Source organism: Zingiber officinale, chromosome 6A (genome assembly GCF_018446385.1).
Source record: "Zingiber officinale cultivar Zhangliang chromosome 6A, Zo_v1.1, whole genome shotgun sequence".
Classification (NCBI taxonomy): domain Eukaryota; kingdom Viridiplantae; phylum Streptophyta; class Magnoliopsida; order Zingiberales; family Zingiberaceae; genus Zingiber; species Zingiber officinale.
Window position 1 is genome coordinate 7,588,118 of NC_055997.1, and position 72,089 is coordinate 7,660,206.

The window sequence follows — 72,089 nt, forward strand, 5'->3', positions numbered from 1 at the left end:
CTCGGACGTTGTGTGGGCAACGATCTTCCGAGATGAGAACCACCAAGCACCTTTTTCTTCCTTGCAAGTTTCGGCCACCACAATTCTCCAAGAGAAGTAGAGGTCCGGCCACCACCACCAAGCTCCAAGGGATGCAAGAAACAAAACCACCTTTCTCTCCTTCTTCTCCTAGCTAGAACCGGCCACCATCAAGAGCTCCAAGAGAGGTTGCCGCCGGTCATAAGAAGAAGAGAAGAGGAAGAAGCTAGGGCCGGCCACCAAGGAGGAAAAGAGAGGAGAAGAATAATAGAGTTCTTGTTATGAAGGCACCTCTACCCCCTCTTTTATAATCCTTGATCTTGGCAAATAATGAAATTTTAATAAAAACTTCCTTAATTCCTTTGCCATGAAAAATAAATTTAATTGATATTAAATCAATTTCTCTTTTATTAATCAACATGGCCGGCCACAATAATCTAAGAAAAGGAAATTTAATTCAATCAAGAATTAAAACCTTCCTAATTTGTTTCCGGAAATTTTAAAAATAAAATTTCTCTAACAATTTATCCCTTCATGGTGATTTGTAAAAAAGGAAACTTATAAATTAAAATCTCTCTTTAAACATATGGATATTTGTAAACAAGGAAAACTTAAAATCTTTCCTTTAAAAATAAATCTCCATGACAAGAAAGATTTTAATTAAAACTTATTCTCCTCTTAATTCCATGTTGGCACATCATCAAACTTCTCATGTTGATTTAAATTTGCAAGCAAAACCAAACGTGAACAGAACTTATCACGTTTGACTTAATTGCCAAGCAAAACCATGAACAAAGCTTTCTCACGTTTTAAGTAATTCATGTTGACTTAATTGCCAAGCATAAAAACGTGAATTGCTTCTCATGTTGATAAGCAACACCAACATAAGTTGATGTTCTGTTCACGTTGATTTCAACAAGCTTACTTAGATAGCAACATCAACTACATGAATTAGAAGATGGGCTTAGATGGATACAAGATTTTATATAGAGGTTACGATAGGGACCGAGAGGAGGAATCGGTTTTGGTCTCCCGATAAAATTAAGCATCTCGTGTTCGCCCCGAACACACAACTTAATTTTATCAATGATAATTCATTCCACTAGAGAACTATCATTGAACTACCGCACCAATCCCAAATTACATTTTTGGGCTCCTTCTTATTATGAGTGTGTTAGTCTCCCTGTGTTTAAGATATCGAATGTCCACTAATTAAGCGAGTTACTGACAACTCATTTAATTAATATCTTAGTCCAAGAGTAGTACCACTCAACCTTATCGTCATGTCGGACTAAGTCCACCTGCAGGGTTTAACATGATAATCCTTATGAGCTCCTCTTGGGGACATTATCAACCTAGTATCTCTAGGACACAGTTTCCTTCTATAATCAACAACACACACTATAAATGATATCATTTCCCAACTTATCGAGCTTATTGATTCATCGAACTAAATCTCACCCATTGATAAATTAAAGAAATAAATATCAATTATATGTGCTTGTTATTATATTAGGATTAAGAGCACATACTTCCATAATAACTGAGGTTTTTGTTCCTTTATAAAGTCAGTATAAAAGGAACAACCTCAAATGGTCCTACTCAATACACTCTAAGTGTACTAGTGTAATTATATAGTTAAGATAAACTAATACCTAATTACACTACGACCTTCCAATGGTTTTTTCCTTTCCATCTTGGTCGTGAGCTACTGTTTATAATTTATAAGGAATCGATAACATGATCTTCTGTGTGTGACACCACACACCATGTTATCTACAATATAAATTAATTGAGCAACTACATTTATCATAAATGTAGACATTTGACCAATGTGATTCTTATTACTAAATAAATGTTTATACCAAAAGCTAGGCATTTAGTATACACCCTAACACCTTCAAGGCGCCTCCAACCCTTCTGGACAACTGGCTTCGGATTGCACCCGAGGCGCCTCCAAGCTCCATGGAGGCGCCTCGATTACTGTTCATCCGAGGCTATTCTTTGTACTTTGATCCCTACAAGATACATTAATCCCAAATATACCCTGCAGCACAAAGTTAGCACATAAAACATAATAGATATGATAATGACAGTCTCCGGACTGTCCGGGTCTGACTTCGGGTTTCCAACCGGAAACCCTAGGTCGACCCGACGCCTACTATTCCCTCTACGGGGAACGCGTCCTCACCTAATCCAATCAGGAGATTTACCTGATGCCAGTGCGATCCTCCAGATCGACTGGACTTTTGCTCGGTGCTCGATGCTTCCGGACTTTCTACTGGACTTCAGCTTCCCGGCTGGTCCAGTCTTTCACCTGGTTCGCGACACCAGAACTTTCCACCTAGGGTTACCCCCCCTAGGACTTTTGCCTGAAGCACTCGACCCATCAATACTTTCCGCATAGGGTTACCACCTCCTATGACCTAGGGTTACCACCCCCTAGGGTTTTCCCTTTGCCTAACCGCAACTAGGACTTTTCTCCACCTAGGGTTACCACCCCCTAGGGTTTTCACCTGCCTAACCGCAGTTAGGACTTTCCTGAAACACTCATTCAGACTGTTAGATCAACACACACCTTAACTTTGAATCCTTTGCCATTATCAAAACTCATGTTCGATCGTCGGATGCTTCCCGCACCAACAATCTCTCCCTTTTTTATTATGGCAACCCAAATTCAAAGTTAAGTAAAACAAATACATAAATATATTAAAAGGTTTTAAGTGAGCAAGCTTAAGTATATAAATTCAAATAAAAGCATAACTTAAGCTAACACTTAAACTTTTGTGAAGCTCCCCCTTAATACAGGGCTTCCTTTTTGAATTTGTACTTTTTTTTTACTTTTGAATTTCTTGCTCTCCCCCTTTTCCATTTATCAAAAAATAAGCCAGTTGAAAATAATTTTCAATTTTTCTTTTTGAAAAATAAATTAGGCTATGAAAAAAAAGGGATAAGTGCTAAGTTGAAAAATAAATTTTCACCTAGAATCTTGAAAGCACTGAGTTAAAATTTTGCAAAACTATCTGAAAGGTAACTTAGGAAAATATCTTAGCAAGAATTTTTAAAGTTAGGTTTCAAGGTTGGCTAAGTTTGAAAAAGTTTGAAAGTTGCTCTATGAATCACTTAGCTAAGCCTTTTGCAAGCATTGAATTTTGAAAGTATAGATTAAGTGGAAAAAGGGCCTTATCTTAATTTTGAATAAAATAGGAGTAAGAACTTGTTAAATTTTAGGACAAAGAGGGAGTAACTATTTAATTTAGGTTATTTATTTTAAATTTAGTTGGTACTTAAGTCCAAGCATGAGTCAGGTTAAATAGATGTGAAATTATCCAAATTGTTTTGATTAGGTATCAAAGCCCTAAAGCATGCTCAATCTTACAATCTCCATTTCCTTCACCAACTGTCTAACCTTTAGATACTTGCTTATTGTCAAATTTTCCATCTCACTCATTCTAGGTTTTCAGGCATGTTTAGCTTATGCGTGAGTGTTAGTTAAAGTTAACTTTGTCAATAAAACTATTGAAAATATAAGTTTGAATTTCAAATTAGTAAGTATTAAACTTTGAGACTATAGTAAAAATTAATTGGAGTTGCACTCATAATTTGATAATATGATTTGAGAATTAAAGATTTTTAAACCCTTTGAAATTAATTAATAATATTCTGAAATAATTGAAGTTAACATTTGCCCTAAAGATTTTTAAATAATTTTTTAAAAGAATTTTCAAATAATTTTGAAATTAAGTTTTAAAAGATTTTTTCAAATAATTTTGAAATTAAGTTTTAAAATATTTTTAAAATGATTTTTGAAAGACTTTTTCAAATAATTTTGAAAATAAGTTTTTAAAATATTTTTCAAATAATAATTTTTTAAAATAATTTTGAAAATAAGTTTTAAAAGATTTTTAAAATGGTTTTTAAAAGATTTTTAAAATAATTTTTAAAATAAGTTTTAAAAGATTTTAAAAAAAGATTTTTCAAATAATTTTGAAATTAAGTTTTAAAAGATTTTTAAAGTAATTTTTGAAAGACTTTTTCAAATAATTTTGAAAATAAGTTTTAAAATATTTTTAAATGATTTTTGAAAGAATTTTTAAAAGGATTTTTAAAATATTTTTGAAATAATTTTGAAAAGGTTTTTAAATGAATTTTTTTTTTAAAAAAGAAGGATTTTGAAATAATTTTTAAAAGGATTTTTAAAAGATTTTTGAAAGAGTTTTTAAAATGATTTTTAAAAGATTTTTGAAAGAATTTTTAAAAGGATTTTGAAATAATTTTTAAAATGATTTTGAAAAGGTTTTTAAATGAATTTTTTAAAAGTATTTTGAAATAATTTTTAAAAGGATAAAAGGTTTTTAAATGAATTTTTAAAAGGATATTGAAATAATTTTTAAAAGGAGTTTTGAAAGTATTTTTAAAAGATTTTTGAAAGAATTTTTAAAAGAATTTTGAAATAATTTTCAAATAATTTTTAAAAGGATTTTTAAAAGGTTTTTAAATGAATATTTAAAAGGATATTGAAATAATTTTTTAAAAGGATTTTTAAAAGATTTTTAAATAATTTTGAAATGAAGTTTTAAAAGATTTTTGAAATGATTTTTTAAAAGATTTTTCAAATAATTTTGAAATTAAGTTTTAAAATATTTTTAAAATGATTTTTCAAATAATTTTGAAATTAAGTTTTAAAATATTTTTAAAATATTTTTTAAAAGATTTTTCAAATAATTTTGAAATTAAGTTTTGAATGATTTTTAAAATGAATTTTCAAATAATTTTGAAATTAAGTTTTAAAAGATTTTTTAAATGTTTTTTAAAAGATTTTTCAAATAATTTTGAAATTAAGTTTTAAAATATTTTTGAATAATTTTTAAAATATTTTTCAAATAATTTTGAAATTAAGTTTTAAAAGATTTTTAAAATGTTTTTAAAAAGATTTTTCAAATAATTTTGAAATTAAGTTTTAAAAGATTTTTGAAATGATTTTTAAAAGATTTTTCATATAATTTTAAATTGAAGTTTTAAAAGATTTTTAAAATGTTTTTTTAAAAGATTTTTTAAAAGAGTTTTTAAAATAGTTTTTAAAAGATTTTTGAAATAATTTTTAAAGACTTTTTCAAATAATTTTGAAATTAAGTTTTTAAAAGAGTTTTTAAAAGTGTTTTTCTGAAATAATTTTTAAAAGTAATTTTGAAATTAAGTTTTTAAAAGATTTTAAAAGTATTTTGAATTTGAATTAATTATCAGTTTGATTTTAATTACTTAGTCATATCACCCGATCTAAATTTTAAATCAGGGAATCCTATAATTTTTGTGAGATGAATTGAGGTTAAATTTAAGAGTTTTGTTTAACTTTGTGTTAGATTCAGATTTAACTTTGGATTCAATAAGTAAGCATTTTTTGGATAAATTTCTGGGTTATGGTGAGTCACAAGAAACTCATTAAAGTAACCATGCCTTCGAGGTTTTCCAAATAGTCCTACTCATTGAACTTAATACTAAACCTTGGTCTAACTGATTATGATCCATTTAAGGGTAGCTTCGGTCAGTTCCACTTGGCCAAATGCACCAGGTCGAAGCCATATCTTCCTAGACATGCGATGCCCAAGCTTCCCTAACGTACTATCATCCAAAAACTTCACCAGTACCGTCGGTCAAGTTAAACCTGACCCATTTTATCTAATCTTAATTACCCTGTCGGGTAGTCTACTCTTGTTTATCCATTTCGGGTAGATTAAGTTGGGTTACCCAGTCGGGCAGTTTAGTTGGGGGTGTCAGCTATTCTGGATCCTCCTTCTAATTTTTTTATTTGATTTAAGTTGAATTTTGAATTTTGAGTTTAATTTAATTCCGAATTTTTAATTTAATTTTGAATTTTAATTTAATTTCAAATTTTTAATTTAATTTTGAATTTTAATTTAATTATGTTTAATTAATTTTGAATCTTAATTTAATTTTTAATTTAATTTTGAATTTTAATTTAATTGTTAATTTAATTTTGAATATTAATTTCATTTTATTAAGATTGTTTTCCTTTTTGCTCCCCCTGGATCATAGCCTCGATATGGTCTATCGAGATAGTGTATTTGATCCTTCGGGATCCAATATTGACCAAGTTGGACTTAGGTACCCATGCTTGGACTACCTTTCTATTATTTCTATTTACTAATGATAAATACGATTTGTATTTTCTTTTAATTTTAAATCCAAGTCTGGATTTGTTGTAAATGACTCGCTGTTTTCCAAGAATCAGATCCAGATTCTTGGAACCCACAGTGAACTGTTCCAACGTGTCCTTGAGTTTTTTAACTTGAGTTTTCTTATTGGAATTTTCTTCCTCAAGTTGTTGGACTTGGGTTGAATTTCCAATTTGAACTTGCTCAGTTAACGAACTCGAGTTAGTCGTTTCCTTAAAGGTTGTTACCTCCTTTTGGAGAGACTTGACCCGGACGTTGGATTTAGCCAACTTCTTCAATAAGTAAGGAATACATTTTCTGAATCATCTAAGCTAATACTAGAAATTAGAGCACTTACAGTGGTTTTGGGTCCTTCAGAAACGGATACAAATCCGTGGCTTCGCTCGGACTCGGTGTCTGATTCGCTCTCGGTTTCTGAATCGGACTCGAACTTGGACTCGGTTTCAACAACATGTGCTAGTACTGGTAGAGCAAGGATGCTTGCATGTTCTTCTTCATCGGATTCAGATTCATCTGATGACTCGAACCATGTTGCCTTTATCACTTTCTTCGTCCTGCTTGTACCTGCAAATGACGCAACACCTTTCTCGGCCGGAGTAGTATTTGTTGGATTTTTCGGGCCGCGAAAACCGCGTTTTCGCGTCACGGAAACCCCGAAAGCCCCAAAGCCAACAGATCCGTGAAAAGAAAAATTTCTAAATCTACGAATACAAGTTTCTATCAAGATCTACTCCTAGATCTACATGAAAAGGGTTATACCTTTGAAGCGCGCCCTTCGCGTATCCCGCTCATCCAAGGTACGCCGGATCTCGAGATTGTCAACGTAGACAATCCTCTAGAAGTATCCACACGAACAAGATGTGTTCTCTAACACACAAGGATGGAGAAAAGAGCACCTCAAGTGTGCTAGCACTTCCTAGGGCTCTCGGGTAGGATTTAAAAGGGAGAAAGGAGAGAAAGTAAAAGGAATCTCATACACTCCTCTAGGTACCCTCCTTTGTGACCTTCACTCCACCCTATTCTCTTGGAACTCAACTCACTCACCTTCACCTTGCTTGAAAACTCACGGCAATAGCAGCAAAGGAGGAGGAAGAGAGCTAAGGAGGAAGAAGCATTCAACACCACAAAATCAATGCCACAAAATGAAACTTCTTTTTCTTTTATGTGGCCGGCCACACATGGGTAACTCCCCATTTAATGTGGCCGACCACATTAAATGGAGGATTGTAACCTCTTGATCTCCCTTGATGATGTGGAGATGATGTGGCAAGGTTAGTCATGCCATGTAGGATGAGTCAACCTTCATGATGTGGCAATACATCAAGTCTAACTTGATGTTTCAACTTCTATTTGGTCAAATCAAAATTGACCAATTCTCTTCCTTGTTGAGTTAAATCCAACATTTGATTCAAGTCAATTTTAATCTAATGAATCTCAATTCATTAATATAAATTGACTCAATGAATCAAATTTAAATTAGACTTATTCAACAATTGAATCTAATTGAGTCTAACTCAATAAGTCTAATTTGAATTAATCCAAATCCAATCTTTGGTGCATCATATGAACATAATCCAATTGGTTCATCATATGAACCTAATTTCCATCCACTTGTTCTTTGTGTGTGACCCAATAGGTTCTTGTAACGTTGGCAATGTTTCTAAACTCCTTTAGAAACATAAGCAATGAGCGACATCTAGCAATACATCATTGCTACCCAAGTTACAAGAATCTTGAGATCCAACATCACCTTGTGACTACTAATTGTGACTCCTCACAAAATATGACAAGTGTCCTTCTATCCTAGACATCTAGATTGATCAATATGAGGCATAGACCGTGTCATCCTCTAATCAATCTAAATCTTGAACTCCAAGTAGACACACTAAATCAAATGAGCTCAATATCCTATATTGACTCATTTGGGCATGACCATGCACTTCGTGGTCTCACTCTATCAAGAATACTGATGTCTCTCCCGTCATATAGGAGGGATAGATCTCATCTACATCACTCACATCCCTCCGCATAATTTGTTACATAGCCAGTAATCGCCTTTATGGTCCACCCAGTTACGGGTGACGTTTGACGAAACCAAAGTACATAACTCCTTATATAGGGAACCATGGTGACTTCAGGTCTAAGGACTAGTAGTCATTCTAATAGCCACATAAGAAAGTATATGACACTCATATAGCGATCCATGATACTTTCTCATAGCGGGTCATTCAGTATACATTCTCTAATGCATACCCATGTGTCAACTTGATATCTCTATATCCATGACTTGTGAGATCAAGTCATCGAGTTGACCTACATGCTAGTCTTATTGCATTAACATTGTCCCTGAATGTTAATACTCGACTAGGAATGATTAAGAGTAGTGTTCCCTATATCATCTCACTATCGATTCAACCAATCGATTGATATAGGTAAGAACCTTCTACTCAAGGACGTTATTATACTTAGTTTATTTGGCACCAATACAAGTAAGTATAACAACCAAAAATCAAATGTCTTTATTTATATAGAATATGATACAATAAGTCCAAAATACAATCATCAAATGATTGGCTCTAGGGCTCTAGCTAACAATCTCCCACTAGCACTAGTGGCAATCAGTGTAGGCTCTAATCCCCAATGACCTAGTGTGACCATCATGCTTCCTCTGTGCCAAAGCCTTGGTCAAGGGATCTGCGATGTTAGCCTCTGTAGGTACTCTGCAAATCTTCACATCTCCTCTCTCGATGATCTCTCGAATGAGATGGAAGCGCCGTAGTATGTGTTTGGTCCGTTGGTGTGAGCAAGGTTCCTTCGCCTGTGCTATAGCTCCATTGTTGTCACAATAGAGCTTAATGGGGTCAGCAATGCTAGGAACCACCCCAAGTTCAGTGATGAACTTGCGGATCCAAACTGCCTCCTTTGCTGCCTCTGATGCATCAATGTACTCGGCCTCTGTTGTAGAATCAGCTACCGTGTCCTGCTTCGAACTCTTCCAGCTGACAGCACCACCATTAATGCAAAATACGAACCCCGACTGCGATCTATAGTCATCATGGTCGGTTTGGAAGCTAGCATCACTGTAACCCTTTACAGCTAGCTCATCATTGCCTCCATATATCAAGAAATATTCTTTAGTCCTTCTTAAGTACTTAAGAATATTTTTGACCCCTATCCAGTGACTTTCACCTGGATCTGACTAGTATCTGCTCGTCATGCTCAAAGCATACAAGACATCAGGTCGAGTACATAGCATGGCGTACATGATCAATCCTATGGCTGAGGCATAAGGGATCTGATCCATGCGGTCTCTCTCCTCTCTAGAAGAGGGACCTTGAGTCTTCGAAAGACTCACGCCATGTGACATCGACAGAAATCTCTTTTTGGAGTTCTGCATGACAAACCGTAGGAGTACCTTGTCAATGTATGTACTCTGACTTAGGCCAAGCAATCTCTTAGATCTATCTCTATAGATCTGTATCCCTAGAATGTGGGATGCCTCACCTAAGTCCTTCATTGAGAAGCAACTCCCTAGCCAGGTCTTGACAGACTGAAGCATAGGGATGTCCTTCCCAATGAGTAGTATGTCATCCACATACAATATGAGGAAGACAACTATATCCCCTACAACCTTCTTGTAGACACAAGGCTCATCTTCGTTCTTGATGAAACCAAACTGTTTGATTGCATCATCGAATCGAAGATTCCAGCTCCGAGAAGCTTGCTTTAGTCCATAAATGGACCTATGCAGCTTGCATACTCTGCTAGTATGCTATGGATCTACAAACCCTCATGTTGTGTCATGTACACATCCTCGAGTAGGTTTCCATTCAGAAACACGGTTTTGACATCCATCTGCCAGATCTCGTAATCGTGGTAAGCTGCAATAGCAAGCATGATCCGAATGGACTTAAACATCACTACTGGAGAAAAGGTTTCATCATAGTCAATACCATGAATCTGCTTGAAACCTTTAGCTACCAAGCGACCCTTATAGATAAGTCCATCCATGTCAGTCTTTCTCTTAAAGACCCACATACACCTAATGGGTTTTACCCCTTCAGGTGGATCAACCAAAGTCCATACTATTGGGACCTTGACGTTCGCTAGAGGGGGTGAATAGCGTCTCACCCAAATCGTCTCTTCCTACGCCAATGACACGTTGTTTAACGTGGTTCGGAGATGAAGCTCCTACTCCACGGTTGTCCGTAAGGTGGATGATCCCGATCCGTCGGTGGATGACTCCCCGGAAAACCTCTGGCTAGCTCGTGTAGCTCCTTGTGGGTGGAGAAACCTCGCCACAAAATCTCACCAAGAACACTTGGACACAAGAGAACCTTGAGCACTTTGGTGACTACTAATTAGGCTTTAACCAAGTCTAATTTCGTCACCTTGGCCGGCCATCCCAAGCTCCTTCTTATAGAGCTTGGAGCAAATCAGTAAGCTGATTTGCCCGTTACCAATCGACTGGTCCTTGCACCAGTCGACTGGTGCCAGCCCAACGGCTCTCTCAACGGCTCTCTACAGTGCACCAGTCGACTGCTACAGTCATCAGTCGACTGCTACAGTAACGCTATAGTACTGCTACGTAAACCCTAATTCTAGGATTTTACCTCGAGTACATTCACTCAGCACTCGTTCTCGCCCGACCAACCTAGACCTAGCCTTCTAGCCTCCTTCATCAGCCTTACATCCCTCGAATGCCTCCCCATCCTTCACGTCTTGCCTTCTGGAACTTCCATGGCCTTGTCATTATTGTCGGGTCTTCCTTTGCCAAGAGGTCGCACCTCCGGGACTTCATCCATTGCCAAGTCACACTTGGACTTACGTTGCCAAGACTACATACTTGGACTTACACCGCCAAGACTCATCCTTGGACTTTCCTCTTTGTCAAGATCACACTTGGACTTTCCTTGTTGTACCTGTATCCTGCACACTCACAATGCATATCAAATACAACAATAAACCTAACTTAAACCTTTGTCCAAACATCAAAACCTAGGACACCTAGATTGCTCCAACACATACTTGGTTGGTGTACATGGATTCCATCTCGGATCTCATGGCCTTTAGCCATTTCTCAGAATCTGGTCTCATCACAGCTTTCTGATAGGTGGTAGGCTCATCATCTATGAGCACAACGTCATCATGGTCAGACAAGAGAAATGAGTATCTCTCAGGCTGACGACGTACCCTATCAGACCTGCGAAGAGGTATGTCTACTTGAACTGGTTGTTGTTCCTCAACTTCTTGTGGAACAACATCATCCACAACACTTTGTGGTTCCAGTTCAATTTCCATCGAGGCATCAGTGCCATTGTTCACATCTTGAACTTCTTCAAGATCGAACGCGCTCCCACTAGTCTTTCTAGAAATAAAGTCTCTTTGCCACAACTACCTTGTGCTGACTGGGAATGTAGAAGTAATATCCCTTAGTTTCCTTGGGATATCCAATAAAGTAGCACTTGTCAGATTTGGGTCCTAACTTGTCTGAGACTTGACGTCAAACGTAAGCCTCACAACCCTAAATCCTCATGAAAGACACCTGGGTATCTCTCCCAGTCCATATCCTATATGGTGTCTTTATCACGGCCTTTGATGGAACTCGGTTGAGTATAAAAGCTGCCGTGTCTAGAGCATAACCTCGAAGGAATGTCGGAAGATCTGTATGACTCATCATAGATCGTACCATATCTAATAGGGTACGATTGCTCCTTTCGGATACACCATTCCACTGTGGTGTTCTAGGAGGAGTGAGTTGGGATAGAATCCCACACTCAGCTAGGTAGTCACGAAACTCATGGCTAAGGTATTCTCCACCTCGATCTGATCGAAGTATCTTAATACTCTTGCCAAGCTGGTTCTGTACTTCATTCTTGAATTCTTTGAAATTTTCAAAGGATTCAGACTTATGTGTCATCAAGTACACATAACCATATCTACTGAAGTCATCAGTAAATGTGATGAAGTACCTATAACCATCTCTAGCAGCGACATTGAAAGGGTCACATACATCACTATGTATAAGTCCTAACAAATCAGTCGCTCTCTCGCTGTGCCCACTAAAGGGAGTCTTAGTCATCTTGCCTCGTAGGCATGACTCGCATATCTCATATGATTCAAAATCAAATGAGTCCAGCAAACCATCCTTATGGAGCTGGGATAAGCGCTTGTCATTTATATGACCTAAGCGACAGTGCCAGAGGTAGATTTGGTTCATGTCATTTGACTTGAACCTCTTGGTATTTATGTTATAGATAGGGCTCTCAAGGTCTAGAATATAGAGTCCGTTTATCAGAGGTGCACTACAGTAGAACATATCGTTTAAATAGACGAACAACATTTGTTCTTTATTATAAACGAAAAACCTTTCTTGTCCAAACAAGAAACAGATATAATATTCTTTGTTAAAGCAGACACATAACAACAATCATCTAATTCTAGTACAAGCCCAGAGGGCAGAGATAGATGGTAAGTTCCTATAGCAATAGCAGCAACCCGTGCTCCATTGCCTACTCGTAGGTCTATCTCACCCTTCGTCAATGCCCTGCTATTTCTCAGCGCTTGTACATTAGTACAAATGTGCGAAGCACATCCGGTATCTAATACCCACGATGAAGAAATAGAGAGGTTGACTTCTATAACATGTATACCTGAAGTAGAAATCTTATTTCTCTTCTTCTTAAGATCTTCCAGGTATTCTTTGGAGTTCATCTTCCAGTTCCTTGCTTATTCTTGATATAGGTGACAAAGATGTTCAACCATATCGTAAGCGCCCATCAACTCATGTTGCTTCTGAAGCTCAGAGTTCATGGTCGCGAGCATAAGACAGGACACATCTAATGCGTCATCTTGATGCTTCTTGAAAGCATCTCGGTCAGCTCGCAGGGCAGTGGCAGGAGGAGCCTCCGGAATGGGCTACTCCAGAATGTACAGTTTATGTTCTTGGGTGAGAACTATTCTCAGGTTCCTGTACCAGTCCAGGAAGTTTGCTCCGTTGAGCTTGTCCTTCTCTAGGACAGATCGTAGGGAGAAGGTGTTCGTATTCGACGTCATGGTAATCTACAACAAAAATAAATGCAGAAATAAGTATCATATTCTTAATCAGTTAATTAGGCCTTTAACTAAATTATGCTCCCACTGAATTCTATAATTCATGTGGGACAAGATCTACATCATACTAACCCTTGAATTAGCTTTGGCTAATACGCCCAAGACTTAGTATGATCGGTAGGTAACGATTACCAATTACATCTCTATGCAACTCTTGTTTATAGGATCAAAATCCGCATTTATATTAAAACTTGAGTTAGCTTTGGCTAATACGCCCAAGAGTTAATATAAATGTGATTTTTGACCTATCTACCAACCATTGGATAATGCCTATAGTTAAACTCGATCCAATTGAGTTAACTAGTTACTCAATCTAATTGAGTTGTACTCACCCATGCGTTGATAGGAGGGACCAAAATTGTCCCTCCGTACCCTACCAAGATAGTATGTGTTGCTCTGCTTTGGCAGATTCAACAACAACATGCGATCGAGGTAGTGGTAGGTATCACGACATGGTAGGCATTACGAGTTGATGCAATTTAGATCTAATCTAAACGATGATGCGTATCATATACTCGATAGATCTAATCTAATCGAAGGGTGCATCATGTGCACGACTTAGATCTAATCTAATCGTTAGGCACTAATTAATTACTTAATTAACTAGCATGCATCACATACACACAAAAGAAATTAATTAAATAATTTTGTGATTATGTCATGGCCCTACTACGATATTCTCAAGCCAATGAGAAGATTGGATGGTCAACCTAAGGTCAACAGCTTCTCAAGCTCCTTCCTTTGACCACCTCGTGTTGCTCGCGCCCTCCTCGTAACTCCGTCTCGAGTGGACCTTCCACCGCTTCAAAATTTACATTACATTTTGAAACTTGAGTTACATTCGAGTCTAAATCTAATTTACAACAAGAATAAAAGAGAAAGGCACGACGCACAGATCGCAAAAAAAAAAAAAAATACAACACGCACATCACATCACGGCACGCAGGCTGTATTATGAATTACAACACAAATTATCCAATCAAATTAGGTCTTTGGGCCATGACTATCACAAAAATAATATATAATTCAAAATTATATATTTCTATAATTTTCTATAATTTTTCTATAATTGTTTACAATTTTTACGAGTACAATTTCCCGGCGGTTCCGTTTAGCGGTTTTCGGGCACAATCGCAGAACGAATCCCCTTGTGGGGCCAGGGGCAGCGCCCCTATCTGCGATCTAACCATCGCGAGGGTTCCATTGCGATCTAACAGCACCTTAGCTCACTGTCCCAAAAGGTTTTGGTGCAAAACTTGGCCATTTTGGAAAAATCTTCCCGGTAGCGGAAGCCTACAAGCGCCGAAACACTTGTGCTTCGCTTCTATGAGAAAATTACCCATAAAATCTATAAAAAACCTAAATTTACAGAATATTATAGAACTGAAAAGTTTTCATAAAACACAAAATAAACTCGTATTCGTCTTTGCACGTGGCTCTGATACCACTGTTGGGTTTTTCGGGCCGTGAAAATCGCGTTTTCGCATCGCGGAAACCCCGAAAGCCCCAAAGCCAACGGATCCGTGCAAATAAAAATTTCTAAAACTACGAATACAAGTTTCTATCAAGATCTACTCCTAGATCTACATGAAAAAGGGTTATACCTTTGAAGCGCGCCCTTCGCGTATCCCGCTCGTCCAAGGTACGCCGGATCTCGAGATGGTCAACGTAGACAATCCTCTAGAAGTATCCACACGAACAAGATGTGTTCTCTAACACACAAGGATAGAGAAAAGAGCACCTCAAGTGTGCTAGCACTTCCTAGGGCTCTCGGGTAGGATTTAAAAGGGAGAAAGGAGAGAAAGTAAAAGGAATCTCATACACTCTTCTAGGTACCCTCCTTTGTGACCTTCACTCCACCCTATTCTCTTGGAACTCAACTCACTCACCGTCACCTTGCTTGAAAACTCATGGCAACAGCAGCAAAGGAGGAGGAAGAGAGCTAAGGAGGAAGAAGCATTCAACACCACAAAATCAATGCCACAAAATGAAACTTCTTTTTCTTTTATGTGGCCGGCCACACATGGGTAACTCCCCATTTAATGTGGCCGGCCACATTAAATGGAGGATTGTAACCTCTTGATCTCCCTTGATGATGTGGAGATGATGTGGCAAGGTTAGTCATGCCATGTAGGATGAGTCAACCTTCATGATGTGGCAATACATCAAGTCTAACTTGATGTTTCAACTTCCATTTGGTCAAGTCAAAATTGACCAATTCTCTTCCTTGTTGAGTTAAATCCAACATTTGATTCAAGTCAATTTTAATCTAATGAATCTCAATTCATTAATATAAATTGACTCAATGAATCAAATTTAAATTAGACTTATTCAACAATTGAATCTAATTGAGTCTAACTAAATAAGTCTAATTTGAATTAATCTAAATCCAATCTTTGGTGCATCATATGAACCTAATCCAATTGGTTCATCATATGAACCTAATCTCCATCCACTTGTTCTTTGTGTGTGACCCAATAGGTTCTTGTAACGTTGGCAATGTTTCTAAACTCCTTTAGAAACATAAGCAATGAGCGGCATCTAGCAATACATCATTGCTACCCAAGTTACAAGAATGTTGAGATCCAACATCACCTTGTGACTACTAATTGTGACTCCTCACAAAATATGATAAGTGCCCTTCTATCCTAGACATCTAGATTGATCAATATGAGGCATAGACCGTGTCATCCTCTAATCAATCTAAATCTTGAACTCCAAGTAGACACACTAAATCAAATGAGCTCAATATCCTATATTGACTCATTTGGGCATGGCCATGCACTTCGTGGTCTCACTCTATCAAGACTACTGATGTCTCTCCCGTCATATAAGAGGGATAGATCCCATCTACATCACTCACATCCCTCCGGATAATTTGTTACATACCCAGTAATCGCCTTTATGGTCCACCCAGTTACGGGTGACGTTTGACGAAACCAAAGTACATAACTCCTTATGTAGGGAATCATGGTGACTTCAGGTCTAAGGACTAGTAGTCATACTAATAGCCACATGAGAAAGTATATGACACTCATATAACGATCCATGATACTTTATCATGGCGAGTCATTCAGTATACATTCTCTAATGCATACCCATGTGTCAACTTGATATCTCTTTATCCATGACTTGGGAGATTAAGGCATCGAGTTGACCTACATGCTAGTCTTATTGCATTAACATTGTCCCTGAATGTTAATACTCGACTAGGAATGATTAAGAGTAGTGTTCCCTATATCATCTCACTATCGATTCAACCAATCGATTGATATAGGTAAGAACCTTCTACTCAAGGACGTTATTATACTTAGTTTATTTGGCACCAATACAAGTAAGTATAACAACCAAAAATCAAATGTCTTTATTTATATAGAATATGATACAATAAGTCCAAAATACAATTATCAAATGATTGGCTTTAGGGCTCTAGCTAACAATCTCCCACTGACAATCAGTGTAGGCTCTAAGCCCCAATGACCTAGTGTGACCATCATGCTTCCTCTGTGCCAAAGCCTTGGTCAAGGGATCTGCGATGTTAGCCTCTGTAGGTACTCTGCAAATCTTCACATCTCCTCTCTCGATATCTCTCGAATGAGATGGAAGCGCCGTAGTATGTGTTTGGTCCGCTGGTGTGAGCGAGGTTCCTTCGCCTGTGCTACAGCTCCATTGTTGTCACAATAGAGCTCAATGGGGTCAGCAATGCTAGGAACCACCCCAAGTTCAGTGATGAACTTGCGGATCCAAACTGCCTCCTTTGCTACCTCTGATGCAGCAATGTACTCGGCCTCTGTTGTAGAATCAGCTACCGTGTCCTGCTTCGAACTCTTCCAGCTGACAGCACCACCATTAATGCAAAATACGAACCCCAACTGCGATCTATAATCATCATGGTCGGTCTAGAAGCTAGCATCACTGTAACCCTTTACAGTTAGCTCATCATTGCCTCTATATATCAATAAATATTCTTTAGTCCTTTTTAAGTACTTAAGAATATTCTTGACTGCTATCCAGTGACTTTCACCTGGATCTAACTGGTATCTTCTCATCATGCTCAAAGCATACGAGATATCAGGTCGAGTACATAGCATGGCGTACATGATTGATCCTATGGCTGAGGCATAAGGGATCTGATCCATGCGGTCTCTGTTGGTGCAACCTTAGGTCAAGGTTGACCTGGTTGACCTGACTCGAGTTGACCTGACTCGAGTTGTATTTTGATGTTTGACACTCGTGGAAGAGTTGTATTCTTGATATGGGACAAGAATAGATGTTTGGGAGATTATTGGTGCAACCGTAGGTCAAGGTTGACCTGGTTGACCTGATTCGGGAAAGAGTCCAAGTATGGAGACTTGGCAACGGAAAAAGTCCAAGCAGGGAACTTGGCACTGGAAAAGTCCAAGCAGGGAGCTTGGCACACGAAAAGTCCAAGTATGGAGACTTGGCACGGAGAAGTCCAAGCAGGGAGCTTGGCACGAGGGAAAGTCCTAACTGGGATGTTAGGCAGTGTGGAAAGTCCTGGTGAGTGAAGCCAGGCAGTGGGAAAGTCCTAACTGGGATGTTAGGCAGTGTGGAAAGTCCTGGTGAGTGAAGCCGTGCAAGGCAAAAGTCCAAATGGATCAAGGGTGATCGGAAAGTCTGGTGGGAAAGTCTAAGTGGGTCAAAAGGATTGAACGGAAACTTAGCGGGTGAAGTCAAGTCAGTTCTTGAGTTAGTGAAGAAGAATAGTAGAAAGTGAATAGTGACCTAGAGCGTATAGAATAAGAAAGTATCGTATACCTTGGCCTGTGAATGGAAAATCCGGTGTATAGTGCCACTAAAGGATTGATGCACGCATCTCAAAGTATATGTACGTTTTCTCAGACATGCTTGGAAAAGACAGATCAAAAAGTGACACGAATATTTTTCCTAAGGGAGCATGCAAATATTTGATGTGACAGGCTAGAATATTCTAAAATATGATTTGTAGGCTGGACATGCTTTGTTGTTAGTGACATAAACATTCAAAAGAGTACAAAAAGACATGTATGGGTCTCGCTAGAGTTCGATCGGTCGTGGACCGATCGTGAGGATGCGTCGGTCTCAAGGAAGGTTCAAAAGCCAGTTGGGTCGATCACTGGACCCATCCCGGTGGCCTGATCGGTCCACAGACCGATCAGAGTATGCACAGAATGGTTCTGTGCAGTGACTGATCGGTCTGGGGACCGATCAGCGCAGGGCCTGATCGGTCCACAGACCGATCAGGGTTCTAGCCGTTGCAACGCAACGGCTAGTTTCTTCGTTGTTTCTTTTTCGCAGGTATAAAGGAGACGAGGGGTATAAAGGAGACGAGGGCATCTTCTGTGCTACAACTTCTCCTTCTTCCTGTCCCTAAGTGCTGCTGTGCTTGAGCTTTGTTGAGCTCCTCCAAAGCTTCGCGTGAGCTTCCGGCTGGATCATCTGCTGTTGTAGGCGCTTGGAGCTGTTGCTTCTTCCAGTCGACGAGAAGGCAAGATTGCTTTTACACTTGTATTGTCTTCTGCGTTCTTGTATTTCTTGTACATTCATCTTGCTGTTGCAAGAGTATTGTGGCGAGGTTTCTCCACCCATAAGGAGTTATTTTTAGCCGGTTTCCGGGGACTCATCCACCGACGGAATGACTGGACTCGTCCACCTTACGGACACGCCGAGGAGTAGGAGCCCTAATCTCCGAACCTCGTTACATCGGTTTGTTTGAGGTTTGTCTTCTTTTCCTTCGTTTCTACATGTTATTTTCCGCTGCGCTAACCTAGTTTGTAGAAACGCGACGATTTGGAGTCGGCTATTCACACCCCCCTCTCTAGCCGAGTACGAACGATCCCAACAGTCTCTCTCCTCTTTAGAAGAGGGACCTTGAGTCTTCGAAAGACTCACGCCATGTGACATCGGCAGAAATTCCTTTTTGGAGTTCTGCATGGCAAACCGTAGGAGTACCTTGTCAATGTATGTACTCTGACTTAGGCCAAGCAATCTCTTAGATCTATCTCTATAGATCTATATCCCTAGAATGTGGGATGTCTCACCTAAGTCCTTCATTGAGAAGCAACTCCCTAGCCAGGTCTTGACAGACTGAAGCACAGGGATGTCCTTCCCAATGAGTAGTATGTCATCCACATACAATATGAGGAAGACAACTATATCCCCTACAACCTTCTTGTAGACACAAGGCGCATCTTCGTTCTTGATGAAACCAAACTGTTTGATTGCATCATCGAATCGAAGATTCCAGCTCCGAGAAGCTTGCTTTAGTCTATAAATGGACCTATGCAGCTTGCATAATCTGCTAGTATGCTGTGGATCTACAAAACCCTCAGGTTGTGTCATGTACACATCCTTGAGTAGGTTTCCATTCAGAAACGCGGTTTGACATCCATCATAATCGTAATAAGTCGCAATAGCAAGCATGATCCGAATGGACTTAAACATCACTACTGGAGAAAAGGTTTCATCATAGTCAATACCATGAATCTGCTTGAAACCTTTAGCTACCAAGCGACCCTTATAGATAAGTCCATCCATGTCAGTCTTTCTCTTAAAGACCCACTTACACCCAATGGATTTTACCCCTTCAGGTGGATCAACCAAAGTCCATACTTGATTGGTGTACATGGATTCCATCTCGGATCTCATGGCCTCTAGCCATTTCTCGGAATCTGGTCTCATCACAGCTTCCTGATAGGTGGTAGGCTCATCATCTATGAGCACAACGTCATCATGGTCAGACAAGAGAAATGAGTATCTCTCAGGCTGACGACGTATCCTATCAGACCTACGAAGAGGTATGTCTACTTGAACTGGTTGTTGTTCCTCAACTTCTTGTGGAACAACATCATCCACAACACTTTGTGGTTCCAGTTCAATTTCCATCGAGGCATCAGTGCTATTGTTCGCATCTTGAACTTCTTCAAGATCGAACGCGCTCCCACTAGTCTTTCTAGAAACAAAGTTCCTTTCTAGAAAGACCCCAGTTTTTATTTTTACCCTATTAGAGCGAAAAAGAGACGAAAAAAATGCTCGAATGGTAGTTGTACCTATTCAGAACAACCCCGCTCTGATATCAATTGTTAGATCGAGACGCGCTAGAGGGGGGGTGAATAGCGCTCGTGGTTATTTCGTTTTTCGAATCGTAAAACTATCGGAGTTAAAACACGTAGCGGAATAAAGAACGAACACACAGAAAGACACGAGAGATTTACTTCGTTTGGAGCCTAGATCGACTTCTACTCGAAGGCCAGTGATCCTTGATCGCTTTCCGTGGGCAACAACTATAAGCTCGTAAAAATGTACAATAAGATATTACAATTGAAAGCACTTAAAACAAATTATACCGACAACAATAAAGTAGCAGAATCTGAAGCTCCGGGTTGTCGGGGGCTTGTAATAGCACTTCTGGACGTTTCTTGAGCAGCTTGTAGCGTAAGGATTGCTTGGAGTTCGTTGTTCTGAGCTGCTGGTCGAAACCCTCTTATAAAGTGTGTTCAAGGCGCCTCCATCAGGCTCCAAGGCGCCTTGAATCCCTAAGTATTATCCCGAAAATAACTCTGCGATGAAGCTTTGACCGCTGCCTCTTATCCATCTTAAGGCGCCTTCATCAGTGTCCAAGGCGCCTTAAACCACCTGTTCAAGGCGCCTTGAGCTTCCTTCAAGGTGCCTCCAACCCTTCTGGACAACTGGCTTCGGCTCGCACCCGAGGCGCCTCCAAGTTCCATGGAGGCGCCTCGGTTACTGTTCATCCGAGGCTATTCTTTGTAATTTGGTCCCTGCAAGATATATTAATCCTAAATATACCCTGCAGCACAAAGTTAGCACATAAAACATAATAGATATGATAATGACAGTCTCCGGACTGTCCGAGTCTGACTTCGGGTTTCCAACCAGAAACCCTAGGTCGACCCGACGCCTACTGTTCCCTCTACGGGGAATGCGTCCTCACCTACTCCACTCAGGAGATTTACCTGATGTCAGTGCGATTCTCCAGATCGACTGGACTTTTGCTCGGTGCTCGATGCTTCCGGACTTTCTGCTGGACTTCCGCTTCCCGGCTGGTCCAGTCTTTCACCTGGTTCACGACACCAGGACTTTCCACCTAGGGTTACCCCCCTTAGGACTTTTGCCTAAAGCACTCGACTCACCAAGACTTTCCGCATAGGGTTACCACCCCCAATGACATAGGGTTACCACCCCCTATGACCTAGGGTTACCACCCCCTAGGGTTTTCCCTTTGCCTAACCACAGCTAGGACTTTTCTCCACCTAGGGTTACCATCCCCTAGGACCTAGGGTTACCACCCCCTAGGGTTTTCACCTGCCTAACCAAAGTTAGGACTTTCCTGAAACACTCATTCAGACTGTTAGATCAACACACACCTTAACTTTGAATCCTTTGCCATTATCAAAAATCAAGTTCGATCGTCGGATTCTTCCCGCACCAAGAAAACATTGATGGACGGACTAGTGATTGTATTTCTTATTGGGTCGGTCTCATCTCTTGCTCTACCTATTAAATCTAACACTGTTATTCTAACTCTGTTTTGTAGGAAGACTAACATTTGCAGGGTCAGAATTTGTCTTGTTCGTCGATCGAACGTCCAGATCGGTTGACCGAATGTCCAGATTCGGTCAACTGAATCCCCAAACAAAAGGATCATATTTCAGCTTGGGATGAGGTTTTGACCGAGGGATCGGTCAACGGAACAGGGAGGTTCAGTTGATCAAACAGTGGATAAACAGTGAGTTGACCGGATCAAATAAGACGAGGATCATCGATGGATCGGTTGATCAAATGGTGGGATCGATCGACTGAACGAAGATTTATTCGAAGCAGCAGCATCTGGACGGGAAGCCGGGCTGATTTAGGCAGGATCAATCAACTGATCTGGGGGATCAATCGACCGATCAGTGTCAAGTCAAACACTGATCCCGAGATCACTGGATCTGGACCAAGTCCAACTCGGCTATAAAAGGAGGCAACGAATTCGAACATCTTCTGCTCCTGTACGCTACTCCAAAGACAAGTCCACGAAACTGTAACGCTATTCCGATGACCGAAAGCTCGCATCTTCAACCCTCTAAGTCGTCGATATAGTTTTTCATTTATTGCACTTAATCTACTCAATTGTAATTGCACTTGTCTTTGTAATTCTCCGAATTGATAGTGAATTGTTCAAAGTAAACACTCAACGAGTGTGAGCCTTAGAGTAAGAGTCGTCACAGACTCCGAACCAAGTAAAACTAAAAGTGTTAGCTTAGTTTTCGATTGCTTGGTTTTCTTTCTTACTATTTCGCTGTATTTACTTTGTTTTTCGAAACATGAACATGAAAACTATAAGCGCTATTCATCTCTCCTCTAGTGCTTTTGATCTTGCACTAACTCCAAATGTCATTGTTTCATTATAATAAAATTATAACTTAAAAAATTTATTGATATTAAAATTTATGGATAGAAAAATTTATTGATAGAAAATTTTAATATAATTTATTAAAATTATTATTTTAAATTATTTTTTTATTAATGATAAAATTTATTTATTAAATTTTATCATAAACTTTACAAAACACAAATGGTTAAAACTTTATAAAATATATCATCAATCAAGATTTTAAATTTTTTATAGTTAAAATATAATATATTAATTATTATAATTAAAATATCTCAAATATCAATAAGGGTAATACAATAAGTAGATTATACTACCTTCAAATAAATAAAATTTATTGTATTAGATAAAATTAAATTAAATTACATTATATTTTATTTTATTTCGTATAATATTAATTATATGATTACTTGATAATCATATAATCAACAAAAGAACTCTTCTCCACTCCTTCGCGTGGACCTCCCATCTACCTCACATCAGTAGTAAATAGTTAGGGACAGAGGAAGATAATAATTAATCTTTTAAGTAGTTTCAACAATATGTTTTCGTTGAGAAGTGCCATTTTATCGTGATGTTTCAACATAAGATAATTAACTCGGAAGAAGTACCTTGTGAGTTCAAGCAGGCTTAAAAGTCTTTGGCTAGATATTCTCATTCTTCACATTAGTCTAATCCTAAAAGAATTAATGGAATTTTTTTTTTTTTACATTATTAGTAGAAAATCAGAACAAGAACAAAGAAAATATAGGCATCAATGAAAATTGCATAATTTTTCGAGGACTGCATATGTTTGAATGAACCAAGTGGGTTTAAAGTGATGAATTCAGAAAACGAAAAAGCTAAGGGGGCGTTTGGTACATGCGTTTTCCATTTTCATTTTCTGGAAAATACGCGTTTTCTGAAAAATGGTGTTTGGTTTGCATTTTCCCCGCGCGTTTTCTAAAAAATTGACTATCGTTTTCTAGAAAAACAGAGAATGACAAAAAGTCGTTTTCTGTTTTCTAGAAAACGCGCATTTTCCAGAAAATGAAAATGAAAACGGTACAAATCAAATGCACCCTAAGAATATTTTTTTTGGCAAATTTTCTTCTATTTTATTTCTCAGAAAAATTTAAAGTATAATTTATATATATACTTAAAAATCGAATTTTAAATATTGTTTCTAGTGAAATTTAATTTGGAATTTTGAAATGGACTGCCTAGTCCTGTTAGGACACTATAGAATGTTAAATGAGTATTATAATATTTATTTAACAATCTTTTATATTATGAGTGGATATTATAATTTCTCCCTATTCTAAGTGAATATTATAATATCCACTCATAAGAGAGAGCGGAAGATGTTCAACGGAATAAATGTCGTTCATCTCTCTCATTTTTTAAGTTTATTTATTTATTTTTTTTAATGTTACTAATTTGATTTCAAAATTATTTTATTAAAAGTAATATTATTATTAAAAAAATTAATAATAATTTAAATATTTTAAAATATAATTAAAAAATTATTTAATATGATATAGTTTTAAAATAATTGAATGATATATTAGATCTATAAATTATGAGTGTTAATTAAAAAAAATATATAGATAATAAAATAATGAACATATGACCGTGCACTTTATACTATGATGAAATTATAAATGTTATAATGAGAATAGGTTATAGATGCTGGTATAGATAATCTAATATAGATTTCAAGCTTAATTATACTTAAAAAAAAAAGATTAATCAGACTGAGTAATATCGAGTCTGGGATGATCGATTCGGCCCCATGAAAATTTTTCATCGATCATCATGGTAAATCGGGAAATACTTGCAGTGGGTAGTTCAGGAGCCGAGCATCTTTTAGTTGCGTGTCCCATTTAGAGAAAAAATTATTACAAATTCGTCATAGTTGGAGCTCAATCTGCGAGTACTTGAGTGATAACCTGAATATCCTGTCACTACATTATAGCCCCGGGGACAGCTTAATTATACTTCAATTGTGGGAAAAGGTGAATACGCTCGTCCCAACGCCCCGCCAATCCGTCCCAGAGCTAACACAGAGGAGGTAAATCACGGATGGCTACTAGCGTTTGGAATAATGACTAGCACATAAGGGAGGTATTTATCTTGATTTTATCGAGATTCGAACTTCAGATCTCATTATGATAACACTTCATGTGCTAACCACTAGATCCATTCGAAGAGACTCTTAATTATATTTCAAGGTTAAATTAATGGTTGTCGGATTAATGTATGAAGGGATCAAATAATTTAATTAGATTTCAAGTTTAATTATGCTTAAAGGTTAAATTAGTGATTGTTGGATTAATATCTGCAGGGATCAAATCTTCAAGGATTTGATGGTTGGATCAGATCTAAGATGGCTAACTCTTAGCTCGAACTGTTCTACGGTTTCTTCTGATTTGACAGATCAGATCTGAGAGAACAAATCCAGCCAATTCAGATCAGACCAGATCTGAAGGACGGTGCTTGTCTGAAAAAAAAAAAAAAGAAGATGTGACCGCCCGACCGACTTTCTTCCGGTCTTATCTGTAAAAAATAAAATTAAAATCATAATTATTTACCAAACGACGCACTAAAGACACGTACTATTTTAATATTTATCAAAAAAAAAAAAAATATATCTTTTAAGGGGGTGTTTGGTTCGTTCCTAGGAATAGGAATCGGAATGGGAATCATAGTATTGTGGAATGGGAATGGGTATGGGTATGGATATCACTTTTAAAAGTAATGTTTGGTTAGTTGAATATTTTCTATCGGAATCAATCAAAATTTCCTTTTTTACCCTTAAAGAAAAATAACAGAAAAAATTAGATGTGAGAGAAAGTTGAATGTGAGAGAAAAATATGTTAAGAGAGAATGATGAGAGAGAAAGTATACTAGGAAAGAATGAAGAGAGAGAAAGTTCGATGTGAGAAAATGAGGAAAGAGAGTATGATGAGAGAGTGTGATAATAGAAGATGAGAGAGAAAATATGATGAGAGTGGATGAAGAGAGAGAAAGTGTAATGAGAAAAATTGAGGAGAGAGTATGTGATGAGAGAGATTGAGGAGAGAGAAAGTATGATGAGAGAGAAAGTGTGATGAGAGAAAAATAGGAAATCGAATGTGACGAGAGATATTGAGGAGAGAGAAAGCATGATGAGAGAGAAAGTGTATTGAGAAAAAAGTGAAAGAACGTGATGGGAGAGATTGAGGAGAGAGAAAGTGTGATGAGATAGAAAATATGATGAGAGAGAAAGTATGATGGGAGAGAAAGTATGATGAGAAAAAAGAAAAAAAAGAGTGTGATGTGAGAGATTGAGGAGGGAGAAAGTATGATGAGAGAGAAAGTATGATGAGAGAGAAAGTGTGATGAGAAAAAAGAGAGAAGAGAGTGTGATGAAAGAGATTAAGGAGAGAGAAAGTGTGATGAGAGAGAAAGTGTGATGAGAAAAAAAAGAGAAAGGAAAGTGTGACGAGAGAGATTAAGGAGAGAGAAAGTGGATGATAAAATGAGGAGAGAGAAAATATGATGAGAGAGAATAAGGAGAGAGAAAGTGACATGAAAGAAAAATTAAATAAATATATTTTGATATTTGATATTAAGGGGAAAAACTTTAGTTTTTGGTCAAGGGTATTTTTGGAATAAGGGAATATTTTGATTGTTGAAAATAGGGTAATGACTCATTGAAGGGGGGAGACATGGGAATGAGCCATTACCCAATTATAAGGATTCATTCCCTTATTTGCATTCCCATTCCTATAATCCAAACATCAACAATGACAATCAATGATTGCTATTCCCATTCCCCACTCTGATTCCCCTAAACCAAACGCCCCCTAAATATATTTTCCATTCTATTCTTTGATAAATCCAACTTTTTAAAATTTTTTTACACATTCATTTTTCTCTGACTCTTATTCTTCTTTCTCCTCTCAATGCATATAAGATATTACCATCATAAATCCTCTCGGGACGATTTAATGACTAACACATAAGATATTATCATCATAAGGTCTGGAATCGAATCTCGACAAAGTCGAGATAAATGTCTCCCTTATATGCTAGTCACTATTCCAAAGGCTAGTAGCCACCGTATTTAACCCTGTGGCAGGTTGGCGGGAGCGCTGGGGTGAGCATATTCGCCTTTTGCCACCATATAACTTCTTTTATTTTTTTTTTCATTTTAATATATTTAGAGAAACTAAAATAAATAATAAATAACATATTCACATTCCTTAAAATCTTAAAATTCACAAAAATTAAAATGGATACAATCATATATCTCTAAGTCCATCAATAAATTTTAACCGAAATCAACTATGGACCTAGAGAACTCCAATTATACTTATTTTAGTGCCTGTAGATTTTTGAGGTTGTAAGGAATTTAAATATACTATCCATTGTATATTTCGACTTCTTGAAGATGTTAAAATGTAATAGGGAAGAATCATTAAAAATCTTTATGATCCTGTCCGAACCAGGAGTCAACGGACGCTGGGGATGTGGCGCTCCCTGCTGGGTCCTCGAGTGCTCCGGCGAAGTGCTCCGGCGAACTTGCAACAAAACCTAGCCGGGTGGGGGGTGTCACGGCGACGGCCCTCTGACGCTCAAGTCAGGCGAGGGAATAGATGAAGAAAGTGACTGCAGGATGAAGACTAGCGTACCTCCGGTGAAGAAATGGAGACCTTATATAGACATCTCGAAGGAGCCTGGGCGCGTCAATCAAAGCAATCACCTGCTTTCGACCATGCCCAGGTATGGGTCTATCAGAAGGGCATCCATAAGGCCATACCGCTACTGTATCAACCTCTCCATGATGTGACGGCAAGATCCTCTATCGTGAAATCTTGTGTACGGCCTAATCATCAGACATGCCTTTGCTGACATCCCATATCCCGAGCCGAACGGATAGGCCGCTTGGCTAACCTTTGTATCCTCGCCCTTCCCTGGCCGAACGGACCACCCGCTCGGCCCTTCGGTTCCAAGCCGGGCAGACACCCGCTCGGCCATTCAGTCCTCCTGCCTTGGCGTCGGAAACCCAAGCCTATGGCTGGGTTATCTCTGACTCCGCTCGGACCTGCTCAACCGCTTAACGCGGCCATTACCCGCTTAGTCAGCCCTCCATCCGTCCTCAGGATGGGACCCTTCAGGAAGTGGGTCCCCCATTCTTACCGCCGGATCACTTGCCTCCCCTTCAAGTCTAGTCGAAGGAGGCAGTGAGTCTGACTGACTGGACTATGTGTCCGAGCGGGCGGTCGTCGCCTTACCGTCGCTTATAATATCCCTTGAGCTGTTCGGCCTTTATGCCGAATTCAGCCGCTCGGCTCTTCGTTTTGGATGTCTTGTCGCTCCACGCGGATGTTTGCTTGTCTAAATCTCCTCGAAAATCACGCAAATCCTTTTCATTAAGTCAAAGCATGCGCGGTATGAGCGCATTAATTGCGCCCGGTGACAGAGCGCCACGTGGCTCTTCTCGCGTGGCGGTGATGATCCGTACGATGGGACGCCGACTGTTTTGAAATGGACGGTTAGATGATGACCTCGTCTTTCGTGACCTGCATCCGACGGACGAGGCCGACCAGCCTCGTTCGCATAAAGCCTTCGTCTTCGCCCTTACGCTGCATTCTTTGTTTCATTGCGCGTCCTCCGTCGAAGGTACCCGCGGCTGCATCGTTCCGGCTGTCCTAGTTCTTGCCTCTTGGTGGTTTTCGGCTTTTTGGTGATCCTCTCCGTTCATCTTCCCTCCGTAAGCTTCTCCCTTCCTTTCGTTCAGCCTTTCCCTTTCGCGGGGAACCCCTTTCGTCCCCTTGCTTGCGAACTTTTACCTGTCCTCCGTTTCCGAGTTTCTTTCGGCTTCCTTCTTTCTCTTTCTTGGTACTTTAGTCATGGAGAGAACTTCCGTACCTGCTGTTGATGTTCATGGTCCCTGGTATATGACCATGGAGAGTAGATTTGACGAGGAGGGCGCTCGGCGTCTTGTTAGAACGTACGGGATCCTGAACGACCATGAAATAGTTGTAGCCGACCCGACCGACCGGCCCCATAACCCGCCGATCGGTACCATTTGTTTTTTTCTGGACCAATTCCAGGGCGGCCATAGATTTCCTACCCATCGTTTTGTTTTGGAAGTTTGTAATTATTTTCGCATCCCGCTCGGCCAACTCGTGTCGAATTCCTTTAGGCTGCTGAGCGGGGTGGTGGATCCTCTTCAAGTCGCACGGTATCCCTCAACCCCAAAATATTCCACTACTTCTTCTACCCCAAACAATCCGGGTTGGGTACTTTTACTTTCCAAAGTAGAATAGGCTTCAAATTTTTTGAGAACATGCCACCTCCAACAAGCATCTGGAGGAGTTCTTCTTTATATCGACTTCGGCGTGACATTCGAGACAAAATGGCGGACGGCGTATGCCGACCCAGTAGAGCTCGCAAATTGTACAATCGACCTACCTTCATGCAAACGGTTGTCCGGTCGGTGACAAAATCGACCGATTGCTTCTCAGGTGTTGTACATTTTGGATTATCCCCTTCGCCAATCTTCCCTACCGCATGGGTAAGTACTCTTTACTCACCTCTTTTGTCTAACTGATTTTAATTTTTTCTACTGCATTGAAGTCATGTGGCACTCCAAGGCTACTGATCATCTGAAATTGAAAGCCGTGGTGGGCGGCTACAAAAAGAATTCGCGGCGGGGTCTTATACCGGCCCCCGGCGAGGATCTCGAGGGGGGCCGACGCCACCGAAATAGAAGTTACTCAATCCGTTTCAGCGGAGGTTGAGGCGGATCTGTTTCCTCTCCGCTCCACCGGTAGGAGTCCCCAGGACGGGGTTCACTCTTGGAAGTTCTAACGTCGAAGGACTCCGGCCTTCCGCCGACCCAGGGCGAACCACAGGCGCCGATCGAGATCGCCTCGCCAGATCGCTCGCAGATCGGGACCCCGTGGCCTCACCCACCGCACAGCCCTCGGCTCTCCTCCACGGACTTGTCGTCGCTTACGACGGTTGGGCGAGACTTCAACCATAGGGAGTCCTCGGGCCAGGCGACTGCGGCGAAGTGCCGGCCAGCCACCCGACCATCAAGACTACCTTCGATTCCCATCGGAGGAATATTTATTGTCCGCCGATCGGCCATCAAGCCCGTTCATGAAATAACCTTGGCGGTCCGCTCACCAAACTTTCGAGGGCCAGATTCGGGTGGCCCTCATGACGGCAACTCGGCGATAACCACATGCAGCAGGCCACTCAGGTAAGTTCATTTTTCTTCCTGCGCCATGCTACTGTTTGGTTTCTGATTTTATTATTTCACTTACAGCATTGGGCGGAGCAAATCGCCACTAGCCATCGGCTGGCCGAGCTGGAGGATCTTATGGAAAAACTCCAAGTCTCGGGGGGTCCATCGGCCGAGTGGGAGAAACAAGCCCGCGAGGCCGAACAGAAGAAGGCCGCCGACCTGGCTACAGAGGTGGCTCGACTTGAAGGCTTAGTGAAGAAGCGCGACGAGGACGTGAAGCGCGCCAGTAGTCGGAAGAAGCGGGCGATCGCCGATCTGGACAAGATGAAAGTTGAAGTCCGAGCCCTAGATCAGCGATCTAAGGACCTGGAAGCCCAATTAACTGCCGAACGGGATGGACGCTCAGCTGAACATACTAAAGCGGAGGTGGACCAAAAAGTTCTCCAAGATTCATTAATTGCCTCCCGAGTGGCGCTCAGAAAGTACAAGGAGGGGGAGCCGAGTCGCCTAGCAGCAGCGCGCCAAGAATAACTCCACTCGGAGCGGTTCGGCGAAAAGTTCGGTGGCAACGTCTCCTCCACTTTCGCCGAGGCGGTCAAGGTCACCATGGCGTACTTGAAGAAGGGTGGCCACCTCCCGGCGGAAATGCACATTCCCGCCTCCGATCTGGCGGCCATGATAGACGACATTCCGGACGGCTTCTTTAACTTCGAAGACCCCGAGTGAAGAGTGTTCCTCGTCTTTATCTTGTTTTTGCGCTTCTTACGCCCAGCGCAACCTTTTGTACTTGCCGTTCGACATGCTTTCCCTTTAATGCCATTATGTCTCTGCTTTCGTCTTCCTGATCATTATCCATAATATTCTTCTGTTTGCTGAACATTTATGCTTAGAGTCAGTCATGCTCCAAGTGTTCTCCGTCACGCGACCGATCAGCTTAACCCATTAAACAAAGTCCGAGCGGGCGGGCCTACTCGCTCTGCACGTATTTAGCCTGTGTAAAGTCAACAAGCGCCGAGTATCGAAGGACCGGTGTCCGAGCGGGCCTAAATGTTTTAATATTTGTGGTTTCCGCGGTTTCTTATTCCCTGATAATCATTCGTCCGCTCGGAGTACTTATAGTCGCCGGACCGACTCGATTTTTAACGACGGTGATCGTCGGTTTTCCGCTCGAATTTTATAGACGCCGGCTCGTCTCCCGGTTTCCTGGCCGGAGGGTTTATAGACACCGGACCGTCTCGATCTTTAACGTCGGAGCTCGACGGCGCGGATATTTATAGCCGGTCGGCGCGGCTCTCGATCTTTAACGACGGTGCTCGTCGACCTTTCAAGGCTAACTTCTTACCAGGCCGAGCGGCCTGGGTCTTCGTCTCATATCCTGCGCTCGAACAATATTTATGCCCGGCCGAACAGCACGGGTCATTCGCTTACGAGTAAATATATACACCTCCTAGCCGATCGGCTCGAGGGCCTTCGCTTTTTTGTGCCGATGAAGGATATCGCAGGCACGGCCGAACGGCTCGGGCCTTCGTCCTTGAGCATTTTGCATGAATAATTTACCTCCGGCCGAACGGCTCGGGGCCTTTGTTTTTTCGAGCGTGCAGCTCGTTCAATATACCTCTGGCCGAATGGCTCGGGGCCTTCGATCCTTGAGCGTGCGGCTCGATCAATATACCTATAGCCGGTCGGCGCGGCTCTCGATATTTAACGACGGAGCTCGTCGGCGCGCGTATATTTATAGCCGGTCGGCGCGACTCTCGATATTTAACGACGGATCTCGTCGGTCGTCGGTCTTCTGCTCGGGGAGTTTATAGACGCCGGCTCGTCTCTACGGTTTAACGTCTGGGCTAGACGGTCTTCCGCTCGGAGAGTTTATAGACGCCGGCTCGTCTCTACGGTTTAACGTCTGGGCTAGACGGTCTTCCGCTCGGAGAGTTTATAGGCAGGCTCGTCTCTACGGTTTAACGTCAGGCTAGACGGTCTTCCGCTCGGAGAGTTTATAAACGCCTCGTCTCTACGTTTAACGTCTGGCTAGACGGTCTTCCGCTCGGAGAGTTTATAGACGCCGGCTCGTCTCTCGTTTAACGTCTGGGCTAGGCGGTCTTCGCTCGGAGAGTTTATAGACGCCGGCTCGTCTTTCGATACGGACTAGACGGTCTTCCGCCGGAGAGTTTATAGACGCAACGCGACTCGTCTCTACGGTTTAACGTCTGGGCTAAACGGTCTCCGCTCGGAGAGTTTATAGACGCCGGCTCGTCTCTCGATTTAACGTCTGGGCTAGGCGGTCTTCCTCGGAGAGTTTATGAAACGCAGGCTCGTCTCTACGGTTTAACGTCTGGGCTAGACGGTCTTCCGCTCGGTTTATAGACGCCCGCTCGTCTCTACGGTTTAACGTGGGCTAGGCGGTCTTCCGCTCGGAGAGTTTATAGGCCGGCTCGTCTCTACGGTTTAACGTCTGGGCACGGTCTTCCGCTCGGAGAGTTTATAGACGCCGGCTCGTCTCTACGGTTTAACGTCTGGGCTGAACGGTCTTCCGCTCGGAGAGTTTATAGACGCCGGCTCGTCTCTACGGTTTAACGTCTGGGCTAGACGGTCTTCCGCTCGGAGAGTTTATAGACGCCGGCTCGTCTCTACGGTTTAACGTCTGAGCTAGACGGTCTTCCGCTCGGAGAGTTTATAGATGCCAGCTCGTCTCTACTGTTTAACGTCTGGGCTAGACGGTCTTCCGCTCGGAGAGTTTATGGCCGCCTCGTCTCTACGGTTTAACGTCTGGCTAGACGGTCTTCCGCTCGGAGAGTTTATGAGGCGGCTCGTCTCTACGGTTTAACGTCTGGGCTAGACGGTCTTCCGCTCGGAGAGTTAGACGCCGGCTCGTCTCTACGGTTTAACGTCTGAGCTAGACGGTCTTCCGCTCGGAGAGTTTATGGACGCCGGCTAGTCTCTACGGTTTAACGTCTGGCTAGACGGTCTTCCGCTGGAGAGTTTATAGGCGTCGGCTCGTCTCTCACGGTTTAACGTCCAGGCTAGGCGGTCTTACGCTAAGAGAGTTTATAGGCGTCGGCTCGTCTCTACGGTTTAACGTCTGGGCTGAACGGTCTTCCGCTCGGAGAGTTTATAGACGTCGGCTCGTCTCTCGGTTTAACGTCTGGGCTAGACGGTCTTCCGCTCGGAGAGTTTATAGACGCCAGCTCGTCTCTACGGTTTAACGTCCGGGCTAGACGGTCTTCCGGAGAGTTTATAGACATTGGCTCGTCTCTACGGTTTAACGTCTGGCTAGACGGTCTTCCGCTCGGAGAGTATAGACGCCAGCTCGTCTCTACGGTTTAACGTCTGGGCTAGACGGTCTTCCGCTCGGAGAGTTTATTGACGCCGGCTCGTCTCTCGGTTTAACGTCTGGGCTAGACGGTCTTCCGCTTGGAGAGTTTATAGAGGCTCGTCTCTACGGTTTAACGTCGGGCTAGACGCTACGGTTTAACGTCTGGGCTAGACGGTCTTCCGCTCGAGAGTTTATAGACGAGGCTCGTCTCTACGGTTTAACGTCTGGGCTAGACGGTCTTCCGCTCGGAGAGTTTATGACGCCGGCTCGTCTCTCCACGGTTTAACGTCTGGGCTAGACGGTCTTCGCTCGGAGAGTTTATAGACGCCGGCTCGTCTCTCGGTTTGACGTCTGGGCTGAGCGGTCTTCCGCTCGGAGAGTTTATAGGCGCCGACTCGTCTCTACGGTTTATCGTCTGGGCTAGACGGTCTTCCGCTCGGAGAGTTTATGAGCCCGGCTCGTCTCTACGGTTTAACGTCTAGGCTAGAGCGGTCTTCCGCCGGAGAGTTTATAGTCGTCTCTACGGTTTAACGTCTGGGCTAGACCTTCCGCTCGGAGAGTTTATAGCGGCCAGCTCGTCTCTACGGTTTAACGTCAGGGCTAGACGGTTCCGCTCGGAGAGTTTATAGGCGCTGGCTCGTCTCTCGGTTTAACGTCTGGGCTAGGCGGTCTTCCGCTCGGAGAGTTTATAGGCTCGTCTCTACGGTTTAACGTCTGGGCTAGACGGTCTTCCGCTCGGAGAGTTTATAGAGACGGCTTGCTCTCGGTTTAACGTCTGGGCTAGACGGTCTTCCGCTCGGAGAGTTTATAGACGCCGGTTCGTCTCTACGGTTTAACGTCTGGGCTAGACGGTCTTCCGCTCGGAGAGTTTATAGACGCCGGCTCGTCTCTACGGTTTAACGTCTTGGCTAGACGGTCTTCCGCTCGGAGAGTTTATAGACGCCGGCTCGTCTCTACGGTTTAACGTCTGGGCTAGACGGTCTTCCGCTCGGAGAGTTTATAGACGTCGGCTCGTCTCTACGGTTTAACGTCTGGGCTAGACGGTCTTCAAGGCTAATTTTGACACTTCCGTTCGGTGAAGTTTTTTGTCATCCTTTTTATCACTTTTGCTTCCTGCATTATGAGGATATAGGCTAACAGAAAATATACACAGAATTAGCGCCATATTACACCACTTTACTTCCCGCACGTGGCCTTCGGTTTTTGTGTCGATGCTTGGGTATCGTACGCCCGGCCGAACGGCACGGGGTCTTCAGCATTAAGCATTTTGGCTTGGATAGTTTACCTCCGTCCGAACGGTATGGGGCCTTCGATCCTCGACCGCTCGGCTCGACCAATTTACCTCCGGCCGAACGGCGCGGGGCCTTCGTTACTCGTTGACGATGCCTTGTATTTGTTCTCTTGATTTTTCATTTCTGCATTTCAAGTATTCAGTCGAAAAAAGTACACAAGGTGATTTACATTGGCACACCTTTCACCCTGCCCGGTAAGGCTGGAGGTGATTCGCGCTCCACGGCCTATCTAGCTGTCGACCGTCCTCATCCTCCAAATAATACGCGCCCGAGCGGAGCTTTTCGATGATTTTGAAGGGGCCTGCCCACGGAGCTTCGAGCTTGCCGACGTCGCCGACCGGCTTGACTTTCTTCCAGACAAGATCGCCGACCTGAAATGATCTGGGGATTACACGCCGGTTGTAGTTTTGCTTCATCCGTTGACGGTACGCCATCAGCCGAACGGATGCCTTGGCCCGCTCATCAACCAAATCCAGCTCCATGTTCCTCCGCTCGGAGTTGCTTTCATCGTAACATTGGACCCGAACGGACTCGACGCCGACTTCAACCGGAATGACCGCTTCGTCGCCGTACACCAGATGAAAAGGTGTGACGCCCGTTCCTTCCTTAGGAGTCGTTCGGATGGCCCATAAAACACCCGGCACTTCATCCGGCCAACTTCCTCCCAAGTGGTCGAGCCGAGCGCGCAGAATACGGAGAATTTCCCGATTGGCTACTTCGGCTTGACCGTTGCTTTGGGGGTAAGCCACGGACGTGAAGTGTTGATCGATGCCGTAGCTTTTGCACCAATCTTTTAACACCTTCCCTGTGAATTGCCGCCCATTGTCGGAGACCAATCAGTGAGGGATACCGAACCTACAGATGATGTGTTGCCAGATGAATTTTTTGACCATCTGTTCGGTGATCCTAGCTAGTGTCTTCATCATCGAGCCTGCGACTCGTATATAATCCGCCTGGCCGATCGGCTCGGGGGTCTTCCGCTCGGGGGCTTTCCCCTTTCTATCATCTCGCCTAGGCATCTCGTATGAAGAAGATCCTCTATCTCTTCGAGCTGGTACGGCTTCAGGGGTGCGAAATAAGGCTCGATGGAATGCGACGGTGGCTGGAGGCGCTTCCGCTCGGCCACCCGACGCAGACGTTGCCTGTTGCTCCGGCCGCTCGGCTGCTGCTTTCTGTTTTTGCTCCACAAGTTTGGCGGCCCTTATCTCGACCAGAGCGTCGAGTTCTTCCGTGGAAAGCGTCACCGTGTGTTGTCGTCCAGCCTCGTCCATTGTTCCCGTTCGGATGCAGGAGCGGTTCCCACAGACGGCGCCAAATTGATCCTGTCCAAACCAGGAGTTAACGGACGCTGGGGATGTGGCGCTCCCTGCTGGGTCCTCGAGTGCTCCGGCGAAGTGCTCCGGCGAACCTGCAACAAAACCGAGCCGGGTGGGGGGTGTCCCGGCGACGACCCTCCGACGCTCAAGTCAGGCGAGGGAATAGATGAAGAAAGTGACTGCAGGATGAAGATTAGCGTACCTCCGGTGAAGAAATGGAGACCTTATATAGACCTCTCGAAGGAGCCTGGGCGCGTCAATCAAAGCAATCACCTGCTTTCGACCATGCCCAGGTATGGGTCTGTTAGAAGGGCATCCATAAGACCATACCGCTACTGTATCAACCTCTCCATGATGTGACGGCAAGATCCTTTATCGTGAAATCTTGTGTACGGCCTAATCATCAGACATGCCTTTGCTGACATCCCATATCCCGAGCCGAACGGATAGGCCGCTCGGCTAACCTTTGTATCCTCGCCCTTCCCTGGCCCAACGGACCACCCGCTCGGCCCTTCGGTTCCAAGCCGGGTAGACACCCGCTCGGCCATTCAGTCCTCCTGCCTTGGCGTCGGAAACCCAAGCCTATGGCTGGGTTATCTCTGACTCCGCTCGGACCTGCTCAACCGCTTAACGCGGCCATTACCCGCTTAGTCAGCCCTCCATCCGTCCTCAGGATGGGACCCTTCAGGAAGTGGGTCCCCCATTCTTACCGCCGGATCACTTTATATTTGGCTTGATATAAAATCATATCAAGTCCAACATGGAGATTTTTATTGATTCTCTATTATTACATTTTAACACATTTGAGAAACCGAAATAAACAATGGATAACATATTTAAACTCCTTGTAACCCCAAAAATCCACAGGAACTAAAATAGTTGGATGCAATCTGAGATCTCTAAATCAATTAATGAGTTTAAACTGAAACCCACTAATGAACCTAGAGAGTTCCGATTGCATCTATTTCAGTTCCTATAAATTTCTTAGATTGTAAGGAGTTCAGATATACTATCCATTATTTCTTTCGATTTCTCAGAGGTATTAAAATATAATAAAGAAGAATCGACAAAACCTCTATGTTGGGTTTAATATTGGGCCTGATATAATTCGATATCAGGTCCACGACGTCCCCTAAACTTTCAAGGTTCCTCACCCACCTCTGAATAATTCACACGTCAAAAAAATAATTTACTGTTGGCGAGATCGGCTCAGTGTTGATGAGTTCTAAGTTTAATTTTTTATAACCGACCTTTCAAATCGTGAAGAAGACAAGTGGCTGATGGTCTACTAATGTCATACGATTGTCATGAAGACTAAACTTTACTTTTGACAATATCAACAATTCATCTGTGATTGTAAATGCATGGTAACACAGGAGAATTCATTCAAGTGCATAGTGCAGAGTTCATACTTTTATAGAATAATTGACTATGATTGAGCTAAGATATCATGTTTCATTAAGTTGTTGGGCATGATATGAAATCATATCAGGTCAAACATAAACCTGATATGGAATGATATCAGGTTCACATTAGACCAGATATGATTCTATATCAGACTCAATGTGGAGATTTTTGTCAATCATTCCTTATTATATTTTAATACATTTGGAGAAGCTGAAATAAACAATGAATAATATATTTAAACTCTTTGCAACTTCAGAAATCCACAAGAACTGAAATGATTACAATTGGAGCTCTTAGATCCATCAGTGGGACCAAAATCTATTGATGAATCTAAATATCTCAGAATGTACCCATATCAATTCCTATAGATTTTTGTGGTTAAAATGAATTCAAATATGCTATTCATTATTTATTTTGTAAGGAAGAATCACAAAAAATCTTTATATTAAGCCTGATTTGGAATTATATCAGACTTAACGTAGGCCTGATATCATTTCATATTAGACCCGTGTTAGACCTGATAAGATTTCATATCAGACCCACAATGGGCTTGATATGATACATATTAGGCCCAACGTAGAGATTTTTGGTGATATTTCTTTATTATATTTTAATACCTTTGAGAAGTTTAAATAAATAATAGATAACATATTTGCACTTCTTACAACCTCAGAAATTCATAGGAACCGAAATGGTTGCAATTGGAGTTCTCTAGGTCCATCAGTGGATTTCGGTTAAAATTTACTGATGAACTTAGAGATCTTAAATTGTATTCATTTTAGTTCCTGTAAACTTCTGGGGTCGTAAGTATTTCAAATATACTATCAATTATTTATTTCGATTTTTTCAAATATTAAATGTTATAAAAAAAATTAAATATTATAAAATATTATATATACGTTATGCGTGCATGTAAAAAAAAAGAAAGAAATAGAAGAGAGGAGAGAAAAACAAATATGGAGTTATATGCATAGCAAAGAAGAAAGAAAGAGTAAGAAAAAAATGATAGAGAAAAGAAAATTGATAAAAAAAGTTAGATTTATTAGGAGGATATGATAAAAAAAATGTACTTTAAAGATGTATCCTTTGATAAATATTGAAATAGTATATATATATATATATATATATATATATATATATATATATATATATATATATATATATATATATATATATATATATATATATATATTTTGATCAATTCAAAAATTAAGTTGCATCATTTCATAAATTACAGAAAAAATTTAGATAAATTATTTCGATTTCCCATCTCTTAAACGCTTTTGGTTTTCCTTTTTTATTGAGACGTTGATTTTTTTTTTTTTTTTTTTTAAATTTTGGATAGGAACTTCAAAAGTTGATTGATTGATTGTAACGTCGACATAGTAAACGAATCATTGGAGAAATTTGACCGAATAGCATTTTACGATTTGATAATTACTTAAAAAACTCTTCTTATCTTGTTTACTTATCGTTAACTAATAATCAATTATTGCACCGAAGAGGATTTTTAGATTAATCTTTGTGTAATGCAAATATGCAATCTTCTAGAGTACGAAAGAAAATAAAAGATTTGCACAAAATCTAGTTAACATCAAATTTATATAGAGCAGAAATAAACTTCAACTAATTCTACACATATAAATTCATATTCAATAACACAAATTCACAATTAATATTAATTAGTTCATCTATTCGGTATATCCGTAATAACATAAACTTATGTGTTACAAAATAACATGTAAACCCATCCAAAAAAAAAGATTAAATCCACGCTGCATTGAATATAAAAATTAAAATTTTATTTTAGGTTAGAAATCAGTCATTATTTGGCCATTGCTTAGCTGCCAAATCAACCATTAACTTAGTGCCAATCAGTCGTTATTCTAGTAGAAAACTTGGAAAGTTCATTTTCCCTACTTTTCTTATTCTCAAACACGATGGACAATGTCAGAATTACTCCACTTTCTCTGCTTTGTCTTATTTAACGTCCAATTCAAGCCTTGCATCTTCCTCTTACTCACGGGCTCAGAAAGAAAGAGAGTTGATGAGGATGGAATCGATGAAGAAGAGGAGGATCCTTGTGCTGCTTGCATTGGCAGCCATGGCGGGCTCATTGAGTGAAAGAGCCAGTGGTGGGAGTATAAGGAAGAAGGCTTGGAGAACAGTGAGAAGAGTGAACGAGGAAGGGCCATACTTGGGGCTCGTAGTCCCAAACTCCTTCGAGCTGAATCCTCTTCTCCAGTCCTCCAACTTTGTCAACAGTCCACGTCTCCCTTTCTTGGATCTTGCAGGTGCATACTTTCCTCTTAATTCAGCTACATCCCCGAGAACATGATTGAAGATGATCCATTCAAGTTTCCCTTTTCAAATTTTGATAGAGTTTGTGTATTAAATTGACGTTGTCGATTCAAGTTTGCTCCTTTTCTATTTGTTTTAGCAGATAACATCAGTAGAGAAGCCTAATTAATTGATTGTTTTTGTTTCATGTGAATGGAAGGAAGGAGATTTCGATTTGGAACAGTGGGAAAAGAGAAGGTTATTGTGGTGATGACAGGCTTGAGCATGGTATAATTTCCAATTATAATGAAATAATGAAGAGTTAATTATACAATATAGACTAATTAACTGTGAATATAATTACATTCTTTTAATCTAATTGCAGCTTAATGCTGGTTTAAGCACCCAGTTGCTTCTGACTCTCTTCGATGTGAAAGGAGTTGTGCATTTTGGAATTGCTGGGAATGCAAACTCTGATCTCCAAATAGGAGATGTAACAATTCCTCGTCGATGGGCTCACACAGGCCTTTGGAATTGGCAGGTGAGATATATCCATTAAGAAATCCATAAAAATTGCTTGAATGCTCTGAGTCGACAGAGTCAAGGATGAAGACTAGTCACTGAAAATGACATGAAATAAACAAATTCATATAAAGTGATTAATGGCTTCACGTGAAACGATAGACTAGTTAAATATATTTGACTTCATATGATTCAATCATGAGAATTACTGATTTCTAGGAAAGTTCCTTGTGCATGCCTTGAATTAAGCTTCTTTGGTGTTTTCATAACCTTGACAGAGATATGGAGATGGTCCAAATGATGAACTGGCCCTGGAGGCGACTGGTGACTACACAAGAAGAATTGGGTATCTCAATTTTTCAGATTATGATGCGATCAAAGAAGGAAACTTACTGAACAGCGTTTGGTACCAACCTGAAGAGATTTTTCCAGTGGATGGAATTCCAGAAGTCAGACAGCATGCCTTCTGGGTTTCTGTCAACATGAACTACTACGCACTCTCCAGGAATCTAGAGGTGATAGTGACGTCGACCGTAAAACTTCGTTATCTTGCAAGCTAATTCTTGACTTGGAAATACTTATTCTCGTCAGGGCTTGAAGCTGCCGCAGTGCATCAACAGCACATGCCTGAGGAGGAGGGCGAAAGTGCTGAGGGTGGAGAATGGTTGCAGTGCCAACGCATTTGTTGACAATGCAGGATACAGGCAGTTCTTGAGGAATAAGTTCGATGTTACTCCCATAGACATGGAGAGCGCCGCCGTCGCGCTCGTTTGCCGTCAGGTACGCGTGCCTTTCATCGCTTTCAGAGCGCTGTCGGACCTCGCGGGTGGCGGCTCCTCTGAATCCAATGAAGCTGCTGTTTTCAGTTCACTGGCCGCTCAAAATGCTGTGGACGTTGTGATAGAATTCATCAATCTCTTGCATTGACGTGAGTGCCTTATGAATTATGTGTTAGAAGAAGGAAATGTATATAGGGCAACAGTACTGCAATAATTAATCTTCTTGATATTGATGTATCCATAAACAATACAATTTGGAGATGTTTACCGAAGAAAATAATTAATTAAGTAACATCTAATTTAGGAAAATCGATTTAATTCTCATGTCTGTGGTCTATTGATTCGGTCTAAAAATTATAGAAATAACAAGTTGGGGATGTGACTATCGTATTTACTAGATATAAATTTAGTTCCGTTCTGTAACACAAGAAACGTCAATGTCAAATTAGAAAAAGGGTCCCGGTGTCCCTCCGACGCTTAAGTCAATTATCGGAAAGAGGAAAAAGATGGAGCGACAGTAAACACAAGTGTGAATAGTGAATAACGCGTACCTCCGCAAGTGTATGACCCCCTTTATATAGCATCTTGGTGTGCGACGTGCACACTTTTCTCAAGACGTGAGCATGTTCTCCAATTGGTCATGAGCATATTCTCCAATTCGTCCTATGAAATGATATGTCAGGAAAATACCTCTAACATTATACCTTAATAGGGTATGCATATCTTTGACAAGACATTAGAAGCTTCCGTCGTACTATCTTCCAGAATGATATTGAGAGATGCAACAGTGATCACGCTGTTCGGCCGAGCGAGGTAGCCGCTCGGCTGGGACTCCTCCGCTCGGTCGGCCTCGACTGTTCTTCCTTGTGATAACTGGGGTATAGTAGCTTATCTTCTCCCACTCGGACAAGCGCTTCGGTGACCTTAGCATTCTGCCGATCTGCAGTGAGTGTCTGGCGATCTTACCTATTGTTTTGAGATGGACGAGGGTCGGCTCGGACAAGCCTCTTACCGATTGGACACTGCCAACACCGATCGGCTATTGTAGTCGACCTCCGCTTAGCCACCATAGGTGAGCTCTTTGACATCCTGACGTTGACCACCTTGACTTTGACCTTCACGTTGGCTGTTATCTCCATCATTTGACCCACACTTAGTGGGCCCCTTTTTATCACCGCACCACCTATTAATGAGAAAAATTTCTAATAATACATCATACCTGAGTCTTAAACTCTAGATCCCTAATTAATCATTAGATGACCTAAGCATGACACCATGCCCCCAGGGCAAAGAGCACTCAATCAATTGACGAATTAGTAAGAGCGATTAACAAATAAGAATTTTTAACAATTATTATACCTTAATACTAATTTAATTTGATTTGATTCGATTCGATTCAATCTTATTGAATGATTCTTTATTGCCTCCGACAAATTCAACGGGAGGTCTTTAACATTGAGTTTGCTTGCTAGTCTGTTGAAACATTATCTAGATAATGACTGGTAAAAATACTTGCATAGATTGATCAGCTGATCAATTCAATTGCTTTTTCGAGAATAGCCTTGCTGAATCGATCAATTGATCGATTGAAAGACTTCAATTGATTGAGTTCCAACTTTAATAGATTGAAAAAGCTAATTTTTGGCTGAAATGGTTAATTTTAGTCCATTAAATCACGGTTAGTCATGTTAACCATCCCTAATCCTAAGAAATTCTTTTGTGAATATTTAAGGATAGTTTTCTTGATGAAAACAAGAAAAGAATGACCCAACAAGACTAACTTGAAGTTTAGGATGAGGTTTGTATTTAATATTGACTCTTAAATCTCAAAATTTTAAATTTTGAGTTTCCTAAAGTCTTAGGAACTCCAAGTCATTGTTGGTACAATGACAAAATTTTAGAGCATGTTTTGAGGGGGAGCTACTCCTTAAAGACATGAATTTATTTTTCATAAAACCATAGAAGATTGTAAACCTTCATTATCGTGAATGCTCAAGGTTGACATTGGAAAATAATGGAAGATTGGATATCTTCATTGTGGTATATGAATGCTCTAGGATGAGCATTTGAGGTACAATGAAAGGTATTAGACCTTCATTGTAGTATTGTGAACAACGAGTGAGGTTGTTGAACAACATGTGGATAATTCTTCAGGGAGAGAGTTTTTGATATGTGCCAAAGGGAGAGACCGTCATTACCCAAAAAAGGGGAGTTTGCCCTCTAGGAAAGGGAGAGGATGAAGGAAACCCTCATTTATGCTTTGGCATGAAGAAGAAGTTGAGGCTATAAGATTAGCCTAACTTAAACATATTATCAAACATAAAAAAAGGGAATATTATCGGTGTAATTTCCCTAGGTAAAGGTTGACCAGGTTGACTAAGCTTGAATTGGCTCAAGCATGAGTCTTGATGTTTGAGTTTTGATGTTTGACAATATATGGAGATTGTAAGTTTAATCATCCATTTGCGGAGATTGTTGGAGCAATTCTCCTCTAGTCAATGTTTAGCTAGTTTGGTATGAAAAAGAGTCAAGTCGGTCAAGATTGACTGGATATTTGACTTGGAAGTCCTAACTAGAAGTTAAACAAGGACAAATCCAACGGGGAGGTTGACAGATGATGAAAATCCAAGTGAGTTAGTGTTGACCGGACACTTGGTATGGAAAGTTTTGGTGAGTGAAGTCAGGCAGATAGAAAGTCTTAGTGTGTGAGGTTAGGTAGTTAGAAAGCCTTGGTGAGTGAAGTTAGGCAGATGGAAAATCCTGATGAGTAAAGCTAGGCAGTGATAAATCTTGATGAGTGAAGCCAAATAAAAGTCCTGGTTAGTGAAGTCATGCATGTGGAATCCAGGTGGGACCGGGGTGACCAGACACCTAGTGTTTGGAAGTCCAAGTGGGTCATGGAGGATCGGACATTAGGCACAAGACGGTAAGTCCAAATGTGTCAAGATCGACCGGATACTTGGTACGACTAGAAAAGTCCAAGTGGGTTAAAGGATTGATCAAACACTTGGTAACGAAATCCCAACAGGTCAAGATTGACCAACTGCTAGGCATGAGCGAGTCTCAATAGGTCACGGTAAACCGGATGTTAGGTTTGGGACCCTAGACATGAGTTAATCAAGTTAGGGTTGGGCAATCAATCAACCGATCGATTGAACCAGAGCCCAATAGATCAATTGATTGATTGGGAGAGCTTCACGAGAAAGGATAACCCAATCGATCAGCCAATTGATTTGGTCTATGTCAATCGATCAGCTGATTGATTGGAGACCACTCGTGGGAAGAGCACAGTGTGCTCCCCATTCTATCAGCCGATTGATTGGGATACTCCAATTGATCGGTTGATCGATTAGGGCTTGTTTTCTTGTGAGATTATGAAGCAACCTGAATCAATCGATCAATCGATTCAGGGTTTTCCTGCGAGAGCATAGAGGCACTCTGAATCGATCGGTCGATTGATCAAAGCCTCTCCAATCGATTGAGATATGACTGTTGCACAAGATGTAGGCTTTGGATGGCTGAGATTGTATAGATCTGACATGGCAATCAATTAGGAGTAGGTCCAATTGATTGAGAGCCCTAGATCACGGAGTATAAAGACAATAGCAAGGTTCAAATGCCACTGTGCAAATACACAAGTTCTTCTCCAATTCTCATTGCCAATTCTTGAAGATTCTTGGAGTAATGTGCTACTGTATTCCCAAGTATCAAGAGACATTTCCAAACAAGAAGAGAGCATCTTTGTTGTAATTCTTGTAAGATTTTTTCTTGTATTTCTTCTTGTGTGTATTGAGAGTCTTATATGAGGTTTCTTCACCTCCGATTGTTCCGAGGAGTTATTTTATTAGTGGAGAGTGTGCTTGGTGTGTGAATCTTTGTATTAGTCATCTCTTCTTGAGGTGGATACCAAGTAAATCTATGTGTTAGCATTGGAGAGCTTGACTTTGATTCTATCCGCTGCAAATCAACATCTACGAAGCAAACAAACAAGCATGAGAAGCTATTCACCCCCCTCTAGCTCCCGAAGTGACCCAACATGGTGAAACCCAATCGATTAGCCGATCGATTCAGAAGTTCTTTATTGACTTCCTTACAAAATTCAATCGATTGACTAATTGACTAGTGAACACTAATGGATCAGCTGATCGATTTAAAACCCCTCTGTTGCACTTTTGTCGTGATTGGGCAATCCCAATCGATTGACTCCTTATTTTGATCGATTGATAAACACTAATCAATCAGTTGATCGATTCTAGACCCCTTTATTTATAAACCTGGGCATCCTAATCGATTCAACTTTACGTCAATCAATTGGTAAACACCAATTGATTAACCGATCGATTTGGGAAACTTTTGTTCGCTAATTCGTGACTCCCAATCGATTGGGAAGCCTTCCCAATTGATTGATATTAGATGAATCTAATTTCTGAACGTGATTTTTGACCCTAAAATTGTATTCTTAATCGTATTCTTTATGAATAATGTGAAAAACTCGATTCATAGGTTAAATCCTAATCTATCCATGCTACATTCAATGAATATACATCAATTTTGCTTATCCATATGAAACCAAATGCAAAAGTGATGTATATGTGCCAAAACATTGAAAAATAATCCTTACACCTTAAAAAAAATGATAATAAGGTAAGTCTAAGCTCTGATATCAATTGTAAGAGTTGCAATACATCATACATGAACTAAAGGATGTATCTACAACATGGTCTACCTATTATCAATCTCTAAAGCACAATAGGAAGCCAAAACAATAGCCCATAAATGGATGACCTGAACCCATCACAAAGGCAAGTGTCTTCTTACTTGTCGCCGGAGTTCATGCTAGTGCGGAATGGTCTTCTACAAGAGTGGGCAGTGACAATCTTTAGTTCTCACTTGATGAGGAAGAGAAGAGGTTGTTGAAAGTACCCTAATTCATAAGTATCTTTCATTATATACCAAGCTCATCTTATAGGGACTATCCAGCTTAAAATCGATCCATCATTAACAGCCTATCAATGTTAATGAACCGGATTTTGGATCTACACATTAAATATACATTTTGTTGGATCGAAAGCACTAGAGAGGGGGGGGGGGATGGTGAATAGCGCTCGTGACTTTCACTTTCAAGTAAACGTAGAGGAAAAGTAAACAATGCAAACGCAAACACCAAGGATTTTATACTTGGTTCAGAGCCTGGGACGACTCATACTCCAACGCTCATGTTTGTTGAGCGATTACTTTGGGCAATTACTATAAGTTCGCAATAGTACAATTTTAGAGTACAACAATTAAGTACAGTAAGAAAAATATACCAACAACTTTAAGATTAGGAAATTTGAGGCTTCAGGTTGTCGGTATCTTGCTACATCTTTATCGGGTGATTCTTTGAGCAGTGCACGGAAGATGGATTATGTTTTCATTGTTGTTCCTTGCTACTGCTCGAGACTGCCTTTTATAGCCTATGGAGGGTGCTCTCATCCGCACCGAATCCGCAGCGTGGATGAGCTCCGACCCAGTTGCAGTCTATCCGTCTGAGGGCGCCCTCAACCTCCATGAGGGTGACCTCGCACCAGTGTCCAGGGTGCTCTCAAGCTCCATGAGGGTGCCCTTTCCTCAGCATCCAGGGTGCCCTCAAGCTCCATGAGGGCGCCCTCGCGCCTTGCTGCGAGAGGGTCTTCTCCAGGTTACTTGAGGCAAATACCGTTGGTACGGTTAGCACTAACGGTCTAACCCAGGTTTTGATGAATGACAAAATATGTTAAATTAGTTTTGTTGTTGATCTAACACTCTGACCGAGTGTGCAGGAGAAGCCCAGACAGGTCGACGGGCTGACTGAATGTCTGACATGAAGCCCAGACAGGTCGACGTGTCGACCGGATAGCTGGCACGAAGTCCAAACGGGTCGACGGGCTGACCGGATAGCTGACGCGAAGTCCAGTCGGGTCGAAGGGCTGACCGGACGTCTGGCAGGTAAGTGAAGGTAAGTCACTGGAGGGGAGTGATTATGAAGGCGCGTTCCCGGGAAGGGAACTTAGGCACCGATCCAACTTAGAACCATTTCGGAACTCTAAGTCGAGATCGTGACTAGACTCCGGTCTCGAAAAGATGGAATCTAAGTCATACTCTTTCTATTTTGAATTATGAACTGTCCTAATAATCTGTTTTGCAGGAGATATGAGTGCCTCGGACTAACGTTTTTCTTGCAGGAAGGAAACTGCTGGAAAACAGGGTACGGGCATCGGGAGGTACCCAGGCGCTCGGAGGTCCGGGCGCCCAGGAGGTACCCGGGCGCCCTGAGGCAGAATTTTATCCCCAACGTCGTTGTGTCACGTGGAGTTCACTGGTTAGCTCGACTACGTCATGGTCGAGGTACCCTGAAGGTTCCAGGCGCCCCGAACCTCCTATATAAAGCCTGAAGCTCCAACAACAGCTCAGAATATACTTTATTGTGCTCTTGCAACGCTACGAAAAGTTCTCCGACAAGTGCCAGTTTGTTTTTAATTTTTATTCTATTGTCGGTACTTTCTTTCCTAATTAATTCTGTACTTAGTCTTGTAATAATCTTTCGAATTAATTAATGATTGCCCAACGAAAGCACCCTTGTGTGCGGGCCTTGGAGTAGGAGTCGATAAAGGCTCCGAACCAAGTAAATTGACTTTGTTAGCCGTGCTCTCTCTTCTTGTTTTCCGCTGCATACTCGTACTTGAAATTTTTTTCGATATTCACCTCCCTCTATCGACTCTTCACGATCCAACAAGCGATAACAGAGCAGGTACCGCTCTGATTTGGTGCAACCACCAATCAGACAAGGGGGTGAAACTTTCCTTTTACTCATATTTCAGCTTTCAATTTTTTTGCATAATTCCAAACTGGTATTATTATCTTTTTGGAAAGTTTTTTTGTTGCAATTAAATCTAAATTAGTACAACACCAATTTAGTTTTTTTTATTCTTAATTCTTCCTGCACTACTAATCCAAGACCAATCTTGGGATTTTGTTTGTCGTTGCTTTATTGTGTGCAGGGTCATCATGTCTTAGATCGAAGGTTTCAGTACGATACATCCTCCCCTATTCAACGGAGATGATTTTCCGTACTGGAAGAAAATGATGGAAGTCTACCTGAAGACGGACTTCGACCAATGGCTCAGCGCCACAAAAGCCTACAAAACACCAGTCGACAACTCCGGAAATCCACTAGATCCGGAACAGTGGACTTCAGACATAAAGAAAAAAGCATCGACGGAGAACAAGGAAATCAACACGCTACAATGCAGACTAACAAGTGGTATCAGAGCAAAATTTCTAACTCCCCTGAGTCAATCTGATTTGTGTTTGCATTCTTTTTGCAATGCTTTTGTATTTATGTTTATTTGATCTATGTTTACATTTGATGAATGCCAAAGGGGGAGGGTTAGGTGGTTAAGTTAGCTAAAACAAAATTGAAAATGAAAACTAACTTAAACCTGTTAATGCTTGTTTTACTTGCATTTTACACTAATTTAACCAAGTTGCCATTCCATTAAAAAGGGTGAGATTGTTGGTGCGGTTAGCACTAACCATCTAACTTAGATTTTGATGAATGATAAAATATGTTAAGTTAGTTTTGTTGTTGATCTAACACTCTGACCGAGTGTGCAGGAGAAGCCCAGACAGGTCGACAGGCTGACCGGATGTCTGGCACAAAGCCCAGCTAGGTCAACGGGTTGACCGGATAGTTAGCACAAAGTCCAAACGGGTCGACGGGCTGACCGGATGTTTGGCACGAAGTCTAGCTAGGTCGACGGGTTGACCGAATAGTTGGCGCGAAGTCCAGATGGGTCGAAGGGCTGACCGGACGTCTGATAGGTAAGTGAAGGTAAGTCACTAGAGGGGAGTGACTGTGAGGACGCATTCCCTGGAAGGGAACTTAGGCGCTGATCCGACTTAGAACCATTTCGGAACTCTAAGTCGAGATCATGACTAGACTCCGGTTTCGGAAAGACGGAATCTAAGTCATACTTTTTCTATTTTGAATTATGAACTGTGATAATAATCTGTTTTGTAGGAGATATGAGTGCCTCAGACTAACGTTTTTCATGCAGGAAGGAATCTGCTGGAAAACAGGGCCCGGGCGCTCGGGAGTTACCCAGGCACCCGAAGGTCCGGGCGCCCAGGAGGTACCCGGGTGCCCTGAGGTAGAATTTTATCCCCAACGTCGTTGTGCCACGTGGAGTTCACTGGTTGGCCCGACTACGTCATGGTCGAGGCACCCTGAAGGTTCCAGGCGCCCCGAACCTCCTATGTAAAGGCTGAAGCTCCAACAACAACTCAAAATCTACTCTATTGTGCTCTTGTGACGCTGCGAAAAGTTCTCCGACAAGTGCTAGTTTGTTTTTAATTTTTATTCTATTGTCGGTTCTTTCTTTCCTAATAAATTCTGTACTTAGTCTTGTAATAATCTTTCGAATTAATTAGTGATTGCCCAACAAAAGCACCCTTGTGTGCGGGCCTTGGAGTAGGAGTCGATAAAGGCTCCGAACCAAGTAAATCGACTTTGTTAGCCGTGCTCTCTATTCTTGTTTTCCGCTGCGTACTCGTACTTGAAATTTTTTTTGATATTCACTCCCTCCTCTATCGACTCTTCATGATCCAACAAATACTCCAATTCATGTCCTGCAAAATATGTTAGTACAACATACCCTGCAAAACAAAGTTAAGACATAATAAAATACAGAATTTGGCAGTCATCGGACTGTCCGGTTCTGACTTCGGATTCCCGACTGAAAATCCTAGGTTGAACTGACGCCTATTGTTCCCTCATCGGGCAACACATCCTCACCTACTCCACTCAGGAGAGTTTACCTGTTGCCAGTTGATCCTCCAAACCAACTGAACTTTTGCTCAGCGCCCGAGGCTCCAGGACTTTCCGTTGGACATCCGCTCCACGATCTGCCCAGTCTTTCACCAGATTTGCGACACCAGAACTTTTTACCTAGAGTTCTCGACTCTAGAACTTTTGCCCGAAGCCCTCGACCCGCCAAGATTTCCCGCCTAGGGTTACCACCCCCTAGGACCTAGGGTACCGCCCCCTAGGGGGTTTCCTTTGCCTAACCGTAGCTAGAACTTTTCCTCACCTAGGGTTACCACCCCTTAGGACCAAGGGTTACCACCCCCTAGGGTTTTCCACCTGGCTAACCGCAGCTAGGGCTTTTGCCTAAGTACACTTAGGACTGTTGGGACCGAAAAGTAGCTAGAGGGGGGGGTGAATAGCTCTTCGCGTGCTCATCGTCGGCGTTGCTCGTTTCTTCAGAGATATGCAGCGGAAATATAAGAAACAAAAGCATACAACGCTAACAAGGATGATTTACTTGGTATCCACCTCACAAGAGGTGACTAGTCCAAGGATCCACACCTACTCACGCACCCTCCACTAATAAAACCCTCCTTTTCGGTAACTACCGAAGGCGGAGAAGCCCTACAAGTTCACACTACAAGAAGAAGGGGAAAGGATACAAAATACAAGCACAAAGCTTACAATGAGTACAAGAAAACCCCAACCCTAGCTTTCTTCCTCTTGCAATAGATCCGCCTCTTGACTTGGAAGAACCTCCAAGAACTTCAAGAACTGGCGTGGAGAGCTCTGTGGAGTCGCTGGTGAAGATCTGAGCTCTGTCGTAGAAGCGATGCCGAAGGAAATGAACGCCTGCGGCTTAAATCGACGCTAACGGCCGAATCCCGATCGATTGGAATGCTCCTAATCGATCGGGGAGGCTTTGGATCGATCCACGGATCGATCCAGAGCGCCTCTGTGCTATGGAAAAACACCTGGATCGATCCACGGATCGATCCAGCACTTTTCGCGTGAAGCAACAGCGTCCCAATTGATCCACTGATCGATTGGGACCTCTGGATCAATCCACCGATCGATCCAGAGGGGTTCTGTTCGCGGGGACTCACCGGATCGATCGGCCGATCGATTGGGCATGATCCAATCGATCGGCTGATCGATCCAGATCTGCTGGATCGATCCAAATCTGTTGGATCAATCGGTTGATCAATCCAGATCTGCTGGATCAATCGGTGGATCAATCCAGATCTTGGTTTTTGCCCAAAACTAAGTCCAAAGCCCCCTAAACCAACATCTAGTCAACCATGACTTGTTGGTACATAAGACCTAGCATCCGATCACCCTTGACCAGCTAGGACTCTCTCACCAAGTGTCTGGTCAATCCCTTTGACCCACTTGGACTTTTCTCTTCTTGCCAAGTATCCGGTCAAACCCTCTGACCTACTTGGACTTTTCTCTTCTTGCCAAGTATCCGGTCAATCCCTCTGACCTATTTGGACTTTTCTTCCTCGTGCCAAGTATCCGGTCAATCCCTTTGACCTACTTGGACTCTCACCAGATGTCTGGTCAACCTTGACCCATCTGGATTTCTCCTGCCTGGCTTCACTCACCAGGACTTTCCCAATTGCCTAGCTTCAACCACTAGGTCTTTCACCTGACTTCACTCACCAGGATTTTCCTCCTGCCTAACTTCACTCACTAGGACTTCCTTCTGCCTAGCTTCACTCACTAGGACTTTCTTCTGCCTGACTTCACTCACCAGGACTTCCTCCTGCCTGGCTTCACTCACCATGACTTTCACCTAGCTTCACTCACTAGGATTTCCTTCTGCCTAGCTTCACTCACTAGGACTTTCTTCTACCTGGCTTCACTCACCAGGACTTTCTTCTGCCTAACATCCTAGTTAGGACTTCTCAGTCAAGTATCCGGTCAACCTTGACCTACTTGGCTCTTCTTCAACCAACCTGATCAGACCCTGATCAGAGGAGAATTGCACCAAACAATATCCCCAAATGTACAACTGCATTGTCAAACATCGAAACCCAAACCAAGACTCAAGCTTGGTCAACCAGGTCAGCCTTGACCTGAGGGATATTGCACCAACAATCTCTCCCTTTTTGATGTTTGACAATACCACATTTAAGTTAGGCTAATCCCTTAGCCTCAACCTCCTTCATGCCACTAGGTAATGAAGACCTAAGTCAAACCCTTCATTCTCCTCCTAAGAGGGCAAACTCCCTCTAGGTAATGAAGTCCCTTCATGCCACTAGGTAATGAAGACCTAAGTTAAACCCTTCATTCTCCTCCTAAGAGGACAAACTCCCTCTAGGTAATGAAGTCCTAACTTAAACCCTTCATTCTCCCCCTATTGACACACATCAACAAATGCCCTATCTTTGGGCACACATCAACAAATTCACATGTTGAACATTCTCCCCTTTGAGACTCTCCCCCTGAAGAGTTGCTCATCGTTGTTCACAACTTCACTCGTTGTGATCAACACGATAATGAAGGTCCCATACCCTTCATTATCAACCCTACATTTTCCCATTAATGTAGTCAAATGCCCATCCTTGAGCATTTTTAACTTAACCACTTGAACAATGATGATATCCACTCCCCATTAAAGTTCAAACGCTCAACCTTGAGCATGTTCTGAAAAGAAGGATAACCAACCTTCCAAGGTTCATGAAAAATAGTTTTCATGTCTTTAAAGAGTCCCTCCCCCTAAAGACATGGTGGTAACTTCTGTCATTGCACCAACAATGACTTGGAATCCCTAAACCTTTAGGAAATCTAAATTTAGAAGTTTTGAGGTTCAAAAATTCAATATTGAAACCAACCTCAACCTAAACTTCAATTTAGTCTTCCTTAACCAATCCATCCTTGTTTTCAATATGAAAACACCCTTTTTATGTATACACATGTATTTTGAGGGGTTAGGAATGATTACCTAGACTAAAATAGGTTCAATATGCTGAAAATAAGCTTTCCCAGTCAAAATCAGCATCTTCGATCGATTGAAGTTGGGTTCCAATCGATTGAACCCTGCTGAATCGATCCACTGATCGATTCAGTCTTCTTGGATCAATCGGCTGATCGATCCAGCGAGCTTCTGCTCGCTAGAATTGCCTTCTGAATCGATTCACTGATCGATTCAGACACTCCAATCGATCCATGGATCGATCAGAGCTTTGATAGTTGCTGAATTTCAAATTCAGCCAACTTCAGAAACCCCTAGAAAAATCTACAAAAATTCAAAAATCATGAAATTTCGTGTAGATATTATTTAGGACATACTTTATCATGGAAAAATAGTTTTCTATGAAAATACATCATATTTTCAAATATTGACACAAGCTTGAAAACTTGCTAAAACTTTAGCGTTTTCTTCAAGTTTGTGTCTAACTATTCAATGGTGATTACTATCAAAAGATAGCTTTCACCAAGGTTTTCCAAAAGCCTCTTAAAATAATTTTCAAAACCAATATCCCATCACATTCCTTGGGCTTAATGCACATGACTTGTACATTAGCTTTCCCAATGATGGGAAAACACATAACTATGTGTTTTGATAAACCTAAAACTCAAAAGAATGCACTAAATCAACATCTTGAGTTTTATTCATCTTCCTAACATCTCACTTGTATCTAATGTGCACTAAAACACGTACAAGTCATTTTATGTGTCTTTGTGAGATGTAAAATTTGGTTTTGCCCTAATCTAGGGATCATGCATATTTATCTGGGCATTTTGAGTGGTAAACATCCACCAAGGATGTTACTTGTTGATTGACTTGTTAAACAACTGCCACTTGTTTATTCCGCTTGTTAAACAAATGCCACTTGTTGAACTAATACCATTTGTTCTTAATTTAAAGAAAATAAAATAATGCATGATAATGTTATGACATACATCAAAAAGAAATAATGTTCAAAAGAAAGATTCCAATAACTACATGATGTATGTATGACATGACATGGTATTTTTGTATTTTTCATAATAAAAGAATGAATGAAAAATACAAACCTAAATATGATGTCATGGCATATCATGGGCAAACAATCATGGCAAGATTTAGCATAAATAAAGTATACCTAGATTACCTATCTAAGTATCTTTAAACCTTAGCTAAACTTAAAAATTAAACCTAGATCACCCTAAATGCTTCAAGAAAATGCTAAAACATAAATTGGCATTTCTAATTCTCTTGATTAACTTATGCCAATTGAAATCGAGCTTATTCCTCAAATGTTGGCATATTTCACAAGAGTACCATTTAAATTAAGGCTTAGATTTGCCTTAAATTACTAAGCAAATACCAAAATCCCAACTTGGTATTTCTTATGTCTTTCCTAAACAGTGCCATTTTAAAATAAGATCAAGACTTCTCAAATTTGGCACATTTTACTCTTTTCGAAGAGTAAACAATAATCCTTTTCATTTTCAAAGGTTAATAATAACCTTGAAAATGCTCCTTGAGTGTCAATTTCTTCAAAGTTGGGTTAACTACCCTTCTTCTTAGAGTTGACACTCTCTAACCCATCTATGGGGTAGAGAAAATGCTCCTAGGAACCCAACACCTATTGGTGCTCCTTGGATGCTCTAGGTATTTACTAGGGATAACTTCCCTAGATAGCTTCCTAGTGACCTTGTTTGGCTTCTTGGAAACCTTGGTCACATTTTCTAGGTCAACTCTAGGGATAGTCTCCCTTGTGACCTTGTTTGTGACTTTCTTAGACTTCTTAAAAGCCTTAGTCACATTTATTGCAAAAATACTCTTAGGGATGACTTCCCTAGTATTCTTGACTTGACCACTAGACCTAAGGTTAGTTCCATAACTATATGGAACCTTATGGTACGAAATTTCATCCTTCTTAGCCTTAGGTTTGTATCCCAAACCTCTATGGCCATTGGATGACTTTGATACTCCTAGACCTAGATTTTTACCCTTAGACCCTTGTGTCAAATTTATGATTTTTCTAAGGGTCTTCTCTAATTTATCAAGTCTTGACCTCAAGACTTGATTTTCCTTCCATAATCCCTCAACCATAGATTTTTCACTAAAATCATGATTTTTCTTCTTCTTAGGTACATACCTAGAATCCTTAGGGTTCTTACCTAAGTTTCTATCTACCTTTCTAACCCTAGATTGAGAGGTTTTGACATGATAAGCTACATGATTTTTCTTAACGCTATCATGCTTCCTATTTTCATGGTAAATAACATTAAAATGATATAAATTTGACCTAGCATGCTTTTTACCATTTTGCAAGGAAATAGGCTCAATAAAAGATACCTTCTTTTTTACCTTGGAGGCTCCCCCTTTAGTTGAGCTTCCTCCATGATCCTTGACCACCTTCTTCCCATTAGGGCATTGACTTCAGTAATGCCCCTTTTGATTGCAAGAGAAGCACACAATGTGCTTCTTGCTCTTCTTTGTTCCGGGGATGGTCTCCTTGGGCTTCTCCTTGCCCTTTAATGCCACTTGGCCCTTCTTCTTGGCCAATTTAGGGCATTTGCTCTTGTAATGCCCATGTTCCCTATATTCAAATCATATAATATGATTTTTATTATTAATTGAAATGTTTATACCTTTTTGTGTAGGGATGACACTTTCTCCTTTGGATCCGGAGGTAGAAGCTTCCTCTTGATCAGAAGATGATATTTCTCCATTTGATTTTGCTTGACTTGTGGAGGTGGAAGCTTCTTCATCCTCTTCTTCTCTTGACCTGGATGTGGAGGATTCTTCTTGCTCTTGTTCCGGTGTCAATGAAGATTGCTCCCCCTCAATCCTAGAGGTGGAGGCTTCACCTTCTTCTTCATCTTCATCCTCTTGTACATGAAACAAGGAATATACTCTTTCCTTGCTCTTTTGATTGCTCTCCTTTGAGGATGAAGCTTCTTGGACCTCCTCTTTGGAGGTTGAGCATCTCTCAACCTCGAAGTCCTCCTCTTCTTGGTTTTGATCCATTGAGTCGCTCTCTTTGGATTCTCCTTGATTTGGTACAGTGGAGGGGATCTCATGAATCCTTGCCAATTTGCTCCAAAGCTCCTTGGCATCTTCAAACTCTCCAATTTGCTCCAGGATGTTGCTTGGCAATAAATTGACCAAAAGCTTGGTCACTTTGTCATTGGCCTCACATCTTTGGATTTGGTCTAGACTCCACTTGCTCCTCTTGAGTACTTTGCCCTTGGAATTTGTGGGAGCTTCAAAACCTTCCATGAGAGCAAACCATTGCTCTATCTCCACCATTAAGAAGTTTTTGATCCTTGATTTCCAAAGATCGAAGATTGTAGATGTGTATGGTGGAGGCACCCTCATGTCGAATCCGAGTCCATCTCGGAATTCCATTTGAAGTTGAGCTTCTTGTCATGAAGTCTTCGACTTGTAGAATTGCTCCAACTTCTTCACCCTCTAGATTTGCTTGTTTTGTTTGCCCCTTCTGGCGATGATTCTGGTGAAGAGCGACCTCGCTCTGATACCACTTGTTGGGGCCGAAAAGTAGCTAGAGGGGGGGGGGGTGAATAGCTCTTCGCGTGCTCGTCGTCGGCGTTGCTTGTTTCTTCAGAGATATGCAGCGGAAACATAAGAAACAAAAGCATACAACGCTAACAAGGATGGTTTACTTGGTATCCACCTCACAAGAGGTAACTAGTCCAAGGATCCACACCTACTCACGCACCCTCCACTAATAAAACCCTCCTTTTCGGTAACTACCGAAGGCGGGGAAGCCCTACAAGTTCACACTACAAGAAGAAGGGGAAAGGATACAAAATACAAGCACAAAGCTTACAATGAATACAAGAAAACCCCAACCCTAGCTTTCTTCCTCTTGCAATAGATCCGCCTCCTGACTTGGAAGAACCTCCAAGAACTTCAAGAACTGGCGTGGAGAGCTCTGTGGAGTCGCTGGTGAAGATCTGAGCTTTGTCGTAGAAGCGATGCCGAAGGAAATGAATGCCTGCGGCTTAAATCGACGCTAACGGTCGAATCCCGATCGATTGGAATGCTCCCAATCGATCGGGGAGACTTTGGATCGATCCACGGATCGATCCAGAGTGCCTCTGTGCTATGGAAAAACGCCTGGATCGATCCACAGATCGATCCAGCGCTTATCGCGTGAAGCAACAGCGTCCCAATCGATCCACTGATCGATTGGGACCTCTGGATCGATCCACCGATCGATCTAGAGGGGTTCTGTTTGCGGGGACTCACCGGATCGATCGGGCGATCGATTGGGCATGATCCAATCGATCGGATGATCGATCCAGATCTGCTGGATCGATCCACTGATCGATCCAAATCTGCTGGATCAATCGGCTGATCAATCCAGATCTGCTGGATCAATCGGTGGATCAATCCAGATCTTGATTTTTGCCCAAAACCAAGTCCAAAGCCCCCTAAACCAACATCTAGTCAACCATGACTTGTTGGTACATAAGACCTAGCATCCGATCACCCTTGACCAGCTAGGACTCTCTCACCAAGTGTCTGGTCAATCCCTTTGACCCACTTGGACTTTTCTCTTCTTGCCAAGTATCCGGTCAAACCCTCTGACTTACTTGGACTTTTCTCTTCTTACCAAGTATCCGGTCAATCCCTCTGACCTACTTGGACTTTTCTTCCTCGTGCCAAGTATCCGGTTAATCCCTTTGACCTACTTGGACTCTCACCAGATGTCTGGTCAACCTTGACCCATCTGGATTTCTCCTGCCTGGCTTCACTCACCAGGACTTTCCCAATTGCCTAGCTTCAACCACTAGGTCTTTCACCTGGCTTCACTCACCAGGATTTTCCTCCCGCCTAGCTTCACTCACTAGGACTTCCTTCTGCCTAGCTTCACTCACTAGGACTTTCTTCTGCCTGGCTTCACTCACCAGGACTTCCTCCTGCCTGGCTTCACTCACCATGACTTTCACCTAGCTTCACTCACTAGGATTTCCTTCTGCCTAGCTTCACTCACTAGGACTTTCTTCTACCTGGCTTCACTCACTAGGACTTCCTTCTGCCTAACATCCTAGTTAGGACTTCTCAGTCAAGTATCCGGTCAACCTTGACCTACTTGGCTCTTCTTCAACCAACCTGATCAGACCCTGATTAGAGGAGAATTGCACCAAACAATATCCCCAAATGTACAACTGCATTGTCAAACATCGAAACCCAAACCAAGACTCAAGCTTGGTCAACCAGGTCAGCCTTGACCTGAGAGATATTGCACCAACAAGGACTTTCCTGCAATCTCATTTAACTTGTTAAATAACAAAACAACTTAACTTTGGACCCTTTGACATAATCAAAACACATGTTCGACTGTCGGATGCTTTCCGCACCAACAATATTCCCCTTTTTGATTATGACAATATGGTTCAAAGTTAAGTAAAACATAACAAAAAATAAAGGAGCATACACACTATAATTTGGAAAAAACCCATTATGCTCCCCCTTTCACAAAGATTATGTTTAAATTCGTTTGAATTCTTAACTTTGACTTTTCTCTCCCCCTTTGACATAAATAAAAAATAATATTAAGTAGAGAGAAAGTTTGTTTAATATGTACAAATATACTTCGTTTAACTTTTAGGCTCCCCCTGAAGGATAGCACAAAAAAAAACTTAGCTAAGCTTAGTTTTGAAAATAATTACTTTAAAAAATGCTTGGCTAAATTTAGTTTTGAAAATGACTGTTTTGAAAAACACTTTAGTTAAATTAGAAATATTTTGAGAATACTTAGTTTTTAAGCTTTGAAAATAAGTGCTTTGAAACACATTTAGTTAATTTTAGAAGTGTTTTAAAAATACTTAGATTTTTTCAAAAATAAATTAGCTAAATTTTAGCTTTGTCAAGTACTTAGCTTTTAAAAGAAATTGATAAGAATTTAGTTTTAATACTTAGTTTTATAGAGGTTTTAAAAAGGTTTAGTTAAAAGCACTCTTCTTAAAAGGATTTTGAAAAAATACTTTACTTTTAGGAATATTGTAATAAAATCTTCAGTATTTTTAAAAAATATTTTCTTAAAAAAATACCTAGCTAAGTAAATGATTTTTTAAAAAAACATAAAATATTTTATCAAGTACTTAGTTTCAAAAATAATTTATTTTCACAAAAAATTGAACTTCCTTTTTAGAAATATTTTGAACTTTTTTGAAAAGTTTAACTTTGAAAAATAATGTTTTAAGAAAATAAAGATAAAAATTAATGTTTTAAATTTCTTTGCACTCCCCCTTAATTAATGCCAAAATAAATTTTTAGGGTCCAAGAGTCCAAGCATGTAAACATAAAAGTTATTATTTATTTTTCTAATTTTCTATCTCACCCATTCTAGGTTATCAAGCATGTTTAGCTTATGAGTGTGTGTGTGACGAAGTTAACTTTATTTCAATTTTAGCAATATTGAGATTTAAAATCTAAGTTTGAATTTCCAATGCGTTTGAATTTAAAATATGAGTAAACATTTAAACTTTTTGAAGATTTTGAAAATATATTAATTAAGTTTGAAATGATAATCTTACCTATTAGCTATCATTGATATTTTGAAAAACTAAATATGATTTGAAAATTAATTATCATTAAAATTTGAACAATATATAATAATTTGAAATTTGATTATGATTTAAAAACTATAATTTTATAAATAATGATTTTGAATTTTGTTTTTTTAAAAAAATAATTATAATTTACTTTTGAAATTAATTAGGATTTGAAACTTAATAATAATTAAAATTTTGAAATTAATTATGATTTTTAAATTAATAAAAAATCTAATTTAATTATGATTTAAAAATTTTGATTTTTTTTTGAAATTAATTAAGTTAATTTAATTGAATTAATTTGGAACTACTTTAAGCCTAGGTCTATCTCACCCTTTTCTAGATTTTCAATCAGGGAGCCTTAGTAGATTTGTAAGATGGTTTACTTAATATTCAATTTAAATTATCATCTAAGGATTGATTTACATTTGTGTTAGACTCAAGTTTTACAGTTAGTCAATTAAATAATTATTTCAATGATTGACTTCCAGGCTGTGACGAGGCTCTAGGTCTTCTTGGTTATGGAATCATCCACCACTTCCAGACAATTCCTTTCAATGAAATTGGATATTTAATTTCTTTACAGTAACTCCTAGGTCTAACTAGTCAAGTGTAAATCACGCCTAGGTCCTTATTTAGCATAATCTAAGCATGTATAATAAAAGCAGTAAAAGCAACCATCAAACAATTCCAAAAATGGTCTTCCTATTAGCCCCCCTGGATCATAGCCTCGATATGGTCTATTAAGGTAATGGATTTGATCCTTGGGGACCCAATATTGCCCAAGTCCAACTTGTTTAACCAAGTTCGACTTGGGGACCTATGCTTGGACTAATGTGCTATTTTTTTTGTTAACAAGAGATAAATAAGACTTGTATTTGCCCTTAGTTTTTAAATCCAAGTCCGGATTTGTTGTAAACGGTTCGCTATTTTCCAAGAATCAAATAAAGATTCTTGGAACCCAGAGTGAATCGTTCCAACATGTCCTTTAGTTCCTTAACTTGATTTTTCAGGCTAGAATTCTCTTCATCAAGCTTTTAGACTTGAGTTGAGGTTCCAGTCTGATCAAGATCAGTCAAGGAGCTAGGGTTAGTCACTTCTTTAAGGAATGTTACTTCCCTTTGAAGTGACTTGACCCGGATATTCGATTTAGCTAACTTACGCAATAAATAATTAACTAAACTGTATAATTTATTTATTTGACAAGCACTTACAGTGGGTTTAAGCCCTTCGAAAATTGATACGGATCCGTAGCTTCGCTCGGACTCAGCTTCCAATTCTCTCTTGGTCTCCAATTCGTCGATGTGTTCTTGGGCCGTCAGTGCAAGGAAGCTCGTTTGGTCAAGCTCTTCATCGGAATCTTCTAAAGAAGACTTGTTTCATGTGGCTTGTAGTGCTTTCTTCTTCCTCTGCTTCTTTGCTTCTTTTAGGTTTAGACAATTGACCTTGACGTGTCCCTTTTGATTGCACCTGTAGCAGGTTACTTTGAACTTTACCTTTGGATTTGTTTGTACCTTTTTGAACTGAACCACCTTCTTGATATCCTTCTTTGCGAATCCCTTCTTCTTTCTGTAGAGCTTGCGTACTAGGTTGACGAGTTCAACTTCTATTTCATCGTTGTCGTTATCTGAGTCCGGTTCTTCTTCGGACTCGAGTTCGATCTGAAGCTTCTTTCTTACCTCCTTTGTCTTGCTTGTAGCTACAAACAATGCAACACCTTTCTCGATCGGACGTGAATTAGTCTATTCATGTAATTCGAATTTGAAAAATAACTCATCTAGTTTAATTAAATACAAATCCTTAGAAACTTTGTAAGCATCAACTATGGATGCCCACAAGGTGTTCCTCGGAAAGACATTAAGTGCGTACCTTATGATGTCGTGGTTCTCCACTTTCTGTCCGATCGCGTGGAGTCCGTTCAGGAGGTCTTGAATTCTCGCATGAAGCTGGCTTGCTGTCTCTCCTTCCTACATTTTGATGTTATATAATTTATTAAAGAGTAGGTCACGCTTACTTACCTTTGTGTCAAATGTGCACTCGTGCAGCTCGATCAATTTTCCCCATACCTCTTTTGCGCTTGAGAAAGGGCCGACTTGGTTCAGCTCCTCCTTTGTCAGTCCACATTGGAGGGTGCAGGTGGCTATCGCGTTGGTGTCGACCTTCTTAATTATGCTTGCGTCCCAGTTCTCGCATGCTATCAGGTTTCTCGAGCCGTTAAGTGGAAGTGTGATCCCAGTCTTGATGATCATCCACATCTCGAACTAAGTTTAGAGGTATGACTCCATTCGGCCCTTCCAGTAGCTGAAGTCCTCACCGATGAAGAACGTGTTAGGATCGACAGATGCGGCTAGAGAGGGAGGGTGTGAATAGCCGACCCCAAATTCGCGTTTCTTTCTACAAATCAAGTTAGCGCAACGGAAAAATAACAACAGAAACGTAAATGGAGAAATCAAACCTCAAGCACAGTGATGTAACGAGGTTCGGAGATGAAACTCCTACTCCTCGGCGTGTCCGTAAGGTGGGCGAATCCTATCAATCCGTCGGTGGATGAGACCCCGGAAAACCGGCTAGTAGAAACTCCTTATGGGTGGAGAAACCTCGCCACAAACTTCTTGCAACAGCAAGATAGGAGTACAAAGATACAGCACAATACAAAGGCAGTAAGAATGTAAAAACACAGCTTGCCTTCTCGTCGACTGGATGAAGCAGCAACTTCACGAACCACCTACAACAGCAGGAACCAGCCGAAGGAAACTTCTTCGAAGCTTCAGGAAAATGAGAGCTCAGCAAAGCTCTGATTGCAGTAAGATCAGAAGGAAAAGAGAGGCCACACATACTGTAGAGGCACTCGACCCCTTTATATCCCAGAACCTGCGAACCTGCGAACCTGCGAAGAGGGCAGAGGATACAGCAGAAAGCTAGCCGTTGTGACTCAACGGCTAGAGCTGGACCGATCAGCTTCGACCTCTGATCGCCGAGTCCTGGGGACCACTGTCGCGCTCCGCCCTCTTCCCGCTGACGCTCGAGAGCGTGCTGTTGGCGACGACGCTCCTGCGTCCTCTTCGCTGACGACGTCCCTCTCCCCCTTCCCCCTTCTCTCGATCCCCCGTATGATTACTGATCGGTCACCAGACCGATCAGGTAATTCATAGAAACACACTGTTTGGTTACTGATCGGTCACCAGACCGATCAGTCAACCAGCGTATCACTGGATCGATCCAGGTTTAGAGCTCCCAGCCCTAAACCCTACCTGGTCCTGAGAACGAGCTACCGAGCCCTCTCAGACCTAGTCCGGAGAACGAGCTACCGAGCCCTCTCCGACTTCCCATGTCCGGTGTAGAGAACGAGCTACCGAGCCCTCTCTGACCTAGTCTGGAGAATGAGCTACCGAGTCCTCTCCGACTTCATCCAGTCCAGAGAACGAGCTACCGAGCCCTCTATGACCTAGTCCGGAGAACGAGCTACCGAGCCCTCTCCGACTCCATCCGGTCCAGAGAACGAGCTACCGAGCCCTCTCTGACCTAGTCCGGAGAACGAGCTACTGAGCCCTCTCTGACTTCGTCCGGTCCAAAGAACGAGCTACCGAGCCCTCTCTGACCTAGTCCGGAGAACGAGCTACCGATCCCTCTCCAACTCCATCCGGTTCAGAGAACGAGCTACCGAGCCCTCTCTGACCACAGTTCGGAGAACGAGCTCCCAAGCCCTCTCCGACTTCCCATGCCAAGTTTCCATACTTGGACTTTTCCGTGCCAAGTCTCCATACTTGGACTTTTCCCGTGCCAAGCTCCCTGCTTGGAATTTTCCATGCCAAGTCTCCATACTTGGACTTTTCTCGTTCCAAGCTCCCTGCTTGGACTTTTCACCAGATGTCTGGTCAATCTTGACCTATCTGGATTTTCCTTGCCTGACTTCACTCACCAGGACTTTCCCTTGCCTGGCTTCACTCACCAGAACTTTCACCTGGCTTCACTCACCAGGATTTCTCGAATCAGGTCGACTTACCTCGGGTCAACCAGGTCAACCTTGACCAAAGATTGCACCCACAATCTCCCAAGTTTGTATTCTGTCAAACATCAGAATACAACTTTTCTACTCTCATCAAACATCAGAATATAACTTTTCTATTCTCGTCAAACATCAAAATACAACTCTAGTCAGGTCAACTCGAGTCAGGTCAACCAGGTCAACCTTGACCTAAGGTTGCACCAACAATCTCCCCCTTTTTGATGTTTGACAAAAACCATAAACAAGTTAGGTTAACCCGATAACCTAACTTAGGTTTTCCAATGTACTTCCTTGAACATTCTCCCCAAACTCTAATATTTTTCCTTGAACATCCTTTGGACATTCTCCCATTCTCCCCCTTTTTGACACATCAAAAAGAGTGAATCAAGGTCAAGAGTTTCTTCCTAATGAAAGTCTCATACCTTTTATTGAAACCCTTAATTTCCCCCTTGATACTAAAGTCAACAATCAACTTAGTGATAATCCCATATCACTCATCCTCAGAAATCTTGACGAGTAAAAACTCTCCTAAAAGTCAACTCCCACTTGACCAATAGGTAAAACTCCCCCTAAAGGTCAACTCCCCCTTGACCATTGCACCAACAATGTCTTGGAGAGTTTCAATCCTTTAGAAATCTAAAATACCAACTTCCAGCTGAAATTTCAGACAATCAGTCGAAAATCAGTATTTTGGCATGCTCAGCCCTTTACTGGATCGGTCACCAGACCGATCCACACTTCCCTGGATCGGTCTAGTGACCGATCCAGACCTCCCTGGACCGATCAGCATCCCCTCTGATCGGTCCACAAATCTCTGATAGGGATTTCTGATTTTTCTCCCGAAATTCAGAAACTCCTAAAAAATCACAGAAAATTCTAAAAATTGTAAAATTTTGAGGATACATTCCTCATAACATATATTATCATGGAAAAATAGTTTTCTATGAAAATAACTTCCATTTTCAAATCTTGATACAAAGTTCGAAAGACTTTGAAATAGTTCAATGTTAATCCATCTTTGTATCAACTTGCTCAATGATGAATGCTATCACTAGAAAAGCTTCATCAAGGTTTTTCAAATCAATTTTGAAATGATTTTAAACCATTCAATTTAGGATCACAATCTTAGGGCTAAATGTACATGACTTGTACACAAGCTTTCCCTATGATCCTCAATTTAGAATTAGGCTCATCTAGGTACAAGAGCTATGCACCTTGATCCTAACTCATAATCCTAATATCTCACACACATCTAAGGTGTATCAAACACATCCAAGTCAATTTTGATGTGAGATATGGGTTTAGGTCATCTTAAGCTAAGTTCTCATGTATTTTCTAGACAACAATTTGATTTCCATATCAAATTGAGTTTTTATCCTTAAATCAATTTAATTGATCATAAATGTAAGAGATGATGACATGACATAAAATAATATCATAAGTGAACATATGTGCCAATGTCATGATGTCATGGCATAAAGTATGAAACTTAAATAAGGCATGACATATTACTAACCTATGCATTATCATGACATTTCAAATGATAGTAAATTAGATATGATGTCATGACATGGCATATAGCAAACAATATATGGCAAATAACATATAGAGGTATAGAAAATACCTAATTCTAGCTTTAGTTGCCATTTTTGATAATTTTGATCATTTTGCAATAAATTCTATATTCCTAAGTGTAATAGATCTAAAATCATATACTAAAGATTTTTAGATCACTATGTGCCAATTAGATTGACCCTAGAAAATTCCTCAAGTGTGGTTGGCACATCCTAATCACCTTAGGAATGATTTTTAATTTCATTTTCAAGGCTTGGTTATACCTTGAAACTTCCTAAAATGTCACCTTTTGCCATTATTAGATTAACTACCTATCCAAATAAGGTGGACACACCCTAAACCATCTAGCGTGATGGAATCACGCTCCTAGGAACCCAAAACCTATTTGAGCTCATTGGGTTCACTAAATATTCACTAGGGATGACTTCCCTAGCAACCCTCCTAATGACCCTCCTAGGCTTTAAAGCCTTGGTCATTTGGGACTCATCAAGATCAACTCTAGGGGTGACTCCCCTTGTGACCTTGGTGATGGTCTTCCTAGCCCTAGGTCTTGTTCCATAATCGAATAGAACATTATGGTAAGTGGGCTTGACCACTTGAGACTTAGGTTTGTGACTCAAACCTCTCATGTCCTTGGGCTTTTGCTTTTGACCCTTAGACCCTAGAGTTGACTTTTCCAAATTCTTAAGAGTCTTTTCTAAGGTGTCAAGTCTTGACCTCAAGACTTGATTTTCCTTCTCTAATACCTCAAGTTTTAATTTGTCATTTTTCTTTGAGGTATTCCTAGGCATATGTCTAGTTGTTTTGGGATTCCTATCTAGGTTTTCCTTAACCTTAGATGAATTAATTCTAGGGTTGGTACTTCTAGTATTGTCCTTATCTAGACTAATATGTTTGGCACCTAAGCACATGTATCGATTTCTATAGTTATCATGCTTATCATCATTGGCAATTGCAATAAAGCTACTAGCATGTTTCTTATGAGAATTGCAATAATGTGCCTTAAAAGATACCTTAGGGTTTGCCTTAGCTCCCCCCATAGATGTGCTTGGTCTCTTGTCCTTATGAGGTTGCCTCCCCCTCGGACATTGACTCCTATAATGTCCCCTTTGCTTGCATTGGAAGCACACCACGTGCTCCTTGCCCTTGCGTATCGGGACTCCGGCTTCCTTGACCTTTGGCGCCGGTGGAGTCTTCCTAATCCTCTTTGGACATTTACTCTTGTAATGCCCATATTCCCTACACTCAAAGCACATTATATGTAATTTACTTGAAATTAAGTTGCTTGAGTTACCTAGGGTTGAGGATGGATATACGCTCTCTTCTTCATCCCTTCCGGAGGTAGAGGTTTCTTCTTGCACCAATCTTGAAGAAGAACTCTCCTCCTCTTCTTCCTTAGATGTTGAGTAGCCCTCAACTTCTAATTCCATACCTCCATGATGTGAGCTACTTGGCTCACTTGACTCCTCTTCATGACTTGAATTGGAGCTCTCCTCATGGAACTTAGCCAAGTTGTTCCACAACTCCTTGGCATCATTGTATCCACCTATCTTACACAAGATATCATTAGGTAATGAAAATTCAAGGATTTTCGTTACCTCGTCGTTGATTGTGGATTGGTGGATTTGTTCCTTCGTCCACTTCTTCTTCTCGAGAGGTTCTCCCTTTTTATCCATCGGAGGAGTAAAACCTACTCGTACACAATTCCAATTCACTAGGTTAGTCATAAGAAAATACTTCATTCTTACCTTCCAATACGCGAAGTCGTCACGATCGTAGAAGGGTGGAATCGTGATGTCTTCTCCAAGTAGATCCATTCTCTAGCTTGTGCTCCCCGGGTGTTAATCCGACGAAGAGCAACCTTGCTCTGATACCACTTGTTAGGATCGACAGATGCGGCTAGAGAGGGGGGTGTGAATAGCCGACCCCAAATTCGCGTTTCTTTCTACAAATCAAGTTATCGCAGCGGAAAAATAACAACAGAAACGTAAATGGAGAAATCAAACCTCAAGCACAGCGATGTAACAAGGTTAGGAGATGAAACTCCTACTCCTCGGCGTGTCCATAAGGTGGACGAATCCTATCAATCCGTCGGTGGATGAGACCCCGGAAAACCGGCTAGTAGAAACTCCTTCTGGGTGGAGAAACCTCGCCATAAACTTCTTGCAACAGCAAGATAGAAGTACAAAGATACAGCACAATACAAAGGCAGTAAGAATGTAAAAACACAGCTTGCCTTCTCGTCGACTGGATGAAGCAGCAACTTCACGAACCACCTACAACAGCAGGAACCAGCCGAAGGAAACTTCTTCGAAGCTTCAGGAAAATGAGAGCTCAGCAAAGCTCTGATTGCAGTAAGATCAGAAGGAAAAGAGAGGCCACACATACTGTAGAGGCACTCGACCCCTTTATATCCCTGAACCTGTGAACCTGCGAAGAGGGCAGAGGATACAGCAGAAAGCTAGCCGTTGTGACTCAACGGCTAGAGCTGGACCGATCAGGCTCCACCCTGATCGGTCCAGACCCTCTCTGATCGGTCTTGGGGACCGATCAGGGAATCTCCTGATCGGTCCCTGGACCGATCAGCACTCCTCAGATAGGTCGATCTCCGATCGGTCTGTGGACCGATCAGACTGTGGATCGGTCACGAATCATCCCCTCTTCTCTCCCGATCTTTTCGCTCAGATGATTACCGATCGGTCACTAGACCGATCGGTAATTCATGAAACACACCGCTTGGTTACCGATCGGTCACCGACCGATCACCAACCAACAGACACGATCGGTCACCGACGATCCGTGTTAGAGCTCCCACCCTAAACCCTACTCCGTCCCGAGAACGAGCCACCGAGCCCTCTCAAACCTAGTCCGGAGAACGAGCTACCAAGCCCTCTCCGACTTCCCATGCCCGGTCCAGAGAACGAGCTACCGAGCCCTCTCGACCTAGTCCGAGAACGAGCCACCGAGCCTCTCCCACTTCACCCAGTCCGCAGAACGAGCGCCCGAGCCCTCTCCGACCTAGTCCGGAGAACGAGCCACCGAGCCCTCTCCGACTTCGTCCGGTCCAGAGAACGAGCTACCGAGCCCTCTCTGACCTAGTCCGGAGAACGAGCTACCGAGCCCTCTCCGACTTCGTCCGGTCCAGAGAACGAGCTACCGAGCCCTCTCTGACCTAGTCTGGAGAACGAGCTACCGAGCCCTCTCCGACTCCATCCGGTCTAGAGAACGAGCTACCGAGCCCTCTCTGACCACAGTTCGGAGAACGAGCTCCCAAGCCCTCTCCGACTTCCCATGCCAAGTTTCCATACTTGGACTTTTCCGTGCCAAGTCTCCATACTTGGACTTTTCCCGTGCCAAGCTCCCTGCTTGGAATTTTCCGTGACAAGTCTCCATACTTGGACTTTTCTCGTGCCAAGCTCCCTGCTTGGACTTCTCACCAGATGTCTGGTCAATCTTGACCTATCTGGATTTCTCTTGCCTGGCTTCACTCACCAGGACTTTCCAACTGCCTGGCTTCACTCACGGACTTTCTTGCCGGCTTCACTCACTGTGACTTTCACGGCTTCACTCACCAGATTTCCAATCAGCGACTCACTCTCAACCAGTCAACCTTGACCAAAGATTGCACCCACAATCTCCCAAGTTTGTATTCTGTCAAACATCAGAATACAACTTTTCTACTCTCGTCAAACATCAGAATAGAACTTTTCTATTCTCGTCAAACATCAAAATACAACTCGAGTCAGTTCAACTCGAGTCAGGTCAACCAGGTCAACCTTGACCTAAGGTTGCACCAACAGAACGGAGGGTGGGTTGTGATGTAGCCTTCTTGATGGGCCATTATAGCAAAGGGAAATCTCGCACACAAGAAAAAATAAAAACTTGTTCCAAGACTTAGACTTGGATTAGTAGTGCGGGATAAAGAAAAATAAAACACGAACTCGAGTGGTGTTGCACCAGCTTCGAGCAAAAACTTCGATTGCGAAAAAAATGGATCAGGAGGCGATAATTATACCGATTCCGATCGACTCTAAAACATCAGAAAATTACCACGAAAATATTGCTTGAATGGTGGTTGCACCAATTCGAAGCGACCCCGCTCTGATACTAATTGTTGGATCGAAAGTGCTAGAGGGGGGGGGGGGTGAATAGCGCTCGTGGCTTTCACTTTCATTTCGGAAAACTTTCGAGTAAACGCAGTGGAAAAATAAACAATGCAAACGCAAACACCAAGGATTTTTTACTTGGTTCGAAGCCTGGGGTGACTCCTACTCCAAGGCCCACGCTCGTTGAGCGTTTACTTTGGGAAATTACTATAAGTTTGCAAGAGTACAATTTTAGAGTACAACAATTAAGTACAGTAAGAAAATATACCAACAACTTTAAGATTAGGAAATTTGAGGCTTTAGGTTGTCGGTGTCTTGCCACAGCTTTATCGGGTGGTTTTTTGAGCAGTGCACGGAAGATGGATCACGTTTTCATTGTTGTTCCTTACTGCTGCTCGAGACTGCCTTTTATAGCCTATGGAGGGCACCCTCAATAGCATGGAGGGCACCCTCATCCGCACTGAATCTGTAGCGTGGATGAGCTCCGACCCGGTCACAATCTATCCGCCCTCGTGCCAGTGTCCAGGGCGCCCTCAAGCTCCATGAGGGCGCCCTCGTGTCTTGCTACAAGAGGGTCTTCTCTAGGTTACTTGAGGCAAACACTCTAATTCACTTCCTGCAAAATACGTTAGTACTGAAGGCGCTGGAATTCCGTTCTGTTTAAATTTCCCTATATAAAAAAAATTATACAAGAACAGAACTTTTCCTAGCAACCCGCATGTTCGATCAAACATGTGTTTAATCAAGCAAGTTCTTGAATGATCAAAGCACACCTTGATCGAAGTACAAGATCGCTGGCCTCTTGTGTTGGTATTCAAAATCGATACAAAGAAAACCGAACTAATTACGCAGCGGAATTAAAGAACTACTTGTACCTTTTCTTTGTAGCTAAAGATCTCTTGATCTTCTGCCATATTCCTCTCCTCTTCTTGGACGTTGTGTGGGTGATGATCTACTAAGACAAAACCACCCTCCTTCTCTTCTCGATTTCCAAACACCCGGCTACAAAAGGAGGCTCTAGGATGGGACACCTTTCTGCTCTTCTTCCTTCTCCTCTTCTTCCTCTTCTCCACTTCTTCCTCTCCTTCCTCTTCTTCAAGCCGCCGCCCACCAAGGCATAGGAGGGGGGCACCGGCCCTACTTATAGAGGAGGAGGGGTGCCGACCCTTGTTGTGGAGGAGGAGGGGCGCCGACCACAAGGAAGAGATGTGGTTGGCCCTAGGTGGAGATGTGGGGCACCGGCCACCAAGGAGGGGCGTCGACCCTAAACAAGGGAGAGAAGAGAATTGTGAAAATTAGATTTTAGGGGGCACCACCTACTCCTTTTATAACCTTTGCCGTCGGTTATAAAGAAAAAAAAAATAATAGAATTCTATTTAGAAAAAATCTCCCTTTCTATAACCAAGTTAAACCAAACCAAGTTAAGTCAAACCAAGTTAAACCAAACCAAGTTAAGTTAAACCAAGTTAAACCAAGCCAAGTTATGGATGGGTGGATGCGAGGCTTTATATAGAGGCCACAACAGGGACCTAGAGGAGGAATTGGTTTAGGCCTACTGATGGGCTTGGGCTTCCTGTGTTCGACCCGAACACCAAACTCAAGTCCATCAATAATAACTCATACCACTAAAGGGTTATTATTGAACTACCGCACCAATCCCATATTATAATATGAGCCCCTTCTTATCATGAGTGCGCTAATCTCCCTATGTTTAAGATATCATATATCCATTAATTAAATGAGTTACTGATTACTCAATTAATTAACATTTGATTCTAAGAGTAGTATCACTCAACTTTATTATCATGCCGGACTAAGTCCACATGCAGGGTTTATATAATAATCCTTATGAGCTCCTCAAGGGGACATCATTAGCCTAAATAATTAGGACACAGATTCCTTCTATAATCAACAACACACCATATAAATAATACTATCTCCCAACTCATCGGGCCTATTGATTTAATGAATAAATCTCACCCATTGAAAAGTTAAAGAAATAAATACTAAGTATACATGCTTGTTATTATATAGGGATTAAGAGGACGCACATCCATAATAACAGAGGTTTTGTTCTTTTACGTAGTTAATACAAATCGAACAACCTCAAATGGTCTTTCTCAATACACACATAGTGTACTAGTGTAATTTTATAGTCAAGACAGACTAATACCAAATTACACTACAACCGTTCCAATGGTTTGTCCCAATCCATCTTGGTTGTGAGCTACTATTTATAATTTATAAAGAACCGATAACATGATCTTTTGTGTGGCACCGCATATCATGTTATCTACAATATAAATTAAATGGACAACTGCATTGACATATATATAAATATAAAATGCAAACAATTGACCAAAGTGATTCTTATTTCAAAATATTTCAAAACAGATGTTCATAAAAAAGCTAGGCTTATAGTATACATCCCAATAATCTTCCACTTATACTAAAAGACTATGCTGCCATAAATGCTGTCATACATCTGATTCTCATCCCCTCAACATGCCTATCAAAAGCTCTCACTGGAAGGGCCTTAGTGAAAGGATCTGCCAAGTTATTTACTAATGTAATCTTGGCGACAACAACCTCTCCTCGTTTTACGATGTCTTTGTTAGTTAGAGCCCTAGAGCCAATCATTTAATAATTGTTGTATGGACTCATTGTATTATATTCTTGTATATAAATAAAGACATTTATTTTGTGGTTATTATACTTACTTGTATTGGTGCCAAATAACTAAGTATAATAGCATCCTTGAGTAGAAGGTTCTTACCTATATCAATCGATTGGTTGAATCGATAGTGAGATGATATAGGGAACATTACTATTAATCATTCCTAGTCGAGTATTAACATTCAGGGACAATATTAATGTGACGAGACTAGCATGTAGGTCAACTCGATGACTTGATCTCACAAGTCATGGATATGGAGATATCAAGTTGACACATGGGTATGAATTGGAGAATGTATACTGAATGACCCGCCATGAGAAAGTATCATGGATCGTTATATGAGTGTCATATACTTTCTCATGTGGATATTAATATGACTACTAGTCCTTGGACCTGAAGTCACCATGGTTCCCTACATAAGGAGTTACGTACTTTGGCTTCGTCAAACGTCACCCGTAACTGGGTGGACTATAAAGGCGATTACTGGGTATGTAACTGTTGGTTGCTACTTGGAAAT

At 41.4% G+C, this 72,089-nt stretch overlaps 1 protein-coding gene across 1 annotated transcript; it reads left to right on the plus strand.

Moving 5' to 3' along the window:
• The first annotated feature begins 39,211 nt into the window (after positions 1-39,211).
• Positions 39,212-41,141, plus strand: LOC121995710 (bark storage protein A-like). The gene is made up of 5 exons (XM_042549461.1): positions 39,212-39,566; positions 39,773-39,840; positions 39,938-40,093; positions 40,353-40,589; positions 40,666-41,141. Exons 1-5 carry the CDS (start codon positions 39,320-39,322, stop codon positions 40,999-41,001), a joined length of 1,044 nt encoding a protein of 347 aa, XP_042405395.1. The 5' UTR covers positions 39,212-39,319; the 3' UTR covers positions 41,002-41,141.
• The last annotated feature ends 30,948 nt before the right edge of the window (positions 41,142-72,089 follow it).

What these genes read in the sequence shown, in the direction of transcription:
- LOC121995710 (XM_042549461.1), top strand. Translation starts at nt 39,320, where the DNA reads ATGAGGATGGAATCGATGAAGAAGAGGAGGATCCTTGTGCTGCTTGCA. An exon ending in CCCTTTCTTGGATCTTGCAG is followed by an intron (nt 39,567 to 39,772) that starts GTGCATACTTTC and finishes TGTGAATGGAAG; the next exon opens with GAAGGAGATTTCGATTTGGA. An exon ending in CAGGCCTTTGGAATTGGCAG is followed by an intron (nt 40,094 to 40,352) that starts GTGAGATATATC and finishes TAACCTTGACAG; the next exon opens with AGATATGGAGATGGTCCAAA.